The sequence below is a fragment of the Strongylocentrotus purpuratus genome, unplaced genomic scaffold (assembly GCF_000002235.5).
Source record: "Strongylocentrotus purpuratus isolate Spur 01 unplaced genomic scaffold, Spur_5.0 spur5_scaffold_9, whole genome shotgun sequence".
NCBI classification, from domain to species: Eukaryota; Metazoa; Echinodermata; class Echinoidea; order Camarodonta; family Strongylocentrotidae; genus Strongylocentrotus; species Strongylocentrotus purpuratus.
Genome location: NW_022145615.1, coordinates 14,700,319 through 14,772,407, shown reverse-complemented (window position 1 = coordinate 14,772,407; position 72,089 = coordinate 14,700,319). Strand labels below are relative to the sequence as shown.

At 36.4% G+C, this 72,089-nt stretch overlaps 2 protein-coding genes across 8 annotated transcripts in view; both read left to right on the top strand.

Moving 5' to 3' along the window:
- Positions 1–20,201, top strand: part of LOC588981 (anoctamin-8) — a 22,061-nt gene extending 1,860 nt beyond the window's left edge. For 2 of the 4 annotated variants that reach the window (XM_030977440.1, XM_030977437.1), the window contains exons 2-16: positions 577–820; positions 1,495–1,633; positions 2,321–2,534; positions 4,448–4,578; positions 5,637–5,798; positions 6,441–6,634; positions 9,557–9,707; positions 10,249–10,275; positions 11,943–12,017; positions 12,744–13,185; positions 14,318–14,382; positions 15,703–15,894; positions 17,117–17,248; positions 18,715–18,825; positions 19,823–20,201. In XM_030977440.1, the coding sequence (XP_030833300.1) occupies positions 618–820; positions 1,495–1,633; positions 2,321–2,534; positions 4,448–4,578; positions 5,637–5,798; positions 6,441–6,634; positions 9,557–9,707; positions 10,249–10,275; positions 11,943–12,017; positions 12,744–13,185; positions 14,318–14,382; positions 15,703–15,894; positions 17,117–17,248; positions 18,715–18,825; positions 19,823–20,083 (2,499 nt within the window). In that variant the 5' untranslated portion in view covers positions 577–617 and the 3' untranslated portion in view covers positions 20,084–20,201. The remainder of the gene's footprint in view (positions 1–576; positions 821–1,494; positions 1,634–2,320; positions 2,535–4,447; positions 4,579–5,636; positions 5,799–6,440; positions 6,635–9,556; positions 9,708–10,248; positions 10,276–11,942; positions 12,018–12,743; positions 13,186–14,317; positions 14,383–15,702; positions 15,895–17,116; positions 17,249–18,714; positions 18,826–19,822) is intronic. The other 2 variants (XM_030977439.1, XM_030977438.1) reach the window with 2 other exon arrangements.
- Positions 20,202–34,326: 14,125 nt separating this feature from the next.
- Positions 34,327–68,120, top strand: LOC587506 (transducin-like enhancer protein 4). Of its 4 annotated transcripts, none has more exons than XM_011680353.2 (23): positions 34,327–34,978; positions 41,002–41,099; positions 43,236–43,299; positions 45,405–45,449; positions 46,227–46,289; positions 49,131–49,205; positions 50,713–50,736; positions 51,116–51,163; positions 51,878–52,049; positions 53,449–53,462; positions 55,564–55,683; positions 56,235–56,288; positions 56,854–57,015; positions 57,796–57,931; positions 59,536–59,633; positions 60,392–60,471; positions 60,946–61,126; positions 62,690–62,860; positions 63,360–63,505; positions 64,219–64,330; positions 65,007–65,089; positions 66,662–66,842; positions 67,684–68,120. In XM_011680353.2, the coding sequence occupies exons 1-23, from the start codon at positions 34,955–34,957 to the stop codon at positions 67,789–67,791; spliced, it is 2,259 nt and encodes a 752-aa protein (XP_011678655.1). In that variant the 5' UTR covers positions 34,327–34,954; the 3' UTR covers positions 67,792–68,120. The 4 variants fall into 4 exon arrangements, with proteins under 4 accessions (XP_011678655.1, XP_003726733.1, XP_011678656.1 ...); XM_003726685.3 differs by having other exon boundaries at positions 50,710–50,736; XM_011680354.2 differs by lacking the exon at positions 51,116–51,163 and having other exon boundaries at positions 34,329–34,978.
- Positions 68,121–72,089: the final 3,969 nt, after the last annotated feature.

The window sequence follows — 72,089 nt, the reverse complement described above, 5'->3', positions numbered from 1 at the left end:
CATGTATGTTCCCTCCCTTTGAAAGCACCGGCCCCCCTTATCTCAGATGAGTTAACCTAATGATCTAACCCCCAGGGGGCCGGGGATACTCAGATTTGGTTCGGATGGGGATGCATGTGCCGATCAAGCCTCAAAACCCATACCCATATTTTAAGGGTCAATTTGGAGGAATTTTCTCAAAGTAAAGCCTGTTTTTCACAATTTTGGGGTGTTTCATTTTGCCATACAAATATTTCAATGACTTTAAATTAGAAGTGAAAATGATTCTGGAACAAAAGGTTCAGAAATTGGATTCAATTGGCTGAAAAACCCCTCCATTGCTCTGTTGTTTTATCGTTATTATTATTATTATTATTATTTGATAAATATCATTATTGTGATTATTACAATTATTATTATTATTTAGTCCCATTTATACATGCTATATCTCCATCGTTGACATGCTGGTCTTCCATATGGAGTGCTGTTAAAAGAAGGATATTAGCTAAAAGTATTAAAACATAAAATATAGATACAATAGCGATACATGTATATCCAAAAATGACATGTTGATTTTTGTGCCCTTTCTTTTATCAGCCAAGTCGTTTGGAGAGAACTTTGCACGTACTAACAAGTACATGCATGCCAACAAGCTATGGCTACAAACTGTACCAACTACTGACTGTGAGGTGGTAGTTATCTTCCCTACCAAGACGGATGATGCTGTTATCATGTGGGTCTTAGCTAAGCTGAAGGAGAGGCTACAAGAGCTTAAAGTAGCTGTTAGACATCATGCACATACAGGAACATGTGGACTCTATCTCTCTGCCTCATCTGACTGGTAAATAAGGGTGTCCAGTGGCCTATGTTTATTGTTACCATTTAATAAACCATTTTCCTAATGATGAATGTAGGGGGTGGGGCACCACAGGTTTGTCTGTCCCACTTTGTTATAATAAAAAAAACTGTATTTCAAGAATATTTGAGGCATTGGGTTCAAAGTTCAAATTTTGTGTTACCATCGTGGCCAAATTCTTGACAGGCCTTCTGTGACCCTCCCCCCCCCCAAAAAAAAATGTTTTCTACAAGAATGGTGCAGATTTTTTTTCCACTTTCATTTCACGACCCTTGCCTCTTTGAATGACCCTAAGTAATCTTGAAATGCAGAAATGTTCAAACCTTGTTGGCAAATGACAAACATTGATGTCTTTTTTGTTGCACCCACTGCATGCAAGTAGTAGTGAACATAAGGAATCCAAATAGCATCTGTCCATCAGCTGTTGTCCGTTACAATTGGTTAAGTTTATCTGCAAGACTCTTGTGACAAATAACTGGATATGATTGATATGTTCAGTGATATGGCATTTTTCAAAAAGTCTTTCACCGTCGTCATGAAACCCCCTTCAGTGATTAGGAACTGTTCTGCCTGGAGTTCTCTGTATAAAATCTCATTTGAAATAACATTAATTTCAAAGAAAAGCAAATAATATGTAGTAATATTTTCATTCATTGCAGTTTGTTACAAGGAGCAGAGAATCTTAGCTTTCGCAAGCCACTGAAGGCTGAGTATGGAGGAGGACTGAAGGAGTTTACCTGTCTGGAGGCTAGCATGTATGAAGGAGCTGATGATGCTCATCAATTCCTTTCATCTCAGGTTAATATCTCATTCCAAGACTTTCAAATGACATCTAGATTGATCTTTTAACCTTCTGAATGGGAGTTTCCATAAAATGTATCACATACGACATGAGTTAGCTTTTATCCAAAAATGAAAATTCTGATATGACCATTGAATAAAGGTCATCTCATCGAAACCCTATTAAGTTTTAGTTATTATCTAGTTCCTAATTATCAGTTCCATGAAATGTTTGGGCTTTAGCCTTGATTTCATAATATCTGATGTACCATTTGAAGAAAATTAATGCTAACCTTGGTACTGGTATATATTACCATAGAGGGACAAAGCTATTGGCTTATTGGGTTATTGCTTCAGTTAGCCTCATTAATCGCAATAATTTAAGGACTCTTTAAGCCATTAACTCCAACCATGGTACTACTATGTATTACCAGGAAAAATGTCACAAAGACATTGTTAATGAGTTTTTAGCCCTGTACATGAAACACAGCCTCATAACAAATGTTGATGGATGTAAATCAACAAGGTAAAGTAAGCCGAGTTTGTAGACAATTCAGGCATGTGATAAATTATTGTGAAAATATCAGTTTTGGAAACTATACATAAAGTAGGAATTGGGAATAACGAATTAACTGAATATAGGCAGATGCATATTAGAGATGCAGTCACATTCATCATGTTTGTAATATATCATCTACACTGTAGGAGCGCCAAAAAATCATCCATTACATGCTTGAAAGCCTGAGAGCAGTGGAGGGTGATAGACTGGGCAAGGTGAAGTTTGTGGACAATGAACCAATAGTGCCAAAGCTTCAAGCGAAAGGGGTCATCTCCAAAGTCTTCCCTCTTCATAAGCGTGACGATCTGCAAGTCCTCAAGAAAACATGGGTTCAAGCCTTCTTCAAGCCACAACCATTGGGTAAGATTATGGACATACCTATGCACCTGTTTATTGCTCAACTATTTACTCCCCCCCCCCCCCCGCCCCCCTTAAGAACTCCCCAACATGTTCATGTAATTTTTCAATTTCAATTGCATTTATTCCCACAGATTCATAAAATATACCATCGCTATAGTGTTGCTTGGCAACAGGATTATCATATTTCAAATGTATGTATTGTTAAATTTTAGTCAAAATCATATCAATCTCTATCTTCATTGTACTTCATTATGCACATAATGTGGTTTTTGTTATACCAGCAAAACTTGTTATATCATAAATACATTATGCAGCCATAATATTCATACAATAACTGCATCATTCTCTATGTCAAATTAAGACTTGTTCAGCTCTGGCGGAAAAAAATTTATCAAATTCTGAATGTATGTAAACATATAAGATGTGCAACAAAATTAATTTATTCAGCCGGAGCTGAACAAGTCTTAATTCATCATAGACAAATTATGTGTTTGTTGTATAAATATGCATGCATAATTAATGTATTATTATCGACTTGGTTCATGCATCCAAAAACCACTAACGAATCTACTGATTTGAAAAAGCAACTCCTTATGATTTCTAAACCGCAATATTTTGAACAGTTTCCAGAAGAGACTGTGCCTGTGATTCTAAGTTTGAAAATCAGAGTTATTTGTCAAGTCATGCTTGAATGAGCATGCTGTAAAGCCAACATGGTTCCATTTCAGCATTCACAAGGTTGTCATTTCTTCAGTGTACTGAGCGACAATTGAATTCATGAATGTCGAGGCTGTATGTATGATTGGGCTGGTTAAAGTGACTCGGTATTTACATTGTTGAAGGTTGATGAAAAAAATCTGTAATTTTTGTATGAAACGCTACTTATTATATTCCTTCTACTGTACTTACCCTCTAACATGCAAAAATTTCTTTAAAAATTCTCAAACCACAAAGATTGTATTGTTTTCTTTGAAGGCGTCACTGTGCGACACCCTCTAACAGTAAAATCTCACAACCATTTTTAATTTTCCCAACCGTTTTTCCATTAAAATAAGACATAAGGCAGGCTTTTAAAAATAATTCAACGCTTAAATGTCTGGAATGGTATATACCGGTAGAGCTTATTCATTACAATAATGGTCTGTCTTCACTCAAACTTTTAGATTATCTTTAATTGTACATCTAACATTGAAGTCACTACCTAACCCTTTTCTCTCATCTTAACAATGTTACCAAGTCCCTTTAAATGATCTCCCGACACCTTGCTGACCTTGAATCCATTCTTCACAGTTGACTCAACTTGACTGAGCACAAAAATAATCGCGATTCCAACGTTTTGGAAGTTGTGTCATTCATTACTACAGTTTTATTGAGGAACAGGTTCTATAACCTTATAAAAATGATCTGCCGATAATGTAGCAGGTTATGTTTTCCTTTGAATGTGTGCTCAGTCGACCATGAAATAATGGGTTCAAAGGTCAGCAGAGTGTCAGGAGATCATTTAATCAGTCAAATACCTACCTTCACACAGCACTGATGGTTTTTAAAACCCCCCTGGTCAAAGCAAATCAGCATGGCTTTCAGACATCAAGAAGAAGCACAATAGGCTTATTTAACTGCACAGCTTAGAGGCCTGATATGATTAATTATCCCTCATATGTCAATTTCGACTCACGTTAATTCTAACAAATCTATTATTTCTCTATTACACAGTTGAAGTATTGGTTTGCTCCTCTCTTTATGTTTTACATTGTTTTGTGGACATCTTTTTTTTTAATAGAAAAGAACAGTGAGCTTATCTTAAAAAACACTCTTATCATTAACTGTAGAAATTGTGTGTCAAATATAGTTTATTAAGTAAAACCATTACTCTACAGAAAACAATGATTATTTCTTGTTTTCCTGTCTATCAGATGCAGTATGTGACTACTTTGGAGTAAAGATAGCAATATATTTTGCTTGGCTAGGGTTCTATACGCAAGCCCTTCTCTTTCCTGCTGTAGTTGGTCTGCTTGTAACCATCTTTGTTGATGATAGCAATCAGGTAGGAGTAGCTGATATTGGAATTTTGATGTTTCATGAATAATCCCATGTACAAAATTCATTGGATTTATAATTTTCAACGCGGTGAAACCCAGGGGATTGATTAGTTACTCTCCAGTTTCAACATTTACCAGGCTTCCAATGGTTTAAAGGTTTGAAAGAGCTTGATTGTTAAAAAGTGGATTGGCTTTCATGCAGCCTCCCCGAAGTTGACAACCACACAGTTGAATAAACAAACCTTGTTACTTGGTTCTTGTGGCATTAAGGATGAATTACAAATTTAAAGAAGAAAGCAATGTAAATGTTATGATCTATTCCAGTCCCTTCATTCAATCATTCCATCACTGTCCAGACAAAAATGGGTGTTGACGTGGCTGATCTGTGCAGGAAAAACATCACCTGCTATGGTAGAGGTGGGGTGGTGATGGGGCAGTGGTGTATCCAGCATTTGGTGAAGCTAGTGTAGCTTCTCCTTGGAAATCTTGGCGAAACTTGCCACAGGGGTACAAGAAATGAGATGCCCAGACACATTTTCTGAACCCCTGTCTTGGGAAGGTCCCTGCCCTATCCATTATCAAGTTCTAGATTTACCGCTTGGGATATACAGAGCTAGGTATAGGGATATAGATCAAATGATTGTTGAAATCATTTATTGATAGTTAACAGAGCTCATGCAATAACTGCCTGATATGCAATATGTTCCATTCCAAGACTGAAATATTCTTGCGCAAACCAATTTTCATGAGTTTCAATATCAAAATTAGCCAGTGCTCACTCAAGCGTAAAAATTGTACAAATCATGCAGATACTGTAATATTATAATTTTGTTGGAGGGTATTTTCAAAGTGTGTATTTTTTTCTGATATGCCTAGTATATGTAAAGTGATCGTGAACAAGATATTTGATACTGAATCTCTCAGTGCAGACCACACACAATCTTGGTTTGTTTTGTTCTTCCAAACATTGTACAATGTGCAGGTATAAACCACAAGTGTGACATGTATATTATGCAACATTTAGAATTGTCTATTAAACTGACATCCTTTTTTTTTTCTTCAGTTGAATCAAGACAGGAGTGTGGTGTTTGTCTCGTTCTGTAACATTACCTGGGCTTCCCTTATACTGGAGGTATGGAAGAGAAGGGGATCTGCCCTGGCCTATCGATGGGGAACGTTAGACTCCAAACATGAGCTTATTGAAGAGCCACGCCCTCAGTTTAAGGTACGTTTAGTGAGACAAGATGAAAGAGGATGTGTTAGATTGTGTTTGGGTTATCTTTCTGTCCTACTATCTCGTTACTCTGATAACTCAAGAATCATTTGTTTCTTGTATATGTCATTGTAGGGAAATTTACTGATAAGATTTTGAGACAGTGGCCCGAATATCAGACATATTTGGGTTTTTATGACTTCTTATCCCTTTTTGTCAAGAATCATATGAGGCAAGATGGTCAACAGTACCAATATGCAACACAAAAGAGATGAACTGATGAATCATTTATTGTGAAAAGTCATTACAATTTTCCACCAGTGGATTATTACTATGTTGTGATATACATAACTAAATGGGTGCTCATTTTCTTGCATTTATATAGGCAGTGCATGTTAAAATCAAGAGCAATGTACTGAAAGCAATGTACTGAACTAATTTATTAAATTAATGTGGACAAATGGCTCTGTTAATGCTTTTTGGAAAATGGAAAAATAATTTATCTCTGATTTGGAGAATTTTAAAACAATTTCCAACATTGAACAGTTTTCTGATGTAAATAGTGGAAGGTTCATGCCCGTTTTTTCTTCACAAAATGACCTGACAAATCTAATCATTGAATCACTAATTGTGTCTTTGTATTATTGTTGATAGGGAGACTTGGTTGTGAACAGTGTATCAGGCAAGCTGCAGCCCTACTATCCTGCTTGGAAACGTAATGTCTTCAGATACTTTGTAACGCTCCCAGTCATCTTACTCTGCTGCATCATAGCATTTGTCTCCATGTATCTCATTCTGGAGCTCCAGGAGTGGGTCAATTCTCACATTCAGCAAAACAATTGTTATTGGTAAGTAACTTTGAACTTAGTTTGCTCATTGTTATTCCTGGAAGGATGGCAATATTTTTATAATCACATTTCTTGAGAAAAAAAATATGTTCTTGTAATATTTTCTGGAATTTTTATTTGATTTTCCCTATTTTTACAAATTTTGGTCACAATATCTGTGTGTAGAGGGAACACAATATAACTTTGCATTGCAGCTGAAATTCCAGAGCACTGATTGTGAATGCCCCAATAAAGAAAACGTTGAAACAACTTGTAGAGTTCTTATTTCTCTTTATTCTGTTCTTTAGTAACAAGTCATCTTCACGTCGCTCATCAATCAGCGAATCAGTGATTAGCAAATCAGCAATTCAGCAATTCCGTAGTTAGCGAATCATCATCATTTAGCGATTCAGCAATCCAATTAGCGGTTCACTGTAAACAACAAAGTAACAAAGCATTATAAACATATGCATCATATAAACAAAATTAAATGCATGTAACCCTGTCTACTTTACAGTGAATCTTGTAAATACTCTTGACATATAAACGTGATGTTTATATACGAAATAAACTCCAAAAGGAATGTAACTATCCAGCTATACAGTGTAACCATTTATGTCTCTGCTTGATATATATCTTCATAAATTCCTGTGCTTAGAATGTGCCTGTAATGCACGGTGTTCTACAGATACGGCTTCATAATGCCCCCTTAATTAAGCAATTACAAAGTAGTCTATGTGATTCCAGACCCTATACAACTGACATCAATAATATTCCCTCAGAAACTGTTCTACACACTCCTTATAATGGTAATTAACCTCTTTTAACTCTTACAAGCTGTGCAAGTCGCTATAACATATCATACTAATTAAATCATGCACCATCTTAGAGCTTGTTTATATGAATAAACCCCTTTATGCACAACACATACCTGGGTGCAATTGCAACAAGTCATCTTCAAAGTCTGAACTCGTGTACGTTCATTATACACACACACATGTATCCCATGCGTAAGCACTTATACTTTACGTGCTTTAACAACATTACAAACTTGCGAACTTTGCCTAAATTAACATGAACCTATTTACACAATGAAATCATTGGCCTGGCCAATTTAACAACAAACAATCATTCTTCATTTATCTTGTGTCAAACTCACCAACTATTTGCTCCTTCCGAAGAACTTTCCTTTCAAATCTTGGTAACAATCAAGACGCCATGTTTTCTTATACACGGTATTTGCTGCACAAACTATCCCTTCGCCGTAGATGGCGCTTCACATACATTCCTGATGCTACATTACTCGGCCCCAAATGATTTAACTTACATTAAATCATTTCTCAACACATCCTATAGCGTCATACACTTTCAATTTCTGTCTTAACAATACAAAACAATTGAGTGTTAGAATTTAGATACATATCACTCACATATGCCTTTAAAGTGTTTTCAAGTTAAATGACATCATAATCACATTATACATGTATAAATGAACAAAATATCAATAGCATGCAATATTTTTGTCAAAAACATACATATCCAAAACAAACTATTGAAGTTGCCTTTCACTAAATTGGGAATTAGATAGCAGATTAAAATACCAACTCTATCCCTTAACAAGGTGCAAAAAATGAACATCTACATATTTGCCTCCTTTTAAAGTCCTAGGATAAAATTGCTTCATTAGCTTCCAATAGGCACAATTTTGAGATTGGTCTCTTGTAAAACCTAGGTCCCACCCGAACTTCCACCTGCCTTGTTTGTCCGGATAGGTCGTCACAACACGCCCAATGGGCCACTGCCCACGTGGGACACTTTCATTGACTACAAGTACAAGGTCATTGACCGCAAAGTTCCTATTTGGTCTCCTCCACTTTTGCCTAAGGTGTAATAAAGGAAGATATTCCTTGACCCATCTTGTCCAAAATTGGTATGCTAAGTACTGTACTTGTCTCCATCTTCTACGAAGATAACAATGTTCCTTCACAAAAATTCCTGGTGGCAAGCTTGGATTTCTGCGAAGTAGCAATAGATGATTGGGAGTCAAAGGTTCATCGTCTCTTGAATCCATGCTCAATTGGGTTTAGCGGTCGAGCGTTCAAAATTGACTCTACTTCAATCAAGAAGGTTCCCAATGCTTCATCCGTCACTGTCTGATGTAGGAGGTTTGCCAAGATTGTTCTCACAGAACGTATCGTCCGCTCCCACACACCACCCATGTGGCTAGCTCCTGATGGGTTGAAATGCCATTCAATACCACTTTGCACCAAGTACCTGTTCATCTTGTCTGAATTGAGCTTTGAGAGTTCGTCTTTAAGCTCCTTCTGTCCACCCTTGAAGTTCCTGTCAGGTACCCATTTACCTCACCTGGGTCGAGTGTGGCAAATGAAGATTAATACTTGACAGTTAGTTGAAATGTTTAATCCGAGGTGAACCTTTTGTCCCAAATTTATTTTGTGCTTGCATTATTCACTTTTGATGTATAAAGTGCTATGAAAAATAACTAGAAACATGGACTTTGATTGGACAACTGTTTGACCATGCCTTATCTATGTCAGGGTCTTGGATCTTTCCTTCTGTGTATCATGTTTGGTTGTATTTATGTGTGTTTCTCTTCTTCTCTTCTCTTTTATTATTGTGATGCAAATTAATCAATTTACATATATTAACTTTGTATTGTTGTATGATACAACTCTATCTATTTTGTTTAATATTGTATGGAAATAAATACTATGTACATAATACATGTACATGAAGTTGGCAGTATGTTGTTAATGTTATTTCATACATCTTCTTTCTTTTTTTTTAACCAACAAAAATAATAGTCCTTTCAGGCTAAAACGCTTTTCTGTTTTTTTATTGTTCTCTAAAATTTAAAACTGGGTAATGTATATTTGAAAAATTAAAAAGAATAAATAAATCAATGCATGTTTTTTTCCTCAGGTGGGTTGGTTACATTCCGAAGATCACCCTTACTGTTGTGATCAGCGTGAGTGACATTGCCTTTAAGAGGGTTGCCTACTGGCTGAACAGGAAGGAAAACTACCGTCTTCAGAGCACGCATGAAAATCAACTCATTCTTAAACTGGTTACGGTAAGGACACATCATCTTGTACTGCAAGGACCATATACCTATGGCCCCTACAAAATTCTGAGCCTTTTTTGTCTCGACACAATTAGAGTTCTTTGGCCTGGATAGACATTGCACTAGCTCTCGTTATACACCCACATTATGTCATAAATAACAAATACTTTAAAATTTACGTCAGAAGCATGGATAGTTCCTGGGATTTATGCGGGGTCTTTTGATCCTTTATCAACCTATCCACAAGTCTAAAATTATGTGTAAGTCACATTTTACATAATTTCAAGGAAATACTAAATGAACTTTACTCATAATCTTCAAAGTCTTCTTAAAAACAGCCATAGTCCTAGGGATTTACGGTGGTATTTATTGAATAATGGGTTTTAAATGTTTTTTAAAGCTCTTTATTATTGCTATCATGCAAACAAATTAGACTTCAGAAAGTTGAATCAGATATGAAATATTAAGAAAAAAGGAGATTGTTTAACATGTGTTAACCTACGGTGGACATATATTTATATGAGCCCCTTTTCTTCATTCAGTAATTTAGGCCTGCAAAGCATACTACAAAAGTACCGTAAGTCAGAGTCAGTTGTCTTTATACAATTTGGAGTCTTTTCTTTGTCAGACTTGGGTTCTGTGCGCAGGGTTTAATGTTCTCCTTTATTTTCTTCATACTCTATTAACTATTAACCCATAGTATGTCCAGGAAAGTTTTCTGAGGTTGATTTCTAACATTCTATCCATACACAAATTATTTTTTCAGGTGATTGGTAAATTTTACACAACCCCGTGCTTGAGACTAAAGAATGATAGAGTTATCACCACATAGCATGAGCAGTTATCCATAGAATCTGCGAATGCTCTTGCCGAACACCCACAATTTAAAGAATGTCTACCTCTTAGTCAACAAAGCACTTATTCTCTAAGATCCCAATCAAAGTTTAAACAATACCACTGTAAAACAAAATGCTTCCAGTGCAACCCTCTCCCATACTTTATCAATATTCTTAAATAATAAAATGTAATACTAACATAAATTGTGTTTTTCATAATTTCACAGTTCATGATTGTACTATATCAATGACTTTTGATAGTTTTTATCTTGATTTTCTGCATTTCTGAATGTTTCTTGCCATCTTCCCTCATCTGTAACATAGGGACCCCTTTGTCTGCCTCTTTCCCCCTTCATCTCTCTCTCTTTCATTCTCTGTCTCTCTTTTGTTCCTTTCTCTCTCTCTCTCTCTCTCTCTCTCTCTCTCTCTCTCTCTCTCTCTCTCTCTCTCTCTCTCTCTCTCTCTCATCACTCTAACTCTCCCTCTCCTACACCTCTCCCTTTCTCTTTCTTTAAAAAAAAATGAATTTGAATTGCAATTGTATTGTATCTTTGTGAAATGGATCCCAATTTGGCTGTTGGCTGTGATGATCTTTAAAGATCTATCTTTAGGGTTAAACTAAACTTCGGAATACTAATTAACCCAGGATTATATTGGCAAGTTTGACCAGCGCTAACCCACACTTTGATTTAACCCAGGATTTAGTTAAATTGAATTTTTTTCAACTTTAGTTTTCCATTGTTTATTCAACGTGTAAGTTATTTAGTTTCTTTATTTCAAAGAAAAGTATAATAATATACAAATTTAAACTTGCACAATAACAATAAGTATATCCAAGTCCATTTCTAATTGGTTTTAAGAAAGGTTTGTACAAGGTATCATAATATATGGAAAATCAGAAATACATGAAGTTGTGACTGAGTGACTTAAGAAATTATATGGATTTTTATTTTGTTATTCTAAAAAAAAAAACAAGAATATAAGATGAATAATACCTAGGTGAGAGGATGCTGTTTGGGATACCATGGATTATATATGAGTAGGTAATGAATGTGAAAAGGTTGACATCTTTTGATCAAATTTGATCAAATCTGATAATTTATCAGTCATTGGGTATTGATTACTAACACAGTCTGAAAAAATGGAAAGTGCTGAGAAACAATATGCATATTTAGTGCTATGTAAATGTTAATATATATTATTACTTTATTATTACTATTAATATTATCATTATTACTAATATTATGATGATTAAGGTAAGGCTTTATTCAGAAATGAAGTGGTAACCGTGGCGATATAATAGTAGAAAACGCTTCACAATTCTGTATCTTATTCAGTCTGGGTTAACTCTCTATATCTGAACGCACCTTAATGAAGACGATGCTCTTGTCTGTCTGCATTCATACAGGTGCAGTTTATCAATCATTTCCTTGCATTGTTCTACATTGCCTTCATTCTCAAAGACATGACAAGACTTAGAAATGTAAGTATCCTTTGAAAATCACCTACATATTTGTTTAGGATTCAATTCAAGTTACAGTAGTGATGTTAATGTCAAAGTTTGTTATAATTTTACCTTTTGGTCAGGATGCAATGTTAGCGCAACAATTTAATTAACTCAAAGATAGATTAATTGCACTTTTAGTATTATACTCTTGGACGGAAATACAACCTACTGGCAAGTTCCTCTCTAAGAAAGCAGAAAAGCCAGAGAAGCAGTTTGATGAAAGGTTGAATGGTATCAGCTGAACAACAAGCAATTTATAAATTGTTTAAATCATATTTATTACAAGTTTTATTGGAGTTCTTGAATGTACAAAGTTCTAATTTCACTGCTATGTACTCTCCAATGTTTACAACGACCATATAACTCCAATATATATTTTTAATGAATGTGTTTGACGAATGTTTGTACTAGTAACTTTATTCTGCCCCTGGAAAGAGGAGAAGGTCATGGATCTAGTCTGGTGTGAGCTTAGTTCTTGTGTGGAGGTCGATACTTTGATTTAATCTCACATTTCAGTACAAAGATATAACATTTAAACCATCAATTTGTATATGAAAGAAAAATTTGACAATCACTTTTTAAGATTCCTAATTGTTTATGAAGGTCATGTGCCAATGTTACTTTGTTGATAGAAGTTGTTTCATCTACATGTCATTTAATGTTTGTACAACCATGACATTCAAGGTTCTTCTGTATTCACAGTATTTGGGAACGATATTCATCCTTCGCCAATTGACTGGTAACTTCAAGGAGTCAGTTCTGCCTTACATCACAGAGAAGCTGAAAGTCTACCGAATGACTTACGTGACTGCCAGTAAATTCCATACTGATGAGGAAACAAGAAGACAACAAGACAAATCAGAGGCAACAGAGAAACAAGGAGACATGTCAGAGGTAACCAAGAGACCAGAAAACATGTCAGATAGAACAATGAGACAAGAAAATATGTCAGATGAAACAAAGAGACAAGGAGACATCTTAGAGGGAACAGAGGGACAAGGAGACATCTTGGCGGGAACAGAGGGACAAGGAGACATCTTGGAGGGAACAGAGAGACAAGTAGACGTGTCAGAGGAAACTAAGGGACAAGCAGACGTGTCAGAGGGAACTAAGGGACAAGGAGACGTGTCAGAAATTGCATGTGGTAAATAAACATTCATTGATTGCCTTTACTACATTTGACATATATTTCAATTTTCATGCCTCCACCCACCGAAGGTGCTGCTGGAAGCGTTAAGTTTTCTGGTTGTCCATCCCTCTGTCCGTACTTCCCGCTTTCTTGTGATCGCAACATCTCAAGAACCACTCAAGTTATGAACCTTAAAAGTTGATGATAGTATATATCACTGTAGGAAGACGATCTGATTAGATTTTGTGGTTAGTAGGTCAAAGGCCACAGAGGTCAACTTCTGAAACTCCTACTATTAGTCTCATTATTGCAAAATTCCTAGAACCACAAGAGATTTGAGGCTCAAACTTGGTGATGATACGTATAACCATAGGAAGACAATCTGATTAGATTTTGGATACATATAGGTCAAAGGTCACAAGTCCATTTATGAAATTACAGGTTTTAGCCTTGCTATTGCGATATCTCAAGAACCACTTGAGATTTGGGGTTCAAACTTGGTGATAATATATATCATCATTGGAAGACAATCTCAACAGATTTTTGATAAGTAGGTCAAAGGTCTTAGAGGTCAATATCTGTAATTATAGGTTTTTAGCGTTGTTATCGCAATATCTAAATATCGTGACAGTATTACTTTAGTAAGATGATCCAACTGCAATGTGGGGCTTGTAGTTTTATAGAGTTTGTGGATAACAATCTGCCTCTTGTCCATTTTTGATAAATTGGGATTTGCCTTCTTGATAAAGTTGTATCATTAATATTAATCCTGAGTTAGAATTCAGAAACTAACTTCTGCCTCTGCAAACTGTTAGTCCATCTATTCTGTCTGTTTGTCAGTAAGTCCATTTTCCACCTGTTTATCCATCTGTTTGTCAGTCTGTTAGTCCATTTATGAACTTAAAAAGTGGGTACCCTGGTCATTTGATAAATGATTGTGAAAACACCAGATTTGAAAATTTTACAATATGTGGTATAAATTGGTCGTTATGATTTAAGTGAATGGAAGCAAAGGCATATTAGAGGTATGCAGCCGCATTTTTCTTGTTATATGGGCCCTGATATAAAATTATAGTAAACTTACAAACAAGCAAAATTCCATCAATTGTATTTCTTTGTATTTGATTATACCAATGTAAATGTGTAGGTTCCAGTGAAGAGAAGTTCATCATCACCCAGGCTGAGCTTGAGTCTGAGATGCGCTCCTATGAGGTTAGTAACTTTTCATTCATTTATACAATATGTTGCGTGCATGAAATGTTCACAAATTTTATCACAGGTTCAGATTGGCTCAGACCGATTTGTTTCTTATATAAAATGTGCTCAAAATGCCTAAATGTCATGTTCCCATGGCCTTCCATTATTTTGTTATGCATTTAAGAAGAAATATGGTATTACAGTGTTGCTGAAAATGTTTCATGTAAAAAAAAAAGCCTCTTGTATGGGGTCCAGAATTCCAGATCTGTGAACATTTCTTAACATTAGGTTTCTCCAAGTATTTTTATTTTAATGATATGCCACTTTGCCTCTATAAAAGAGACATTAAAGACCCTAATGTTTGTATGAATGACATTAATCAGAATTGTTAATCACACCTTTTGTAACAAAAATTAAAGTTAATTTGAAAGCTTGCCCACGTTAGCACAAAATGTTCATGCACTGGTGCTCTCTTTGTATTCAAACATGCTTCATCTTGTGAAAGTGATCATAAATTTGTTGTTCGAGCTGAGATCCTGGTGAAATTCACAGAAAGATTACAAGTTAAAACTTCAACATCACCTACAAAAAATTCATTGAGAAATGAGAATGGTAGAGAACTTTTTAAGATGTTGCCAATCAAAAATCTCATAGCATTTTTTGAAACACCCTGTATGATAAAATATCAGTTTCTCCATTGCCTGTTACACAGCTTCTGTTAAAGATACTTAATAATAATGATAATAATATTCCGCTTTCATATAGTGCCTGATACATCGTGTTGTCTCTAAGCGCTTTACAGATTTAGTATTACCCCGGTCATCGGATGCAGGCTTGCCCGCACACAATGTATGTACATTTCTCCACTCCCTGGACATTCCAGCCAGGCGTCATTCAAGCGCACACTTGCTCATCTAATCACATTTACTTTCCCATTCTACCGGGTAACCATTTAACACCTGGTGGAGAGTGGCAAATGTAGCTAACCCTCTTGCCAAAGGACGATAGACAGTTTTTCGCAACCGGTAACAAGGCCTTTTACAATGCTAATCTTCGCGGGGGGGGGGGGGGGGTCCTACTCAGAGTGAAAATTTCCATGTAGTGTCCAAAACTACGACGGTATTCAGCTGTATTAGCCTTGGGAGTCGAGCTAGTGTGGGGCTCACAGCTCATTTAAATACCCCGTAGTCAGCACTTGCCTAGATTAGTTCCGCGGCGGGACTCGAACCCTGTACCTTGTGATCTGCAGTCGGGTGACTTATCCACTAGACCACAACACCTCTATCAGTACCAGTGCAGACTGATAAGCTTCTATCTTCATTCATTTATTCTTAGGATACCTTTGACGATTACTTGGAGATGGTCATCCAGTTTGGTTATGTCATCCTCTTTTCATCTGCCTTTCCTTTGGCTGGGTTATTTGCAGTCATTAATAACACTGTTGAGATCCGTAGTGATGCATTCAAGCTCTGCTCCATTAAACACAGGCCATTTGGACAGAGGGTCGAGAACATAGGATCCTGGCAGGTCAGTAAAACAATGTCTTTGGTCCTTAAGCCTCCTTCAGATATGCCGCAGTAAACCTCTCCATTTTATAAATTCAATTTACTTATTATTGTAAGTTTTTTTAAATGATAATTATGATATATATCTCCTGGGGAGTGTGTCACAAAGACTAAGATTGATTTTAAGTTGGACTTAAATATGGCAGGCCATTCATGCCACTTGTTGCTCTCACCACTGGTTTCTCAATTATGATCTTTAGATAATTTTTTTTTCCTTCAACAGTCAACTATAAAAAAATGTATATTCTGTAGATTTGTCTACGTCCCTTGAGAAATCATTGCCAGGAATGAACCAGTGGCATGAATGGCCTGTCATAGTTAAGTCCAACTTAAAGTCGATCTTAGCCTTTGTGAACCACTCCCCAGGACTGTATGGCCAGTGAACTTCAAACTTGGTAAGAGTATGTATCACTTCAGGAATATGGACTGATTAGATTTTAGGGTAAGCAGATCAAAGGTTATAGAAGTCAATTTAAGTAAATGAGTTTTTGCCTTATTATCTTGATATCGCAGTAGAAGCACATAAACCATGACCTTCAAAAACAGTACGGAAAAGCTCTTGGGTTATGCTCAGTATAGATCAAAGATCACAGAGGTCAATTTGTGATGATTATGAGTTTTTAGTTCACAATGCATTAGCGCAGGGAGGAAAAGTACATGGTAAGCAGAATTTGGGGACAGGATAGTAAAAATTACCATTAGTCAAGATTATACATATGTAGGAGAGAATTATTATTATTATAATTATTTAGTATTTATATATAAATTTATAGTATTTGGCATCAGCTGTGCCTGGGAGACGAAAAAGCAAACTGAATCACTGTAACGCTCGAGTCTCTCCCGGTATAACTGATTGGGGGTGTGCAGGTGGACCAATACACCGGGATTTTCCCCTACTCTTATACGAATAGATCAGTGGGTTCTTAACGTGCAAAGGTGGTGACTTTCCTCTACACGGGGCCTCCGTTTAACATCCTATCCGAGGAATGGAGTGTTTTCCACTGAACATAGCCTGCGTCTATGAAACGGAGGGAACGTTAACACACAACGCATGCTTCAGTCGTCCAGCTAATATATAGACACCCCAGAAAGAGGCATATTGGAGACAAAGTTACTTTTATCTTGTTTTATGAATTGCAGCCATATAAACTATTCCATCATGTGTTTATTTATATATTATTTAGCAAGCATTGGAAGTTATGGCTGTGATTGGAGTGATAGTGAACTGTGCCTTGCTGGGTATCTTTGGTCATGTGGGACAAGCCTTCCCAAGCCTTACACCTACTGGAGTCATTCTATGCATCGTTGTCGTAGAGGTACGTGTAATTTACATATGTTTGATACCAATTAAAATTAATCATATTTTGGTTAGCATGTGAACAAACACTATGACAAAGAAAGCGGACAAAATATACAGTTCCTCATTCTGCCCTCAACAATTGCTGTGGTAGACAAAGGAACATCTCTTCACTGCTATTATGTAAAAATGTGTAAAACAGGTGTCACATGCATATTCACTTTTTACATAATAGCAGTGAAGGGATGTTCCTTTGTCTACCTGAGGAACTGTATATTTTGTCCGCTTTCTTTGTCTGTCATGTTCATAGTGAAATGTCAAACATTACTCCTAATGTAAACTTGAAAATCAAGATATGCAATGGTCCGCAAGAATCAACTTAATCTAACGAAAGAGAAAAAGATACAGTTGGTACATAGATTGATAAGAACTAAATAAACGGCAGTCATACTTGTTCTTTAAAAGTATTCATATCAACAGGTTGTTTCATGTTTTTGTACTGCATTTTCCTAGATTTTTTACCCAACTTCATGAATGTGGAAAATGACCTGAAACTTAATGCAATAACAATATTTGAATGTTTTGAGTCAAAACCAAGTTTTTCATTAGTATGAAACTGCAAGCACACTGCAAGCACTAAAAGAAATTTTGCTTGCACTAGGTAAATTTCTTTACAAATTGAAATTACTCCCAGGATCCCTTGTCTTCAAGGCTAGCCTATTTTCCTAATGGTGGTCTGATAATATTAGTAAGTCGGAAATAATATTAGTAAGTCGGAATTAGGAGAACATAAGGAGTGTAAGAGGTCAGAGGTCACAGAATCATTAAAGTGTATGAAATTCAAGAAGATATCTCATTACTGCAATAGCTTATGTCATTGAAGTAATTTAAATCAAACTTGACTGAATTGTGTATATATAGATTAGGAGTAATTCATTGTATTTAAGGGTTGAGGTATGAGAGGTAAAAGGTCATAGGGTCATCATGGTGTAAAGGTCATAGAAAAAATATTGTTACTGCGATAAAGTAGAAACCATCGACACAATTTTAACAAATTTTGTTCCAGAATATGTATGTATATGCATATAAGTTATCAAAGGTCAAAGATCACAGGACTATGAAAGTGTTCAGAACCTCAAAAAATATAATGATATCATTACAAAATGAACCAATTTAATAAAGAAAAAAAGTATGTATGCTCATGATAAGATTAAAAGTGGAAAAAATGGGTTCATGAGGTTATATGTTAAAGGTCACAGGATCATTGATCGATAAATATACCCAAAGGCATATTGGAGCAAGGTCACATTCATCATGTTTCTGTTATATTCTTCCACTGTGACATAAAAAGAATGACATAAAAAGAATGAAAAAGCTATCTCCCAGAACTCAACCATATTGTTTGTGGTTGTGGTTGTCCACATTCATTTCATCATATCAAAACTGATCTCTTCTTGATTGTTACTTCTTTGTTTGATTAATCAGCATGTGATTCTAGCTGCAAAGCAAGCTATTTCATTGGGCATACCTGATGTACCTCACTGGGTCTCCATAGAGATGGCTAAACTAGAGTACAGGAGACGTGAAGCTCTGAAGGTAAGTCCTTCATAACGAAATAGTGTTATTTTTACTGAATTATATATCTTTTTTGTGGATGTTTCTGCTGTATATATGTACAAATATCTGTATAAAATCAAGAGTAATCACTCTCCACATATAGCAAAAAATTGTAGGATATTATTGTTTCTACTATTCGAAAATAAAATAGCGAAAAAGATGCACAATTTTTAGGGTAAATTTATCACCTTTTTTCGTATTTACAATGTTTTGTGGATACCACATTAGTCGAAGCACAAAAAGAACTGGCTACATTGCTTCTTTAAACAAATATTACTTAGAAAAGTTATTTCATTTATTTCTTCATGTCTAGTGCAAAAGATATGCAAATTATGTAATTTCACCAAAGATCAAAAATGGGTCTCAAGCATGGCAATTATTCATCCCATGGGACATAATTTGGCAATGGGAACCTACAAATTCTTGAACTTGACACTTCAGACATTACAAACATCCATCTCAATAGGGCAATGGGAACACTTATTTCCGTCTAGGTTACATATTGGGGACTTCATTAACTAATGAGACTACAATTACTGAACAAATGATACATACATACAAGTATATATAAATCAAAACCGTTTTCCAAATAAAAAAGACGCCAGAAAATGATTTCCCCCTCCCTCTGCATATTCAGGCAAATACTTACATAGATTAATCATTGGTTCAAGGGTTTCAACTGGATAGGGAGAGGTAGGCCCCTTATACTATATTTAAAAAAAAAATCATTTGTTAACTTTGTATTTCATGTGTAATGTACTCTAATTCAAATAAATTGAATTAAATGGGTTTCACATTTCCTGATTGAGAAAAAAACCTAAATATCTCATTGATTTTTAGAGACCTATGAGCCTATGTTTATGCTGATGATTGCCGACTGAGCCTTTGTTTTCAATTTCATTTGCCATCTTTCATCTTCCTTCATTTTTCAGAACCGTCCTTCTTAATCCTGATATTGTGTTTATGATCTTTGCAGAAAATGGAGGTGGATGCTCTGCATTGCGCCAAGAAGTCGCCGAGTGTAAAGCAAGAAGATGACAAGAAAGGTGATCCAAAGCTGAAGATACCACAGCGTGGGAAGGTGTGGCCTTCTAGTATGAAGGAAACAGCTGCAAATTTCAACCTTTTTCAGAACGACAAAGCAGTAGGCACTGACCAAGTCACAAGTGATGGTCAAGTGAGAAATGATGTCCAAGAGCTTCCTGAAAAGCCCAGTCATGAAAAGAAGTCTGACTAAGATAGTATGTACCGGTATCCCCATTGGAATTTGATTTGATTAGACTTGAGGTTAAGTTTGTCAAAGGTCATAGAGATCAATTTTTGAAATATAGGTTATTGCCTTCTAGCATAATCTCATGAACTTAAAACATGGTGGTAGTATGTATCACATTTTGAAGTCAATCTTATTAGATTTGAGGATAAGTATATAGCTCAAAGTCATGGAAGTCAGTTCCATTAAATTATTTGCTTTAGCCTCATGACAAGATAACAAGGTTGCACACTGTATTATACATTCTCAAGGTATGTTTACGATAGTGAAACTCGTCTGACTGAGAGTGAAACAGATGAATATAGCCCGGGACAAAGGATCATCAGAAACATGAACATTGTGTACCTGGTGCAAGCAGGTGTAATCCTGATCTGTTAATATTAAAGTGCTCTGTATTTATATCTGTTTCACTTCATAAAAGACATTGTGCTACTTTTCTTGGGCGTTTAAGCAGATCCTTGGTAGCATTTGCATCATTTGCATAAACCAGCAGAAGGTTAATACACTTTGCATCAAGGACTCAAAGAACAGTACTACAGGCTTTTTTTTTCAATTCTCAAGTTTTACATTATCCTTACGAAGTATAATATCTGGTTGGGTTTCTTTTTAATTTCTACAATATTCCTAGTCCATTCTGGTTGGAAATCAATTCAAAACCCTCACAGTGGGCCCATGTTGGATAGAGGTAAAAAGTTGGCTGTCGTCCCACTTGATCCTATGCCCCTGTAGTTCTGCGTCTTGAGGCCGTAAACCGGAACCACTTACCCGTTTTTCAATTGCAGGCATTTACTATGGCATTAAATATCAGTGCAATTTCTGCCGGCTTTTAGAAAAACATACTCCAAAGGTGGATTGTTAACTTTTTTTTGTGTGTGTGTGTTTCCCGTAGTTGCTTAGCAACCTCCGACAAAACACCAGAAAATTGAGATAAATCAATTAAATTTTGCTTCCGGTGTAAATGCAGCTATTGTCAAATTTTGAGGAAAATGATGCTTCATTTTCTAAACTTTTCATTTTGCTTTTGTAGAAATTACTTTGAGCCAATCATATTAGTAAAGGTTCTTGCAATTATTCGTCATGTTGTTAATACATTAAGTATTAATTAGAGTATTAAATAGAGTATTAATTTTATGGTATTTATTCATTTAATTATTTATTTAATATATATTATGTATTGAATCATTCATGCAATCAATTTTTATCATGTTTTTTCAATCAATTACCCGATCATTTGATTTTTGCCAGTTTCCCTATTTGTTTGCTTTTATTACCTTTTTATTTGTACATGTTCAAAAATGCTGTGTAAATTATGCATACTATGTAATTCACATACTTAGTTACAATAATATTGATTTTTGTACATTTTATGATTGTATTTTCCAATTCCTTGCTTATGGGTGAAATGAGAATAAATGTTATTATGACTTAACATTGGATGGGGCTCTGCTCACATCATGGAACCATGGTAGCAACCAGGCTAGGTCCACTCAGGTCAACGGTCATGTGTATTCGGGTAGTAGCAAGTGTAATATTTTGATTTATTTCTATCATTTATACAGGGTAGTAAGTTTTCATTTTTTATTTATTCCTAACATTTATACAGGGTAGCACGTTTTCACCAGTAGTAGTGTTCTTCCATGATAATAATCATAATAATCATAAATATGAACTCATAACAGTAAAAGAACAAAACACAGAAAGAAAAAAAATAAACACAATGTATAATCATGTATACAAATTCTTTGGTATCCTTGTAATATATGTGGACTTTTAAAACAAATTACTGTTGTATATTTGTAATATTGGTTTACCTGTATAGATGCTAATCTGTTTTTAAATCAGGTAAAATATAATCATTAATAGACATTTTAAGTTCTGAAAATAGTTTTGTATAGATTCTGAAGTTCATACACAAAGTTGAAAGACAATCTTGGCCCTACATAGATCCATACTTGAGATACCAATATTGTTATATACATAAATGGATTTACATAGCATGTACATATTACAAAATTTAATTCCTTCTTAAATAATAAACATTGATTATTTTTAATCTTAATTGATATGGCATTTAAATATACAAGCTAAATACTGATGAACATATCAATATCTTTCGTACTGATAACGAATGATGTCATTTATTCAATTTGAAAAGATTCATATCATCCTACATTATGAGAATCATTAAGCAAAGTCTATCAAATAAGAGGATGGATATGAATACTGCATTTACATACAGTTGTAAACGTATCATAAACCAATAGTGTGATTCACACAAGAGAACTGCGTTAAAATGTGAGAAATAACAGTAAGAATTCAACCTTGAATCAACCGAACCAAAGTGATGTTTTTGGCTCTTGTGAATAAGTGCAAAAATCATCAATGTTCGGACCGTGGTTCAAACTTCACTTTTGGCAATTTTTTTCTCTTGCCACGTTTGAATAAAATTTGAAACCTCACCTTTTTTCTATGTATGAACAAACTTTATATTTGGTTGTGCTTGTGGTTATCTAGGCCTGAATGTACTCCTGAATAGTCAGCTCACTCTTTCCCATCCCCCTTTCTCTATTACATGATACCTGTATTTCCCTTTTCTCCCTCCTGCTCTCTTTGCCTTAAGCTGTATTATTGTATAGTACAATACACTGTACAATATAAATACCGGGTATTTTTGTTTATGTAGCAATGTTGTAAATTTGTATGTGTCAATTTCTTGTCATTTACCTTTACTTGCTCTTGATGAATTCATTGTATAAATGAACTTGATTTTAACTCTGTAAATTTTCTCACAAATTGGAATATTGCCACAACGAAGATATTAATAAAATTATGAATCAAATTTCAATGTGTTTTCTGAAGTTTTCTGTTGGTTCCTTTTTTCTTATGGTTCGTTATTTCAAAATCTTTTTTATTCAAAAGGTTCGTAATTCAAAGAATTACATAGGGTTCATAATTCTAAAAATGAAATACCATTCATTATTCTGAAAATGAAATAATAGTCTGCTTACCTGTCCCACGGAATTAGTGACCCCATTCAGAGGTGGGTGAGCGTCTTCCGAAGTTGGGAGGGGGGACAAAAAAAAGACACTTTCTAGAAAAAAAAGGGGCACCTACAAGGCGGATCCTCAAACCTATTCAGATCGACATGGGTATATATATACTCCTACATTGTGATTACATTATCGGAATGATTTCAATATTTGTTTCTCTCTTTACTTGGTCCAAGATACTGCTTAAGCATCATACGTTACAGCCGGGTAGGATAGACTGAAACTCTGAATACTCGTTCGCGAGCGAGCAAGCAAAAATGTTACACTTCGTGAGGTAGCTTTGTGAAAATTGATTCTTCTGAAGAGGAAAAACAATCCTGATGGGGTTTTAAGCACAGTCTCATCATGAAAAACTAAAAAGACCTCTAATAAATTACATAATTGTTCCAACTATAAATGCGAGCGAGCATAGTGAGTGAACTTTGGGAGAAATCTATATAAAAAATTGATCTTGGTCGATTTAAATGAGGAGCACATGTTATGGAGAAAGGTAAGGAGGCGTCTATCAGAAGGGAAAAGGACACTTATTAGAAAAAAGGAGCATGTGTCAAAGTAAAAACGGGCAGATATCAGAGATGGAAAATAAATCACTTATAAGAATGGAAAAGGGGCATTTATTATAAAGAAAAAGGGGCACTTATCAGAAAGATAGAAAATCTGCCATTTCAAGTCCTTTTGTACTGATTCCATCCACTATATCAAGAATGTCAAGCAATAATTTTGTTCCATTTATAGGACCTATATAGCTATAATTATGCACAATTGATCGTATAATAATGCACCAAGGGCTCTGTAAAAATATATATTTTATGATTACAAGATAAAAGTTTTTTTTTGAAAAGATCAAAATGGCTGAAAATGAAATATATTGGATAATGATGGAGCCTCAAGACATCCATAAAAGTGTTACGATAGACATTGATTAAAGATCCATTTTTGAGATAATCGTCAATTTCATGAAAACAATAAATAAAAATAACCGCTATATGAATTTTCATGAGGAAATAACATTTAAAGACGATTAAATATCTTTTATCTTCGCTCGCTTCACTCACTCACATCATTTAGGAACCGGATGATTTCAGTCAGTGGAATTCGGGCAGCAAGGTTCCAATATTCCACAAATACAAACAAAAAAAAATGCAATAAATTATCAATAATTCATTGCATTTTGCCCCGACCCCCGACAGGAAAAATTCCTCTGTAGGGCCATGCATATGGTTCAAGGCATACCCACGTATAGGATTTTTTTTATGTTGGGGGTCGGGGCAACATGCAATGAATTACTGATAAGTTTGTTGCATTTTCTTTTCTTCTTTTTTTGTATTTGTGGGGGCGGCGGCGTAGCCTAGCTCCCGCTGCGTAAAGTCATGATTCAGTGGCTAAGCAATGACCTCGTTACTGTGAGGCCCCAGAATAAAAACCATGTCGATCAGCTATAATTGTACTCTTTTGTGAGGCATTAATCCTCATTACTGTCAGTTATGACTTAAGGACGTATGTCCCCTAGTTGATTAGCATAGCACACACATGCTTTAGCAGTCACGCAAAACAAACACTCATTTATTATTATTCAATAAAATCTGAGAATGTATACTATTGTTTAGATCTATTAGGAATAAATCCTTGTCAAAATCATTCCATAAATTGGGGTAAAAAGAATTATTCCACCGTTATGACCAACAGTGTATAGGAATTACATTTTTACAACGGTTGTTCGCTTCACTCGGTTGGAACTTTAAGAAACTGGGCAACGAGATTCCCGAATAATCTCAAATTCGATTGTATATATGATTGCTATATTCCTCTATTCATGTGTTTTGAATACAACATAAAAATGTTACTATATTGAAATTGTCGTTACTATTCTTGCTCGCTCGCTCGCTAATTGTTAGAATCAAATACATCCTAACCTGTGCACATGGCACTCGACGAGTTCCAGAGTAATGAAAAATGAGTCTTGCCTAATGCATTTGGGATTAGAGTGACGTAAAACTTTTTTATTTCTTAAAAGAGAGCCATGTCTAGGGGCGGCGGGGCGTCTTCCAAAGGGACGCACCAAGAAAAAAGGGCACTTTCTGATAAAACAGGCACCTACAAGGGTAAACCTCTAAGCGAAAATATACAATTTTTAGACATAATTATATACCCCTACATTGTCATGATTGTGATAACATTATTAGGGATAGTTTCAATATTTTTCTCTCTTTACATGGTCCAAGATACTGCTTAAGTGTCATGTTTGAAGGGGCACTTTTCAGAAGGGAAAGGGACACTTATTAGAACAGAGAAGGAGTGCATTTCAAAGTAAAAAGTGAAATTATTAGAGGTGACTAGGGCACCTATCAAATTTAAATAGGTGAAATTATCAGAGGTGAAAAGGGGCATTTATGAGAAGGAGAAGGGTGCTCTCTTATTTAAAACAAATTGAAGGTACTTATCACAAGGAAAAGGGGCGCTTAATAGAAAGGTATAGAGGCACTTGTTAAATAAAAGGGGAACCTCTCAGATATGAATAATGTGGAGAAATAAACAAAAATGTTGATGTCGTATTACAGACCATTTTTAACGTCGATTCCCCCCCCCCCTGTAAGACAGAGGCGGCGCGCCTGCAACACCCCCCCCCACCTATCAGGATTTTGTCGATAAAATTGCGCAGCCGTCGGGAACAATGAAAAAAGGGGAGGAAAGAAAAAGAAAAGGAAAGGAAAAGAAAGAAAAGAAAGGAAAAATAAGAGAAATACACCGTATATTTATGAGGTCGAGGAAAATGACCATGGGCACATGCGCAGGTGTTAGAAAATTAGCCCCCGGCCCCGGGTTTATATAGTTAAATTTGTAGACATTGCCACATTGGCATTAATATATTTGTCGGTAATTGGTGGTTAGTTTTGTCGGTAATCGGTGGCCTCTACACCCCCCCTCCCACTGAAAAAAGGTCTAGCGACGCCCCTGGGCACAGTGCCCCCCACAAGTACTTCAAAGGTGCCCCCTTCTACTTCAGATAATAAGTGCCCTTTATTCCGGTGATAAGTGACCCACCCCTTTTTTAATACGAGCCCCTTCCCCTTCTCTTGAATTCCCTTACCATCTCAGGTAAATGCCCCTATTAAAATCTGATAGGAGCCCCTTTTCCATTCTCATAATTGCTCCTTTTCAGGTGCGAGAAGTGCCCTTTTCATCTATAATAATTGTCCTGTTTACTTTGACACGTGCTCCTTTCCTTCTTTTTAATAAGTTTCCTTTTCCCTCTTATAATTGCCCCCTTTCGTTTCTCCATAATAATTATGTGCACCTATTTTAAAGTGACTAAGAGCAACTTTTTATTCAATTTCACACAAAGCTCGCTCGCTCGCTACGATCGCTTGTATGCATAGTTTATATAATTATGTAACTTATTTTCTAGTCTTTAATGATCAGATTGTTGGTTGGTTGGTTGGTTCTTCGTTTAGATGGCGCTCTTCAATCTCAAAGATTATTTGCGCCAGTCAATTTCGTGTATAGCTTTGGCGTGGGCTTCGGAAATCAAGCCCACGAGCGACTTTCCTTGGTGAAATGAAATTAATAGTGATATGGTTTTATTAAAAAAAAAAAATAAAAAAAAAAAAGCTGCAATATTAAAATTGCAGAGCCCCCTTGTGCTTTAAATCCTCCCTCTCATTGAGAGGGCGTTCTGATGTAGGTTTTGGAATTAGGTTCGGTTCGGTTTAGCTAATTTGCTTAAATTAAGTAAATTAGTTGAATTGAATTGAGTTGAATTTTGGCACTTGTGTCGGAGTGCCTTTTCGGTGGGGGCTGTTCGAAGAGTGAGCTTCTTGGCGCGTTCGAGCGGAATGGTGTGGAGGTCTCTACACGCGGATCTCTGATCCCTTCAGGTTTTACATTAAAATTTGAATTACACTAAATTGAATTATGTTATGTTATTTTACCGTTACTTTTAAAATATTCACATGTAACACCAGCGGACGTGGAGAACCTAATGACAGAATGGCAATTCTTTTAGGTAATCCTTAGGCGTCCGCTGGTGGCATTTTCACTGTCTTGTAACTCTTTCATATTAAATGCTTTGTGTTGTCATTTCTAGTTTGTTTATACTTGTACCTGGAAATCAAATAAATAAATAAAAATAAATAAATAAAAATCCCATCAAGATTGTGTTTTCCCTCTTTTAAAGACATACTTCTCGAATGCGACCTCAGAAATAAATGTTCACACCAACACGATATTTTGTTACCCTTTTTTCGCTTCGCTTGCTCACAAATGAGTACTGAAACCCTTACAATCAAAGGCAAAGTTTGATGCTTAAACAGTATCTTGGACCATGTAAAGAGAGAAACAAATATTGAAATCATAATAATCCTGAAAATGTGATAAAAATGTAGAGGTGTATATATTTTCACTTTCAGGTTTTTCTTGTAATACCTCCTTTTTTTCTTCAGAAAGTGCCGTTTTTCACTGGTGCGGCCCCCCCCCCCCTCGTTTGGAAGACGCTCCGCCGCCCCTGCTGTAAGATATATATATATATATATATATGACAGCACAGAAAACCGCATAAGAGTTAAAGGCAGATATTAAGTTAAATGATTTTATTTAATTTATTATACAGAAAGTGACAGAATGCTGACATTTTCCTAAAACTGATCCGAATAGCATATTTCCTTTTTTATGCGGGATGTCTAAGAAATGCAACGAGAGTTTGATTGGCAATATCTCAAGAAGTTCTCAGCCATCCTCAGTAAAAAAAAAAATTGTACATAATAAATGTCGTTTGATTCACTGAACTATGTGGGAATTACATAAGAATTTAAGATAAAACTACAAAGTTATGAATGATTTTGTAAAAAAAGGAACTAGTTTTGAAAGTTTACAAAAAGATTTCGTTGAATAACTTCAGTGCACAATAAGCGTGAACTTGTCCATTCTGCATTTCCCCGTCAAACCTTTCCATTGAAGGCATTCTAACTGATGATTATTATTGGTGAAATCACTACTGAACATTTTTCGTTCGCATAACTGTCATGAAGATATTTTTAATTACAAGAAGCAAACAATTTCAAGTAGCTTTTGAAGTAAATCGTGATTTACTTATTAAATCTAAATAATTGTTATGACGTAAACAACGTATTGTAGGAAATAGCAAATCCCATGGGCGCCGGAAGCGGGGGAGGGAGGGTGGGGGGTAGAAGGGGCGGATACCATTCCCCGGATAATTTAAGTAGGGGCGCAAAATCGATATTTTCCCCCACAAAGAACCCACTAATTGCATGTAATTATTCTCCTATACGATATTTGACAAGCTTTCTAGTTCTCTAAATGCAAACTTACAGCATTTTTTGTTCTCACTTGGTCGTGTACGCTCCTCGAATATCAACAGACGCATTGTTTCTTTACACTGAGAAAACCCTGTCTAGAATAGGCAATAGAAGCAAGGGCAAATGCCTTCACCAACAGAACTGCTTTTTTGTGGAGGGGGGCAATTAAACACAAAAGACGATATAATGTTTTGCAGTAAAGTTCTTAGCGTATAAGTGCTCTCAAATGCAGTTTCACCTTTCCAAACCCTAAATTTTCTCACTTAATTATTGCTACCTTACATAATACAAGCCCCCCCCCCCCAAGGTCTTTGTTCTTGTTTCTTTCGTTGCCCTTGTCCTGGTCCTTGTTTTGACTTTCCGTCGTCTCGTCTGACGTCATCGTGTTTAAATTGTATACTTATCAGCTTATAAAAACACGCAACTACCAATAAAAAGTCCTACTCGTGGGTGTTGAAGCACATCATCACATCGCGTTTTAATTGTCTACTTATCAGCCTATGAAAATACGCAACTACTAAATTTATGTAATATTATTATGGAGACTTCGACCGCTCGTGGGTGATGAAGCATAACCCTCTATCCCCATATACACTGCTCTACTGTGTTTTATTGCCTATCATGAATGCTCATAATACTTCCGACCGGTGCATGTGTGTATTTCTTATTTCTATTTTTGTTTAAAGTATTTACCATGCAAATACAATCTCTACCAATTTATTGGATTCTTTTTAAAATTCGACTTAATTTATGATATGCTTCTATATTTTTGTATCCTAACATATTTTGATTAGTCTTGTCGACATTTAAGATTGTATAATTACAAATAAGTTTCATTTTTTATAATTGCAAATGTCATTTGATATTCATTTTATGTAAGCATTTTTTTCTTCTTCATGTTTCTATAATAATGAGTTATGGAAATATAGTTATTTAAATTGAAAGCCGAGTATATTTTTCCAATAAAAAACAAGGGGATAATTATATTTTCTTCTATGGGGGGGGGGGGGGGGGGGGGGGAGTCACGCCCCCTTTGCAAGACAAAAACGGTGCGTTATATTGGCAAAAGAAAATAATTGAAATAGGCTACATAGGCTAATTTAACTCTTCAAACAATCATTTCAAGTTAGGCATCAAACATCAAATATTTATTTTGATGATATCCTTTTTTTTCTTCAGAAGACCTAACATTGCTTACGTGTCCTCCAAGTTTCTCAATATATTTTATTTTCAAAGGCACTAAATAACCTTACTGTTTGTTAAATGTTATCGGCATGTGAGTACTCATAAATAAGGGCTTTCAGTAACACCATGTGGTAGCCTCACTGAAAGGGTTGTTGATAATTCTTTCACCAAAAGAACCAGCTTATGGGCGTTTAGAGGAAATGAGGAAGAACTCTATACGATTTTTTTTTTTAAAGGTAAGAGGTGACAATGGAATGATGGTTTCTTATAAACACTTATATGAGATTATTTTGGGATTTTGTTTTCGGTGTTGTGTACACCAACAACGAGATGAAAAGGAGAAGGAAAGGAGGGGGAGAAGAGTTGATCGAGATTAATGGGAAGGTTGTGAACAGACAAAAGTTGAAGAGTGAAAAAAGAAGAATGTAGTCTTTGAAAAGAAGTTTGGTAGTCCTCGTTGGGTAGTTCTGAATAGATTTTCTCCTGAGCTACATAATGCTATCGTGAACTGTCTCGCCGCGTTTCGAGCATTGTGTGGTCTGTTCACCTTCAGAAGATTACTGCTTTTGTAAACGGGATTAATCTTAATTCTTAACACCCCCTTTGTTGCATAAATTGAAGTTAAGCTGAGAGCTTGCCACGAAATATTCATTAGCCAGGCATACTCTTATTGTGCAGCGATGCTATTCAACGTGCTTTCCTTGTAACATTTGAAAAATGCTACGTCTTACCTTATGAAATTCGCAGAATGATGAGAAGGTACTTTTACAACATGACTTATGAATTCACAAATCGAGGCTTTCGGTGACACCAATTGTGCTAGCCTTACTGAAAAGGCCGTTGATAATATTCTTTCGTCAAAAGAAAAAATATATCAACGACTTTTTCAGTAAGGCTAATACCGCATGGTGTTACCTAAAGCCTCAATTTGTTAATACTCACTCACCATGAAAACCCACAGAGAACAATATTAAATGAGGACGGTTTTTATCGTGTTTAGGATATTGCTAATTAAAATCTCGTTGCATCTTTGAGACACCCCGTATGATCGCTTTAACGTGTCTTCTATGGGGTTATAATGACCACAATTTGCATATCAAGAGTTGAGTTTTTGTTATTTTTTCCATAGCATAGCCCATTATAAATATGGGGCATAACCCCGGTGGGGTCACTCAATGTGACTTCCGGACCGCATAACCGTTACCAAAATCGCGGAAAAAGGGGTCAATTTCAAGCAATGTCCGCGGACAAAATATTCCTCGAAATAAAGAAAATAGGGGTGCACAGGTGTCCCCGAAATTGATAAATAGGGGTCCTATTCCGGGAAGAAAAATTCTCGGAGCCGAGTCTTTTCCTTGAAATATGGTAAAATAGGGGTAAATTTGCGAAAGTGTCCTTACAATCTTATAAATAGGGGTATTCCAAAGTACGATTTTGTCCTTGTTTTGACGTAAAAAAAGGGGGTTAAATTTCACAAAATGTCCTTGAAATTGACCGCAAAAGGGGGTTATATGCATTGGTGGTAACGGTCATACGTGTCACTCTTTGCAGGGGAGTGACCCCACCGGGGGCATAACCATGGGCGCCCACTTCCCCGAGATTATGCCGCTGTCATTGTTCCCACCTTTCGACAATTCTTCCAGCATTTTTATAAATAGGGCCTATTTGAATTTCAAATAAAGAATTATTTCTAGTTCAATAAAATTTGGTCACTCGATTATCATCATCAATTATACCTTGCAGCATGCGACTATAATTATGTAAATCACCTGATTGAATTATTGATAATTATACGATGTGTGATTGCATAATCTATTTCCAAGGTTATGGTTGACATGAGAATAAGTGCATTTTGTTACTATCATTATATAGCTCGTCAAATAGACCGGTGTACTAACATATTCAAATTGTATGCATACGTTTCAAACAAAGGTAATTGTCATAGTATTGACAATTGAGGTTTGTCCGATATAGCAACAAGGAATGTATGCAGACTAGATTCCAAGTACTGTAGTTCATTTATTAATAATCAATGGAATAACTCGTCACTAGGTCCCTAGGAAAAATATATCCATAAATTCGAATATATTATTAGTAAGCCGGTCTATTGACTGGCAAGAGAAATTTCCACAAGCAACCGGGGAAAACAATAATGTCTTGTACACTAGGTCACAGTTATGAAAAAAGCAGTTGTTGGATAGGAGGAAATAATTATAATTTCTTGTTGACAAACATTCCCCCGCAATGGCTCGACAACTCAGAACATAACCAAGAAGTGATCTTCGATAGAATAAGCTAAGAAAAACGCAGAAAGTTCCGAAATTTGCTTGCCTGCAACAGAAGAACTGAACGTATTTCTAATCTAAATTCCGCGAAATAATAAAATACATAATAAGTGATTTTATAAGCTCAATTTACGCTCGTATTTGGTCATTTTTATTTAAAACTTTTTCATTAAGCAAATCGTCTCTATTTTCACGAAGTGACGGTAAAGAGGAAAATCGAATATAATTTGCGTGACGATTTTCCTCATATACCGTCACTTCGTGAAAATAGGGCGTTATTGAAGGCCTACTGCATTAGGTTCTATATAATATGAGAAGAAAAGACTTTCCCAACTGCTCTTTATGTAAAACTGAGCCGGAAACCAATTTGGAATCAAACGATCGATGCTATCAATCCCCCAAAATAATAAAAACCATACATCCCTCTACTTTCGATCAAAATGTTTGGTTATCAAGACAAATTATTTTGTAACCTGATTCTTATATAATATTTGAAATACTACATTTACATTTGTAAATATTATAGTAAATCTCCAAATGTTCAAGGCTCTAATTATATGAATACTAAGAAGGAAATCGAACAGTGAGTGGCAAAACGAAATGGTAAACTTCATTTTCGTAAATGGAGTTTTTCACCTGTAATAAATTACAGTTGAAACTGCTCTGATGTGACTTGTAGGCCTATCCAATATGTGCTCTGTATGTGCTGCATCTTAATTTGTTCATTTATCTGTTATTCTTTTTGTTTTCTCTCAATCTATCTTGATTCTACTGTTATATGATTAATATCTTTTAAACAATAAAAACGAAATGAAAAACCGAGAAAAAAAAGCGTTGCGATTTGATCACGTGATATGGACCACTCAATTTATATCATTTTTTAAAAAATAAATAGGGTATCTATGTGCTTGAATGGGCGTTTTAGACATACAGGTTGCTATGTTCACTTATTATTTCCACTTTTTCCTAAGCTGGGTTACTAAACCAATATCCTCATTTGTGGACTTAACTGCGGTAGCATAAACATTGGTTCAAGCAGCCACAGCTCTTCCAGCAAAACCTTGTCAGCGTATTGGAGCCTGTGCGTTTCACTTCGCTCACGTGCTTTTAATTAGATGAATCGGTTTATCCAATCAGAGACATAGTTTGCAGAGTCACCGATTTTTCGCTATATTGTAGGCGTGTCCTCCTGTGTGTGAATGCGAGTGCATAGGCGTAGCGTTGCAGCTTATCCCTGTCCTCGGGAATAATATTTGGCGGTGAGAATTATTATCACCCAGCCGTGGAAAGGTCTTTATAAGATTTCATTTTATGATACTCTTTGTTTGCTGTTTTCCGTTGACTGATAGCCGTGCGCCGAATCTAACCCCTGAACGATACCGTGTCTTTGGAATTTGCATTTTACATAACTATAGGCCCTATAATTATAAAATATAGGTCTACTTCATAATGTTCAGGGTCGGAGAACCTCCGACTCTAGTATTAAAAAAAAAAATTGTATGAGTGAGTCTGATGCACAACAGAATTTGAGATGTGGAATGAATTGAGAAGAAGAAAAAAAAACACACTTAAATGTAAAGACGTTGTTATAGGAACGCTAGAGTTGAAGTTTTGCTCAACTTAAGGACTATGTTCAGTCTAATAGTTAAATAGACCGATTATCACAATATTATATTATATAGCCTGTTTTAGGATGGAAAATGAACCCACTCTTTGACAGGTGAAGAAAGCGACCACCCCTTTCCAATAAAACCCCTAGTTTAAAGCGCAATGTGAGTTTGTGTTTGTCGTAGCTGTGTTCAATTCAAGAAAGATCTCTCCGCCAATATTTGATTGACTTGTTTTCATGGCAAACCCTCCCGGGTACACACACCATCTCGGCCGGATACATGTACACTGTATCGCCTGTGTTTATTTTTAATAAATAAGGGCGAGCTTTTTTCGCTCACGTAAGTGCAATCTTATCGTTCGAACCCCCGTTGCGGCTACCCCCAGGGTAACTTGATAATTTTCCTTGCTTTGTTGTTGGCTAGCTAATCCCCACGGAATATTGTGCAGCTTCGTCTGTCGCGGTGTGCAGTGTGTGGCTGGATTGCCAGCTTATATCAGCGTGAAATGCAATCGGTTTCTGTGCCCGCATTCCGCGGATAAGTGGTAGGTGAGGCTTTCAGCAATTTGTCAGCTGAACTTTAGTCAGGCGTGATCACAGTGTCACCCACAGGGCGTGTCTTGTGGACATACGCGTGACTGATTGGTTATTGAATCTACTATGCGAACATATATTAGTGGCACGTGAAATTCTCGTTTCTTACTGGTCACGTTCAATCGCCGTCGGTGATACAGCCAATCAATTACTTTCCTTTTATGGAATATATCACTTGTTTCTTTGTCGTCGCGTCCCGCGTGGAAACTTGCCTATTATGTGGTATCTAAATGCCGCACATGATATAGTTTATTCTAAGCCAGATTTATAATTTTGGATATAGAAAAACTTTAAGTGGTTGACATGTGATGCAGTTTTGCAAAATATATTTTTGGGGGCTTAATTTTCGAACTAAACATGGATTACACCTACACTTTTGAGGGATAACACCGGTATCCATTTCCCCCCAACAACTGAATATATGATCCTCGTTGAACTGCAACTACAAGTATACACCAGTGTTGAATTGACTTGGACGAATATATACGCAGACACTATATACGCGGGCAAATTACTTCCCACCACACAAACAGTGTATTGAGTATTAAAGCCTGTCATGCCCGCCCATTGGATATACACGAAGTGTGTGTAAGTGTGTTGTGTGTGTGCACGGGATATGTGTTTTACACACACTGCATGCATATGCTTCGCTGTTTGGAATAGCTAAGTTTACACATGAATTGTACAGTATTCATGGCTGGGACACCAAGGCGTTTCTTGAGGATTTAGAGTATTGGAATATAACATCGTGGATTTTAGATTTATTCTGGATTCTTGAAAGGAGCCTGTTACCATTTGCCGCCATGTATCCGCAAACTAGGCATGCAGTAAGTGAAATATTTCATTGTTTTGATGTGCTAATAAGTTGCTTGAACGAGTGTTAATGTTGTTTATGAGAGTGCTGTGTAGATGGTGTGTGCGGTGCGCATAGATCTACCATGGGATCAGTGATGTGAGGTGCCCAGGCGCTTCACGTTTCGTTTGCTATGGTCCCATCCATAAGCATTGACTGATACTGTTACAAGTCATCTAACTGTTACTATTTTCATTTGTGATGAATATTCTGTGTAGATGTACTAGTCTAGCTCCGGAAATACACATCCCACTTTTGTCTAGTAATGCACTATGTGGAATTGTAGATCTAGAATATATATTTTTCTCTCTAGATCTAGAGTAGATTCTAGATGATGTCTAGGGCCTACAACAATTGTAACAATTACATAGACCTCTATTAACAAAACAAGTTAGACTTCTAACATTAACAAAGTCAAAATAATAATCTTGTCTTTATTGTCTTTAAGATTCAACAGACCTCGCCAAATTAACATCTTTTATCCTTCCCCACACACAGACTGAAACCCACGTTGCCCACATGATGTAGATCTAGACCTCTACTACCGATTTTTACCACAATCCTGCGAATAAATTGTCCCCTGTTTTTCTTTATGTAGACTACATAAACATTATATGATGTATGCCTAGACGTAACGGTTTAGTTTTAGAAAACTTGAAGCAGCACTTACACTGGAAGAAGAAGGAAATTCATGTTCGCAGATGACTGCCTCCTCTACCTCCAAATCGGGAAGCAACAAGACCATCCCATCCTACAAGATGATCTTGCAGCTCTAGATGCATGGGCAAAGAAGTGCTTCAACTCAAAGAATGGCTGAATGGTCCTTTGAAATGATGATGGAGCTCAATACAGACAAGTGCAAGGCCATCACAGTGTCCAGGAAGAAGAGCCAGATACAACACCAGTACATCCTGAACAACACACCACTGGAAGTAGTCTTATCAACCTAGTACCTTGGCATCACAGTCACATCCGACTTGAAATGGGCAAACACATCACAAGTATATGACAGAAAGCAAACAACACCCTCGCTTTCCTCAGACAAAATCTCCGGATCAACTCACCAGACCTGAAGAGTACTGCCTACAAAGCTCTAGTAAGACAACTCGTTGAATACAAGTGCCACAGTGTGTGATCCCTCCTCTGCAAACTACATCCATCAAATAGAACTGGTACAAAGACGGGCAGCTAGATTCACCCTTAATCGGTACCACAACACCTCTAGTGTGACCTCCATGCTCCAACAACTTGACTGGACCACACTCGAGCAACGCAGAGAAAATTATAGACTGGTGATGCTGTACAAGCTTCGCAACAACCTGGTAGCACTCAACACAGCACCCTGCATCAACCCTGTCACAAGACTTACCAGGACTGTCCATGCACATAGCTACCAAGTCCCCCGATCAAGAACTGAGCAACATAAGCAGTCCTTCTTTCCCAGGACTGTGAGGAGTTGGAACAACCTGCCATCAGGAACAGTATGTGCCACATGTGGTGGTGGTTAGTGGTGGTTATTTTACCTGACTGCTTAGGAAGCATAAATGCTTGTTAGCTTTAGGTCCTCTCCGAGGGACCTGGTAATGGGGATTAGTGCCTTACCAAAGGGCACTAGCGCATCGACTTGGTTACAAAACCTGATTGCCAAATTACGAGACCACTGCTCTACCAACTGGGTTATCGTGCCTTCGTGAATGCCTTCTGTCAATGCCTGAAGGGAGGCTGCAACTAACTAAGTCTGGGTAATTTTTACTTGCACCATGCACCTGGCTCTTGTTAGCACACACACTCATCAGTCTGCAAGAATCTTCAACTGTGAAGGAGGTTGACTTAACCCAAAGAAGCAGAAGAAGTGCTACACCATGAGCATCTGCAGCAAGTCTTTCTTCTTCTACCAACTCAATGGCCACATCCTGAAGTACTGTTTGTCCAACATATTCGTTACTTGGGAGTCACAATCTCAGAGGACTTGAAGTGGGAGAAACATGTTGCCAAGACCTCCCAAAAGGCAAACTGGGTCCTATCCCTCCTTCGCAGAAACCTCCACTTCTTTCCTGCAGATATCAAGCAAACAGCCTACACTGCACTTGTAAGATCTCTCCTCGAATATGGTGCTACATCTTGGGATCCGTATTTGCAGAAGGACATCAACAAACTCAAAAACGTTCAAAGAAGAGCAGTTCTGACGTTTGCTTCATCACAGGAAATTATGTGACCAGAGGATGAGGGCTTCAGCTTGTCGAGCTCCATCTACCTAACCTAAAGGAAAGAAGGAAAAACCTCAAACTCACCCTCTTCTTCAAAGTGGTAGGGGGCTGGTGCCAGCTCTCCCAATTCAAAATCTGTGCCAAACAATTTGAAAACTGTAATACCTCAAATATCATAGACAGACAAATGACAAACAACAGCAAGTGCTACAATCCCATCAGAGCACAAACTGAAAGTTACAGGAGCTCATACTTTCCATCTATCATCGAGTGGAACCATTTGGACGACAACACCATAAACTCCACATCAACCAGCACATTCAGGAAGGCCATTGACAAAGCCTTCTAAGTACCCCTGCGCCCTCTCTCAACCAGTGCTTTATGCCCAGTTATGCCTAGATTACTGCGTAGGAGACTACGGGCTACAATGTTTATGTTTACGTTATCTACGAGCATCGTGCCATTTCTTGTATTGGCCCTTGGGGGCAGGGGGCAAATCCGTACAGAGGCTGTTTGGAGATTGTACGGAAATCGTGCAATTTCAATGCAGTAGCTGTGCAGTCTCCACAACCTCTGCACGAAAATCGTACGGAGCCTGTGCTGCTTTTGTGCATAAGTTGCGCAAAAAAGGTGCGGTGACCGTGTAGCCGCGGTGCTGTTTTTGGCCCCCATGTTGACCAAAAATCGTGCGTTTGCTAAATGATCAGAACGAGAGGCCTCAGCTCGATGCCTGTGCGGGGATTGTGTAATGCCATCTACGACAGGTCTACGGGCTTACAATTTTTCAAATTTGTATAACTTCCAGCGAAACAAAATCATAGAGGTCGCGGAGTCTGTGAATCCGTACAAATATCTCACGGCCGCCTCCTGCCTCCACACAGAGGCCGCACAGAAAAGGGAATACATGCAGGATATAGGCTCTGTAGACTAATCGCAGGCCAAATGTAATCTAGGCATAAGGCCTTGCATCATACAGATCCAGATCCAGAAGAAAGCAGAAAATCTGAGAAGTGTACAGGTGATAGTGTGAATGAAAAATAAAAAAGGGAAAGTTATGAAGTTTTAAAAGTTGCAATCACTAAAGGTAAGGGCTCTTCAAATTGGCTGATGTACATGTAGTGGCCAACAACTTTCCCATTTGTGATATATTTTGTTCTCAACAATGTACCTTTATCTTTTCATCTACGAGTCGCATCATATTATCCACTTCCTTCTTAATTTACTTGATATGTCCCGATGTTATTGTTGGCTAGGAGTTAACATGCTGTACATGTGTAGGCCTACTGGGCCATGGATGATGCATGTACTGTACACATACGTACAAGCATCGCTCACAAAAGTGTGCAATCTCCAACTCGGCCTGTTGTCTACTTCTACCAGCCATTTCTAGAAATTAGAAACTAATCATGATTATATTCAATTTCTACCTTAAGGAACGATTTATAACTTTTTAGAATTTTCCCCAAATATGAGGATATTTTGTTTATCTTCTATTTTAAAGTGGTTTCATTACTTCCCTTATATTGTCAGTACATATTGAAACTGTATTTATTTGTTTGTATATTTGTAAACCACTGACTTAACACTTAACAGGATTTAGTTTCCTGATGGCTATTGTCTGTGGTATTTCTTACTTCCTTTGTCTCTGTTATTAGGTTTTTGTTTCACTTTGCCTGGAAATAATAAATAGAGAGTATCTTGTATGAAAGAAGAATCTGTATTACTTTTCAATAAAAAGATATACGCCCATATTCTGAAGTCCGTACTTGTAGTTGTACTGTATGTATAGTTTAGTTGGCATGGAGATATAGTCTGCTGCTCCTGCACATGCTCAGTATTGGTCATTCTATCTTCAAGAAGACTGAAATTTGACACAAATTAGCATGGTTCTTTGGTTTCTAAGGTACAGTGTATTTAATGCAGAAATGTGATGAGTCTGACAGATTCCTCAGTGAAAGGCACTTGCCGTTGCCATAGTCAACAATCATGCTTCTCTTGCAATGACTTTCTATACCTGTAGCTTCAAAGGTCAAAAGGTCAATGAGCTCTCAGTGAAAAGCCCTGTACGCAATGACTGTCCATACAGTGTACATGTAGCTTTGAGGTAGGATCACCAGTTCTACAGGTACATCTCTTGAAGGTGCAGGTCAAGTTTAAAAAGGGAAAAATCTTACTAAGGTCAGTGAACTTTCAATGAAAAGCACTGTACATACAATAACTTTCTATGACTTTGAGCTACATGTACATCAAACACATACCACAGGTACATGTAAAGCTCTTTGAGTAAATAGGTTACACATGTAAGTTCAAAAATGGGTCAAAACTGACCAAGGTCTAAGGTTGAAAGGTCAATGAAACTTTCATAAAAAGCACTGCAGTACATGCAATAACCTTTCTAATACATGTAGCTTTGATGATGAGATCAAAGGTTCAAGGCTCAAGGTACAAGATCCATGAAAATTTGTTCAGATGGCGGAGAGAGAGAGAGATGTAAAACAGACTACCGTAAGATGATATAGATCTGCATTCAAGAAGGGATGCCACCAAATTGCGAAAGATGATGAGAAATCTCGGACAGAACTTCACCTTGATTTCTTTAAAGCATTTGACTATGTGCTCCCTGGTTGTCTGATGAACAAGCTGTGATCCCTTGGCATTACAATACAGGTAGACTGGAGAAATGGCTTCATTGTTTCCTGACCCATCACAGGCAAAGAGTTGTCTTGAGTGAAAAGACTTCTCGGTCAGTGCATCTTCAGTAGCTTGAGCTAGTCAATTATCCTGCTGTTTTGTGTTTCTGAAACTACCTCAAGCTTAATATCTCGAGCTATTTGGTAGATAAAGACACAATTGGCCTTATACCTACATGTAGCTAGAGCTAATTGCCCCCAACTTGTGGGCTAGTTTGGGAAAATAGTCGGCTAATTCAGGAAAAGCTTGCTTCTTTCGTCCTGTCCTCATTTAGTTCAAGATGAATTTGATCCCGGCATGCACGACTACCGGCTATTTCCAATTGTTTATGTTTTTGATTAGCTACATGTACGTTAATGCAGTGCGTGTATTAATGATCTTAAGATTTTATTTATGATTTAGGGTAAACAATTGATGCCGCATGCTCAATAATGTGGCTGAAGTGCGCATCCCTCAAGCTCAAGCCTGAATCTTTAGCTTCTGCTTCAGCCTGCTGATAATCTCGAGCTCAAAAATGATCTTTTTATTGTTTCAGCTCGAGCTGATGGAGAGTGCCTCAGGATAGTGTTCTCAGTCCCACTGTCTTTGTTGCACACATGTATGTAACAACATACATGCACCTGAGGTGGTAAACAGCATTGTAAAGATTGATAGGTAGACAACACCAAACAGAGAGATCATATCAGACTGAAGAATGGTTGTAACCGCCTACAGGTAGGCTTAGAAGACCTGCAGGGTGTAACGCAATGGACGTAGAAGTTGCAGGTTCAGTTCAATACAACAAAGTGTAGATCTCTACACGTGTATAGGACAGCAGACTCTGTATTATCAATACCACCTTGATGGTCTGAGTATTAAAGGAAACCTAACCCCAAGAATATTGTTCATATTCAACGCTGTACATGTATTGGTGGTAAGGGGTTTTGCCCACAAAAATCTGCGGGGTTTCACTTGTGCGTGCAAAAACTTTTTTTTACTGCACTCCAGAGGAACTGTGTGATTTGACATGTGCTACTTTTCCAGTCTCTGCAATGCCTTTAATGAGTCTAATGATTTAAAATGTTTATAACCAAAGATTTATTCTTATCTATCTATTCAGACACCCCATCAACCTGGGCAGCCATTCAAATTCACAATTCCAGAGTCATGTGATCGAATCAAGGAAGAGTTCAGCTTCTTACAGGCACAGTATCATACGTAAGTATTAATATGGAAGTCCATTGCCTATTCAGGGCAGTTTCAGTCGATACAAAATGACATTCAGAGAGCACTTTCAATTTCGAAATTAAAAAAATTAAGGACATTAGGGCTGTATGATGTGGCTTTTACTATACAATCTGGTAGTAGTGTTGCGTGGCTCGGCGTGCTGGCCAAATTATCTTCCAATTATCTAGTTCAGTATCGTCTGCATAAAACTTCTCATGAGTTTTTATAAGTAGCAATTATACTTTCTAAAGGAGATGTCTATATAGACTTAATAAGATTAGGACAAGTGCGAAATAGATGAATCATACATGTTGTATCAATGGAAAGCTTATTAGCCATACATGTGTAGATTACAATAATCATATAATATTGACTGGCCTTGAGGGCAATATATTCAGTATCTCCTGAAATAAACACTGTAAGCCAGTCAATATTATAATTATTACCGTACCTATATTCTCCAGAAACCTAAATCAAAGTTGTACTTCATGGTTAATAATGCAAATTTGTTCAAACCTTATAGATACATTGGGATCTATAATCGCGACTCTTGACATCATTGACACATTTATCTGTTGTTTTTTTTACTTTGGGGAATATTCTTTTCTGAGTAAACTGACATCAAGGTGATCATTTTTTTAGTATTCGTTGTTTTGATTTTGCTGCTGTTCTTGTGGGGCAATGTCGTAGTCGTGCTTGAAGTTTGAGAAATATGCACATGATGGCTTTTAATACACTCAGGTGTGTTGGCAAACGCATGACTGCTCTTGTCAACACAGCTAATTGTATGGAAAGCCATCATAATGAAATTCCTTGTTGCTTCAAGCATGGCTACATATACAAATACATGTACATGTACTGCTACCAAAATAATAAGTTTTAGAAATTACATTTGAAAAGTTGTGAAGCCAAGATATGACTGATTAATGATACAGTAGGTAGGTATTCTTTCAAATCCAAATATGTTAGGGGAAGATTGTTGTACACGAACAAAAATCACAATTTTGTTCGTACACAGATCACAATGAAGAAGGAAATTCCATATTTCACACATAATTAAAATGTGAAATTCAATTTTTTGAAAGAATTCTTTGCCTCTCTTTGAGAACTGTATTAGGACAATTTCAAGGGCACGTCGGAGCCAAGGTTTTCCAATGGGGACAGCAAGGAGAAATTTTGATTTAAGCGTTACAACCACTTTTCCTTTGTCATCAACCTTAATAAAAAATTCACAATGGAAGGCAGCTTTCAATTAGTCTAGATAGGCACTACAAATCTATCATTTTGATTTATCGCAATGTATATTTACAACTTTAAAATATTGGAGCAGCTTTGACCATACTTAGCCATAATAATATCACCATTTTGTAGCTGTGAACATTTTAATAAAACTTGGTTCAAGAATACATCTTTACAGGAAGACAACTGAATAGAGTTTGGGGTTGTCTGGTTAAATTTATGTCAAAGGTCTGATTAAGGTCACAAAGGTCATTTTAAATTACATACATTCTAGGCTCTTTATTCTCATTGTGTTATATTTCAAGTACCATTTGAGCCATGATTTGAATTTTAGCGGAGGCATCTATTGGAGATGCAGTTGTATTTGTCTTGTACAGAAATATAAAAGTTGAAATCTGTGTTAAAATAGGGGTTTGCAGGGATTTTTTTTTGGAAGGGAATCTTTCTAAGATTGCTGAAGCATAAAAATATAACTTTAGAACAAAATTAGTACAAGTTCCATGTATTACTTACCAGTAATTGTTTTGAAATTGTTGTTAGATATCGTTGTCAAGTGTGTTATTAGAAATTTGTCAATTTGATACTTTCACTTTCATTGAAAGTTTGCCACAATTAGTATCAATTATTGATTTCAACAATATATATTTATTAATCATGGCACGCAAGTTTCAACATTCATGAGTGTGAATTTAAAATGTCTTATTTTTTTTTTCAAATTATGAAATTTTGAATGGTTGCATCACCTTGCATGAACAGTACATACATGTATTTATGTAACTTCACTGCAATTCCTTTTACATTCTTAGGGTTCATTTTGTTTGGAATTGTATATCACCAATTATGTTTTTCAAAAAATAAATTTTTCCTCATTTGTATTTTATTCACCAGGTTAAAAATGGATTGTGAAAAATTAGCTCAGGAGAAAACAGAAATGCAAAGACATTATGTGATGGTAAGTCTATTAAGCTGTTCATATGGATTTAATTAGCTGATGTTAATGGTTTGTTGAGAATTGAATTACATTGAAAAAGTAAAATGATTTGTATTTCAAATTAGGATGATTAAAATTGAAAGGACATACATTTACACTGTACATGAATTTGAAGATGTTCATGTAGCGGCAATAAAAGACATCTAGAATGCAAAATTCATAATAAACTTTACATATTCTCGGTAAAGTTGGTAAATTGAAAGTTGTTATTTGACAAATGTGAATGAAATGTACATGTTGTCACAGGTCTATGTACATGTATGTACAAAAGTTCCACCTCATTGAATGTGTTTGCCAATCTGTTGTAATCCTACAATTTGTTATATGGCTAATGAAGGGTATGGTCTTCCTTACAATTTGTTTTCAGTGTATGCCTCCCCTAAAAAGAGAAATGTAACTGACACAATGTTCTTTGTCATTTTTCCTTGTTAGTGTACATGCAGACAAAGTGAGGAAGATAAATGCGCTTTAATACAAGGCCATGATTTTGTGGTTCTTTTACATACAAAGGGTTTAAAATGTAGCTTCCTGCTACAATAAACCTTCAGTTATAGTCATCAAGTTTTTCACCTCATAAACATGTGATCAAGAGAATACATGAAGTATCATCAGGCTTGGCATAAAATAAGTCCCCCCAATTTGTTTTTTAAATCAGTAATTTCATTTACTTTTATAGACTTTTGTGTTAAAGAAAATTTTGTTTGAAATATCTTCAAAGTAGATTTCCCCCCTACTTTTGCACATAATGATGTTTCCATACCCTACCCAGTTCAATCTAAATCTAAATACCGGTAAAAACAAATTTGAACCTTGTTTCGCCAATAATAGGCTACTCTACAGTTGATGCAAAACATCCCTATGACTTAAGCTACGCAAACAATTATACAAAATGATTTGAAATAAAAAATCGTGATTTAAATATAACAAATTGTGATTTTAATTTTTAAAAAACTATCTTTAATATTTTTTTAAATCACAAGTTTGTCCAACCTTGAGAATCATGCAATCCAATGTTGCCATACATTACTAAACAGAAAACTCTGATAAGAGTCAGGTTTGCGAGTTCAAACTTCAAACTTTTGATCACTTTATTTCATAACTGTCGCTAGGAACTGAAAGATTTGAATAAACATGTTGCCCTTTAATTAATTAGTATGGAGATTTGACATCACATGAACTCAAACAACACATCAACAATTAAAGCAAACCAGAGTGTTGTCTCATGAAACCATCAAAAGTACAAGATCAACGACACATAGATGTACATGTAGGTGCTGTTGTTTGACTTTTGTGCTAAGTGTTTGACAAGACAAGGGATAACTCCCCCTACAAAAGATTTTTTGTGACTCCAAACCTGTCATATCTTTTTAGAACACCATCACAAGTCAACTAAAAGTTAGTTTATGGGCAGGGGGGAAAAATGGCAAATGAAATTTTATTACAAAAAATTATCTCTTGATCTTTAAAGTCTCACTTTATTGAACAGTTCTCACTGGTGTAATGACATTATTCAAGCATGTTAACTGTTATAATGTTTTAATGTCTTGACAGGTAAATGAGATTCATTAATATTATTTGTCCATACATCGGTCTACCATATAAAAGAAGCCAAAGACGGGAGTCTGTAATTACAGACCCATGAGAATGAAAAGTTTTGCAAATTCAATTTTGAGCGTTGATGTCTCTCTTTGTTATGATATTATCATACTTAACAAACTACTATGTACTTAATTACTACTTTATCAACTGTGGTCATGCTTGAAGGATCAAGAAATCTGCGCATGATGGCTTTCCACACAAACAGCAATGTTGAGGATAGCAGTCATGCATTTATCCTACACTGTTAGAAATATTTCATTTCTGATTCCTCCATATATATGTATACATGTACAACAGTGAACAGGACTGTTTTTTAACTTAAAATTCAATGATATGTGTTTATAATGCATGTCACAACCCTATAGTAATTTTTGCAGTGTGTTTGCAATATTTTGTTACATGTACAGGGTGTACATACTGTACAGGTAATAATGATTCTTTACATTTTTATCCTTTCATTCATACAGTACTATGAGATGTCATACGGACTCAATGTTGAAATGCACAAACAGGTGAGGGTTAAACTTTACCATCCTTATATTTTCTTCTTTACTTCAATGTTACATACATGTATATGCAGAGAACCATGTAATTTTACTCATGATTTTTAATTTGTGCTGGAGGCATTATGTTTTTTGGGGTTGCAATTCAGTCCATCCATCCATCTGTCCTGAACACTGTCTTATTGCAATATCTCAAGAACCATTTAAGAGTTAAAGACACAAACTAAAAACCTGAAGACATGTAATTCAAACTTCTTAAGTATCTAGAAGCATTTGTAAGTTATGTCTCTGCCCACTAAAGATGGTGCTCGAGGCATCACATTCTGGGGTTGTCTGTTAATCTATCTGGCTTGTCTCAAGAACCATTGAGACATGAAATTCAAACTTGTTGGAAGTACCATATTTATCTCAATAGGGAGATGACTTAATGACATTTGGGAGTTTGTACTGTATAGTACACTGGTGAGAGAACATAAAGGCCAATTTCCATATAATTACATTTTTTAGCCTCATTCTCTCAGGATCTCAAGATTAATTTCATCAATAAAGTTCAAACTTTGTACTTAAATATGTATCACTATGTAGAAATTATGAACTAATCAGATTTAAAAAAAAAATGTGTACATGTACATGGATGTCAAGGCCCAAAGGTCAGGACAGGCAGGCTACATGCATTTGTACACATATTTAGCCCCGGTACGATGAAGTATCTCAACCCTTGTAATAAGTTGTAAAAACATCACTGTAAAAACATCACATTCATCTTGCTCATTTTTTTGTTTACAGACAGAAATAGCGAAACGGTTGAATGCCATCTGTGCTCAGATCATCCCATTTTTATCACAAGAGGTGAGTTTCTTAGCTGCTTCCCTATTTCATGTTAATTTCTGAATGGAATTTTGTGAATCTTGCAAGGTAATATACTTTGGAGCTATTTTATGGTATTTGATTTCCAGAAACACAAAGAGCATAACAATAATAAAGAATACAAGAATATGAGGTTCAAGGACAGACAAAAGAAAAGAAACTCTCAGCTAATACCTTGAAATCACCTAAACTCCTGTAAATGGCTCTCCTCATTAGCTGATGTTAAAAATACATGATCGAGGACTTGGATTAAAACATGGAAGTTATCAATAGAACAAATTATGACTGTAATATCCTGTGTATACGCCACACTTTTTCATCCAAGAAAACATGAAAAAGTGTGGTGTGCCTTATACACAGAAACAAGATTCTGTGGTTTGTGGCATATGCCGGGACATTTGTTAAATGCTGGATGCACTGTTCAGACCTGCCATAGTCGTATTTAGTACGATTTTTAGAAGCAAATACGACAGTACGATTTTCCTCAATAAAATACGATTTTCAATTTTCAATTTTTGTTGTTGTTGGTATTTTGTGTGTGTGTGCCATTTTCAATGGCAAAATGCCCATTCTGTCCTATAAAGCATCTCACATCGGCAATTTGGGGATGTTCATTGGTTCATCGAACACACCAGTCCTGACGAAATCATGCATATTCAACCAATGATCCATAAAAAAAATTCTTCCTGTATGTAACTTTTGGGATTAAAGAATACAGTTTTTAAACTCCAGAGGTTGGCAGGTCTGACTGTTCCTAATACACAGTGTGTATCAATTAAACTGCATGTTTTGAAAGTATACCCCAAAATTATCTGCATGATTTTTAGAAATGAAATTATGGTCGGGGTCTATTCAATTGGGTGACACTAAAAGTATTGCCAATATTTCACGCTTGAGTGAGCACTGGCTACTTCCGAATGAATACTCACAAAAATTGGTTTGCTCAAAAATGTTTCAGTCTTTGATTAGATCAAAATGCAAATCAGGCAGTTGTGTAGTGCATGTGTTCTGTAAACTATCAATAATAAATTTGAACAATCATTCGATCTTCAACCCTGTTCCTTGCTGAGCATACCCGTATGGCATATTCAGAAATTGATGAACGAGAGGAACAGAATCCTCCCGAGACAGGGGTTCTGTAAATGTATCTGGGCAGCTCCTTTCCCTGTAGCAAGTTTCACAGCAATTTTATCCTAGCCCTTCAAGGAGAAGCTACACCATCTTCATTCTTCACCAATTGCTACTGTAGATGTCCCACTGCCTATACCACCACCTCCATCATTGCAGGTGATGTCTTTCTAGCACAGATCATCTGCATCAGTACACATTATTGTATGGATAGTGTTGGAATGATTGAATTCAGGGACAGGAAGAAATCCTGACATTAACATGTTTTCTTCTGTAAAGTCACAAGACCCAAGAACAAGGTGTTGCATACAACTGTAGTAAATTATAGATTTAGGAAAGGAAACATATTTACTGACAACATTAATGCTTTGTTTTCTTCAATGAAACATGGATGTGAAAGATTGACTGGCATTACACTGCATACCGGTATAATATATTTTAAGGTAATTTTTATTCATTAAACAAAAATCAGAGTGTCTAACTATTTAACAGCCCTGGGCTTGCATGTATGAGGGAAACCTGTCAACCTACAGAGCCTATAATGCTCCTCCATCCCGTTTATACTCCCTCTTTCGTGAATGCACTCTACCGAGCCACGATGTCGGGAAATCTACTATCATACCCTGATCCAAAAAGGCAGAACAAAATATGATAATAATGGTGTTGCGAATGCAAAGCAGACCAATATTGATCGGCCCCCAGTCTAGCATTAATGCAAAACCTAGAGATAAGGGGAAAAAGACTTGTTGAATGATAAACTGAAGGGAATTAATGTGAGCCATCCACGAATCCCCCCACAGCCAATGTGAAACAAAAAAGGAAAAGGCTGGGGAAGGAATAGAGCAAAAAAATACAGCATTCCTTGGGGAGAAGAGGGTGATACTCATACACCTGCCTCTACACACAAGAGATGCATCACATGCCCCCTCCTTGCTTCCAAACTCAGAGGAGCTGGGAGATCGGATTATCCAAGCTCTCCAATCCATTCTCCCCCATCTTCTCGCAAAGGGATTCATGATCTAATCCTCCATGTGGGCAATGAGACGAACCCATGCCGAGAGGTCTGCACAGTCTTTTTCCCACCCTAACCCAGACACACTAGACCAAGCAGATGCAAGCATGAGCCCACAGGAGAGGGGATACACAACGAGCCCTCCCGAGACATTGAACTAGGGATTATGTAACATATAAGAAGCAAGATAGGCAGAGTCAGGAGCCCCAGCCCTTGGAGAGGAGATATTTCTATCATTGGTGACTCTGATTCTGAATTCGGATATCATTGACCAGTTCCTTTTGAGAGAAGAATTACATGTAGGGGGACTCCTCTGACTATAGCAGCTTGCTTTCTCTTCTTCAATCTCTACAATCAGCGCAGGAAGCATATTTGTCAGACATGTATAAAACACTGCATGCACAGTAGCAACAATCAGGAATGAAGTCGGTATTCCCTATTAGATCTCACTACTGCCGATAAGACTTTCTATAAACTATAGGTTTCCTTAGAATATTTTATACATTATCTGTCATTAAATTGTTGGATTAGGGAATTATTTGTATGTAATCATTTCTTCACGTTACAATTTCAGATCAATTAAAACATACAAACTGCAAAATTGTAAATCTGAATTAACTGCATTTAGGCAAATACATAGTGAAGACACAGTAGCATTCATTTTATTTCTTTTACTTTTTCAGCATCAACAACAAGTAGCAGCTGCAGTAGAACGAGCGAAGCAAGTTACGATGACAGAACTAAATGCCATCATTGGGGTGAGTCTATTCGTACAATATAATATTCTGTGTGTTGTGGAGTTAAACTGTGCTGATATCAGCTTAACACATCCCTGACATTTGATTGGACTTAATCACATGTCCCAATAGAGATGGGTACATGGTAAATAACATTGGGACAACCACAGAACCCTGGGGAACACAAATATCTGCTACATGGACAGATGATTCTATTAACCCATTCCGACTTTCTGCTTTATGAAAACATGATAGAATGATAAAAACAAATAATAACATGAGAAAAGATAGAAAGAGGTTAAAAATGTTGATGAGTGTGAATACAAAGGAACCATACCCCTGGAACGGACTTGTGGATCGATCTAGCATAGAGCCGTAGCAATCCAACAAAGAGAGTGAGAATGGAGTCTTAGGCCATATGTACCCCTGCACCACAAAACCATCAAAAAGTCGTTAGAAAAGACTTCATAGTTAAGGGTTGATTCTGATAGAAGAGATTCTCAGCTTTAAACAAATATGTTACTCATCCCAACAGAATAGAATGTTACTTTAAAGAAAAGGGTGCTTGAAGTCTGTTGTCCAAGTAACCAAGTTCTCATGCGAGTTCTACAAAATACTGCAGAATTTCGAAATTTTGTAGAAAAAAGTATACTCTTTCAGGAAATGCTGAAAACTGAAATGTTACCATCCTGACCAAATACACCTTCATTGAGCTCTAACTGAAAACCACACTTTTTGACTTTTATTGTAGTTTTGTGGTGTGGGGTCTCAAGCACCCACCCTAATTCTTAAGACCCTCAATCCCTCCAGCCCCCCCCCCCCCCCAAAAAAAAAAAAAAAAAATTAGAGATACATATATTCTCATAAAACCACTAGTGGGAGCATGTACCCCTCCACCCATTTTTTTTTGGTGGTCATTCTGTGTGTCGGAACAAATGGGAAAGTTGTCCGCCACAACATCACAGAGACACTACTGATTCAGTTTAATTTGAAGAGTCTATACCTAAAGTGATTACAATTTTTTGAATTTTTTGACCAATTTCCTTTACTTTATTTTTCTGCTTTAAAGGATTTTCTAAATGCCCTGTTATTGTCAAATCAATTACTATTTCAATCTGTTTTAGCTTTAAACTTAAAACCTGCTAGTAGTATGCACATCACTGTAGAAAGACAGGTGATCACATCATGGGATTATAAGGTCAGAGGTCAAAGGTCTTTCAGAACAGTGGACATGTTGAGAGAGGATTTCTGACCTCATTGTGATATTTCAAGAATAATTCAAGCCATGAACTTGACTGAATTTAGGTGTACAGGCATATTGGAGATGTAGTTTGCAATTACCTTGTTATCCTATACTACTTTTGTACATGTATCTTGGACTTGTAAGTCACATAGGAGCCTCTAAGAACTTTCCATGTTTAGGATGAACATTCTGTTCAATATATTTACAGGCTTTAACAAAATGCTGATTTCATTTACTTCATTTAACTACCAACACTTATCTCTTTTTCTTTTTCTTTTACAGCAGCAGTCTGCATTCCCACACTTCTCAGTAAGTATTTGAAAATCATAACATGGTTCAGGAAAATTCATCACAGTAATACATATCACACCATACAAAACAAATATTTATTTCATGCGGAAACTAAATGTGTAGATGAATCTTGGGGGAAAAAAATCTAGTTAATTTTTTAATGTTAATCATGAGATACGGACGGCCCCAATTGGATTGCCTCATTGTTAAACTTATTTATGTGAATGTGATATCTTTGTACTAGTTTTCTTGTATACATGCATAGCGGCCAACTGTTCCAATTTATTCAGAATATTCTGATTTTTGAATTTTTAGGACCTACAAATTTCGGAACTCGACTTCTCAAAATTCTAAATACCCATTTTTTATTTTTATTTTTTTATTATTTTTTTTTAAGCCAAATGTGGAGAGCAACCTATCGGGCCCTGTCCACGCATCCTTAATGGTCAGTTAATTGTAAAAATAATAAGTACTAATAACTATCAAAGTTGGGTTAACCAGAGCCCATCATTTCATTTTGTTTCATAATTCAAAATGCTTCAGCTTGTACCCTGCAGGTGCACTGCCCCTTGACCGGGGTCTGTGCCTCCAGACCCCGCTAAGGGTACAGATTTCTTATTTTCAAATGTTGGGTGGTATGTACATGTATATTGAGTGACTGCCTTGATGCCATTATGATTAATAGCAGTGTACATATATGTTTCTGTAGCTCAGAACCCTAAATTATCTGACGTGGCTTGCAAACTTAATAAATTCATTCAAACTGCAAGACCATTCCAAAACTCACTAAATCCTGGCCAATCCTTTCAGTTGAATTATTTGGTGTGGGATATAATAACGTTAAACAGTTGACAACTGAATTATTCCCACCCCATGTAAAAGTATTTTTTGGTATCTCAAGAATGAAATGTAAACCGGCTATATTAGGGCCTTTGTTGAATACTTTTAGATGCAAGCTTCAATATGTACTATTCTCAAGAAACATATATCTGGAGAAAAGAAAAAAAAAAAAGAAAAAAGAAAATTTCTCTTGTAACCGGTAAAACAAATACAAAATCTGGTAAGAGTATGAACAATTCAGTCGCTAAAATCTATGTGTAATAATTCTTTGATGAGCATTTTGTTAAATGCCATCCTCCTTCTTGTATTCTACTTTCAGGGTCAAGCAGCAATGCAGCATCCTCTTCCCCATGCACATGCTCCTCCAGTACCTATGCCACCTCACCCCGGAATGCCTGGGATACCTAGCAGTATGTCCTCTGGTCTCTTACAGCTCTCCAGTGCTATCGCTGCCCAAGCACCATCGCTATCATCATCTAAAGAGGATAAAGGTACGATGCATCTTAGGGCCAGAACAAGACTGTATTCTGTATACCGTAAAGAGTTTTACAGTACAGTCAAACCTGTCTATAGCGACTGCCCAAGGAAAACACAAAAAGTGGTCTTTGTAGACAGGTTCCTTTAGTACATGTTTCAATGAGAACCATTTTTGTGGTAAACAAAAAAATGCAGTCTTTGTAGCCAGGTGGTCACTAAAGCAGGTTTGACTGCACTTGTATCAAGTAATGATGAAGATAGACATAAAAAAGTTGGTAATACAAACAAATGAAGATGTAAGTAATATTGAAATGTGTTGGTTGGTGGTGCGAAGTTTACCTCAAATATTATGAACAGCAAAATGTATAAGAAATAAAAATATACCATGGAAGATATTGCAGGATCCTTTTATATGCATTTGCCGAAAGAATTTCGAAATCTTCTCTTTTATCTCTCTGATCAACACTTACTTTGTGTTATTTCTGAAGCATCTACGTGGATGATTCAGTCTCTTGACTATTGGAGTAGTTAAAAGTATGTGACACCATTTCCCCTCTTGGCATTCTTTGCACTGAACTTAAATCAATATTTTGGAAAAGGGAATGTATGATCAAGTGTATGATGTCCCAGTTATTTTTTTTTCTCTCTCTCTCTCCCTCTACACAGTAAGAACCAATAATGAAGTGCATGGCTAATATGAATGCATTTATATTACCATCAATTTATAGTTTCCTTTGTATTTTACACTATTTATCTTAAAAAATAAATTTTAAAAATAGAGAACCATGTTTTAGGGTTGTCTGTCTCTCAGTCTGTCTGTTTGATCTGCTTTCTCAGTCTTGTGATATCTCATGAACCATTTGAGGTATCAACCTATCACTATGTGTCACCTTATAGGGTCATTTGCTAAAAATGTCTTGCAGTAAGTAGGTCAAACCGTTTTTTTTAAAGGTCAATAAGTGATAACTGTGAGGTTTTAGACTTGAGTCATATAATCATAAAAATAATTTTGATGGATGTTAAGTCAACTAGTATGCAGTATCATACAGAGGTAAAGTAAACCTAGTTTAGAGACAGGTCATACGATTTTAGTGAGTGTGAACATTGATACAACATTACATGTAGTATCTAATGGTAAAAACTGAAAGTAAGCGGATGCATAATGGAGATGCAGTCACATTTGTCTTGTGTCTATCTCTCTTTATCACACATCCTATCATTCAGGTTATGTGTTGATATACTCTAAAGATGCATGATCATATAATCAATTGAGGGATATATTTTAACTTTCATTGTAATCATTTTCAAATTTTTTTAAAATCAAAATGTTAGTAAAGAGAGAAAGATAGTTTTTCCACCTTTTTAATGTTCCTAATCCCTTTGTATTTTTCTCTCCACATCTTTCAAAAACAGGTCCAGATCATAGGGTGAGTATTAGGCAATGCCTTCTTTTATACAATAAGTGTACATGTACAGTATGTCTGGTCAAATCCTGGCCGTCCAACCTTCATGTTATCGTTATATCTCCCCACATTTGAGCCTTGAATTTCAAACTTGGTAAAAGTATTTGTCATTATAGGAAGACAATATGATTAGGTTTGAGTGTAAGTACTGAGTAGGTTTGGAGCAATTTTAATCACTTCCATTGGCTTGTGTGTTAAAGAATTTTTTTGCTGAAATGTCTCCTTGAAAGTGGATTATCCCTTAATTTTGCACAATATCATTTATTTTGTTGTAAATACAAAGCCTTTTTGTTGAATGGAAGCCCCTTGAAGAGGAGATGTGCCACCTTTTTATGCTAAGAACCCACTGCTCCGTTAATGAATAGTGGCAGTGGGAGTAGGGAAAAACCCCTGTGTAGTGGTCCAACTGCACATTCCCAATTAGTAATACCAGGAAGTGGTAATTTCACAAGTCTGCTTTTTAGATTTGTCTCCTTTCTTTCAGAATTTTTTTTTATTAAGGAAGGATTTTCCTTTGTTCTCCCCTAAGGATTCAATAGAACCTCACCCCATTCAATGCTGTAGAGTTCAAAGTGTAAATGTATAAACGTGTCAAGGTGGTGTCTTGATGCCCCACTACTGTTTGTCATCTGTTTGTCAATATTTTGGGAGTGGCCCCTTAGTTAATAGCCTGGCCTTCTGCTGATATGTCACCCTGTTGATTGATATATATCCAATGCAAGTTTACAAGAAGACATCTTGCACAAAACACTTGAAGCTCAAGCTCCAGGATCAGAAGATTACCGATCATACATGCTTTAGGTTGATACATACACAAGGTCATAGATTAATCATCTTCTTAATCTCAATATTTCCGTGCTGTGCTGCTACAGTATTTTGATTCCCTTTTTACTATACTTCCTTGTCACCATTGACTTGTGTGGCTGAACATTTGCAGTTAGGTTACACCCCTCTGATCCCAGGGGATCAAAGTTAGATTTGTAATCATGCCATCTCGGTAAAGCACATCAATTAATGGCAATGACAAAGTTTCAAATTTGACACCCCTCCCCCGTGAATAGGGTTAACCAAATCAAATTAGGCAAGCTTGACCATGAAGTCATATAAGGTCATTGATGGACAAGGATGACTTATTGAGTAAAAAATGAAAATAAAAATAATCAAGCCATGTAGGGACATGTATGGACAAAGACTCCTGACCACATCCATTGCCTGTACAGCGATGTGGTTATTTCATGTTAGAGTTCAATTCTACACTGCTATCTGAACCTAACCAAACAGTGGTTTATGATGGCTTGGGACACAACTTGGGCATTAAATGTTTATATAAAAGACCTTGAAAGCAATTATTTCATTCTAGCTTTTCATAACAGATTTAGATGGTGATTTAGATAATATAATGGATTTAAATGATGATATCACAAATTTTAGTTAAATCTCCAGCAATATTTGGGCTACCATGACAAGTTTAGTATCAAGAGTGATTTGAGCTGTGAACTTTAAACTTAATATCAGTATGCATCACCTTAGTGAGCGAAGTGGATTTGGATAAAATAAGGTCAAAAGTCATAAGTTCATTAAGTCGATTTTACATGGAATTGAAGTGTTCTGCTTATTAAACCTTGTTATGACCAAATCAATAATTATTTGAAGCTATTGTAGCTGGGAACTTAAAACCTGTATTCCTTGTAAATGGAGAACTAATAAACATCAGAATGTTATTACATATTTGAGGATACACATTTCTGTAGAAGTATAGCGTCCAGAGAACGATAATGAAATCTGCATAACCGAGGACCTACTTTGTCTGTAGAAATAGAGCACCTAAATGAATGTATCCCTATATGAAAGGGCCTCAATTTCTGAATAATTTACAGTGTTTTCAAACAGAGGACGTCCTTGTTTTTTTGGCGAAAGGTCATTAAAGTGAAGGTACAGTTCTAACGAGTGTCCTCGCCTCCTCGGTACCTACCCACATGCATGTTTCTGGTGTAAATCAAGGACTCGTATGTGTACATCAGTACCAATATGTTTACTGTTGAGTGTTCATTTATTTTTGTGACAGAACTCCATCTCTCCAATGGAACGTATGGAGCGTGTTTCAGATAAGTACCGTAACTCAGATCATGGTGAGAGCAGCAGTAAAAACATGCCAAAGCGGAAAAGAGAGGAAAAGGATTCAGGGGTAAGTTTCATCTTTATTATTCAAGACCTTTTAGAAAGAAGGTGTGAGACTGATAGCATCGTTGATAAGAAGCTACACAAAAATGACTTGGAATAGCTAATTTTGTGATTTTAATACAATTGAAATTATATAGAATGAACTAATTAACACTGATGTTGAACATTAAAAATAGAAGTACACTCTACATGTACTATATAGCAACAACAAATCTCCCCCCCCCCCAAGTCTTCTTCAAAATTTAAGTTTAGAAGTTTAATGGAAATATGTGTAGGTTTAATATCACATATATCCAAGAAAAATTAAGAAGTAAAAACAAAGCTGTGGCTTCATATCTAACTTTACCAACCATCAAAATGTAGATCGAAAACAGTAGATGTACATTTACATGCAGGTTCACTGTCAAATACAACAAATCTTCTTTGATGGTGTGACCTTGGCCAACACTTAAATTGTCATATTTAAGAATGAAATGTAATTAATCTTTAAATCCTCCCCCTTTTTATCCCCCCCCCCCCCCATTTTTCTCTTCCCTGACTCTGGTATCCTTTCAGGAAAGTGATTGTGACAAGAGTGATGACAATCTCATTGTTGATGTTGCAAATGAGGTGAGTTCCTAGTTCCAGAGTACTTCCTCTATAGCATATGATTGACATGTATATTAGATCTACGTATTGATCTAGATGATAACATCAAATAGAACGTATGAATACTGATAGACAATGGAATAAATGGATGAAATTGATGAAATAAGAGAAAACATGTCCATGCAAAATACAATGGAATTGAGTGATTTAATCAACCTGAGCATAAGCTGCGTTTAATCGCAACTGCTTATAAGACAGGGCCCAGATATCCATAGTAATGGTGATGTGTCAAGGCTACCATGCTATAGAAGTTCATGGCAATAAATTTGATGAAATAGTTGTTTGGAAACTCAGAAGTTGTGAAAGTACCTCATATTAGTTTATGTATTGTACAATTGATTGGTAGATATCTATTGCCAGGTTCATAATATTTTTTTTCAAAGTTGAAAAATTCTTTGCCAATGTCATTCCATAAGGCTTCGCATTTCCCAAGATTACATTTTGTGGCAATTTTATTTTGATATTGAAACAAAGTGAAGTTACAGGGGATTAAAGACAAATCGCATTGTTTATTGTTTTGTATTAGAATCCTCCGTCACCGGCTCCCAATGGTAGTCAAATGTCACCGAGAGAAAGAGAAAGAGAAAGAGAAAATGCTATGGACAAACACAGGGCAAAGAAAGAGAGATCCAGCACGCCCAACAGTATTGCATCAAGTGCCAGTTCACCACAATCCAAACCTAGAGAGGTAAGAATCACCTCACTGACTTTTATCTGTGTGTAGTGGTGGTTATTTTACCTGACTGCTAAGAAAGCATAAATGCTTGTTAGTAAGCAACCAGTGGACCGGGGGCTTTAGGTCCTCTCCGAGGGACCTGGTAATGAGGATTAATGCTTTACCAAAGGGCACTAGCGCCTTGGTTTCGAACCCAGGTCACCAGATTATGAGACTACTGCTTTACCAACTGAGCTATCGCGCCTCCTCGGTTACCACTATACAAACCTAGATAGGTTTAGACTCATTTCACTATCATTCAACTGTTTATTAGTCAATCAATTTTTAATATTCATCAGTACAAACAATCATTAGATTTTGTAGAATGCGGAAAGGGCAAAAATGCTGGCACAAGTGACCAAACCAGTAACCTCCTCATTCAGCGAGGGATGTTGTTGTTGTTTTGTTTTTTTGTAGGGGGGGGGGGGGTAGGTTGCCTTTTTAATGCATGACTGCCTCCTGAAACGCTTTGCAAATGTTTAACTGGTGTCACCTTGAAAGCTGATGTCTACTCTTCAGTTTGTTACCAAATTGTTCCAGCGCCACGAATCTGATGAGAAGTAAACTTTGGATAATAGTGAAAAATCAGTTTTGATTACAGGTGTAGGGAAGACTCGACTCACTGGCAACAATTTATGTTCAATCGAACAAAAAGAGTATAGCACTAATCAAATTCTTTTTCTTCTATTGTTTGTAACATATAGAGCTAATGTGTATTTGAATAATATTTTTATTATATCTTTTTTGTAACAGAACGAAAATGATAAGCGGAGTTCCCCTGCCCCACCAAAGTCAGAGACACCCACTAGCAGTGGAGCTGCTACTCCAGGTTCAAGCAGCAGTGCACAGGGTATCAAGCCTCCAGTAAACAAAGTACCTCCAAGTATAGGTAAGTTGTAGAAAGAGTGTACAGGTTTTAAACAGGGTACCACTAAGCCTAGGTAGGATCTAGCAGCAGTGTATAGGGTATAAACAAGGTACCACAAAGTCTAGGTAGGTTCTAGAAAGAGTGTACAGGGTTTTAAACAGGGTACCACCAAGTCTAGGTAAGTTGTAGAAAGAGTGTACAGGTTTTAAACAGGGTACCACTAAGCCTAGGTAGGATCTAGCAGCAGTTTACAGGGTATAAACGGGGTACCACAAAGTCTAGGTAGGTTCTAGAAAGAGTGTACAGGGTATAAACAGGGTACCACAAAGTCTAGGTAGGTTCTTGAAAGAGTGTACAGGGTTTTAAACAGGGTACCACCAAGTCTAGGTAGGTTATACCAACAGTGTACAGGGTATAAACAGGGTATAAACAGGGTACCGTAAAGTCTAGGTAGGTTCTAGGAGCAGTGTACGTGGTATAAACAGGGTACCACCAAGTCTAGGTAGGTTATACCAACAGTGTACAGGGTATAAACAGGGTACCACCAAGTCTATGTAGGTTATACCAACAGTGTACAGGGTATAAACAGGGTACCACCAAGTCTAGGTAGGTTATACCAACAGTGTACAGGGTATAAACAGGGTACCACCAAGTCTATGTAGGTTATACCAACAGTGTACAGGGTATAAACAGGGTACCACCAAGTCTATGTAGGTTATATCAACAGTGTACAGGGTATAAACAGGGTACCACCAAGTCTAGGTAGGTTATACCAACAGTGTACAGGGTATAAACAGGGTACCACCAAGTCTATGTAGGTTATACCAACAGTGTACAGGGTATAAACAGGGTACCACCAAGTCTAGGTAGGTTATACCAACAGTGTACAGGGTATAAACAGGGTACCACCAAGTCTATGTAGGTTATACCAACAGTGTACAGGGTATAAACAGGGTGTACCACCAAGTCTATGTAGGTTATACCAACAGTGTACAGGGTATAAACAGGGTACCACCAAGTCTATGTAGGTTATACCAACAGTGTACAGGGTATAAACAGGGTACCACCAAGTCTATGTAGGTTATATCAACAGTGTACAGGGTATAAACAGGGTACCACCAAGTCTAGGTAGGTTATACCAACAGTGTACAGGGTATAAACAGGGTACCACCAAGTCTATGTAGGTTATACCAACAGTGTACAGGGTATAAACAGGGTACCACCAAGTCTATGTAGGTTATACCAACAGTGTACAGGGTATAAACAGGGTACCACCAAGTCTATGTAGGTTATATCAACAGTGTACAGGGTATAAACAGGGTACCATCAAGTCTAGGTAGGTTATACCAACAGTGTACAGGGTATAAACAGGGTACCACCAAGTCTATGTAGGTTATACCAACAGTGTACAGGGTATAAACAGGGTACCACCAAGTCTAGGTAGGTTATACCAACAGTGTACAGGGTATAAACAGGGTACCACCAAGTCTAGGTAGGTTATACCAACAGTGTACAGGGTATAAACCGGGTACTTCGAAGTATAGGTTTAAGTATAATAATGAAGATGATGATGATTTTTTGTAAGGTGTTCTTTGATTGTAATTTGATTTTTGTTTTTTTATCAGGCCCTAGTGGAGTCAACCACGACCTTAATCCATATATGCCTCCTGGAATGCCAAGCAACCTATCCCCTGGAGCATTGGGTCCCTACAGACATCCTATGGTATGTATATCTGCAACAAACCCTCCCTTGTGACACTTGGTTTCTACTCATACTCTACCTTTGTACATCAACAATACTTTTCTTTGGCAAACGGTGCTCTAGATATCCATAATATCACACAGAAATAATGATATTTAAGGAGTGCGTTGATATCAAGTTCAGCTAGCCATCATTTTAATACAAGACATTTTCCTGCAGATGGCAGCAGAGAGGAGAAATATCACATGATCTAACGGCCATTATTTCTGTGAGAAATTATGGATATCTACAGGTTCTATGGCTTTGATATGTAATTTATGATCACCATCACATTTCTATGGATTTTTCTTGAGATATTGGTTACATGAAAAGGTACATGTATTAAAATTGCCCATGAGTTGACTTTGCAAAAGTCATCGTGATGTATAATGCATAATGGATGATACACGAATTGACCTGTAGCCAATGTCATTATTAGACTAAATGATATTTAGACCAAACAGTAATTAGACCAAATGATGATTAGACCAAATGGTTATTAGACGAAATGGATATGGACTAAATATAAGGTTACATAAATTTTTCAATAGTGCGGGAACAACTTTCAACTTTCACTAACTCACATCAACGAGAATGGCTTTGATATGTTATTTATGATTTTTATGATTGCCTATTCCAATACCCTGTTTGTAGGTGAAATTAAAAATAAAATATACTTGTTTATTGCTGTTACATTCTGCACAATTTTTAGGATTATATTTTTCTTTGTTTGTTACCAGTTCAATCCAGGTCCTGTGCCCTTTGATCCCCATGCACATACAAGAATTTCATCTATACCAGGCATACCTGGAGGCAAACCGTAAGTATAATATGCCGTTTACATCACTTTTATACACCTTTTATATGTAATATTTGGCAAAAGTGGACGTCAAACAAAACTACGAAAAACTGCCGCAAATTATATGGATTTTAGCAATTCATATTTGACCCATGTACATTACAATCTAGAATCTATCACTGCTAGTTTACTAAGGAGTTATGAGCATTATAGTAGGTTATAGTATGTAGTGTATATGTACAATACTGCTTACAGCATAACAAGTGGTAGAAAGAGAGAGAGAGAGAGACAGAGCACAAGAGTGCGAGAGAAATGAATGGACCCAAAACAAAAATAAAAGAATGAATGAATGAAAATGAATAATGAAAGTTGTATGCTATCTATTGGCTTTTGAAACTTTATATTTAATTCTCAAGTTAAAATGTATGGTATTATAGTGTGTAAATGACTGGAACTAAAGAAATATTGTTATTATTTCATTTTTCTTCCTTACAGTGCGTACTCATTTCACGTGAGTGCAGACGGTAAAATGCAACCTGTACCATTCCCTCATGATGCTTTAATTGGTCCCGGGATTCCTCGTCATGCACGGCAAATAAATACTCTCAATCATGGAGAGGTGGTTTGTGCTGTGACCATCAGTAACCCAACTAGACATGTCTACACGGGAGGCAAGGTAGGCTGGCTGGCTAGCTCACAATATCTCACTTAGTTTCATGTACAGTGAAACCTTTCTATAAAGACCACCAAAGGGAGACAAGACATGTAGTCTTTTAATGCAGGTGATCTTTATGTACAGGTTCTTTTAGTACACGTTTCAATGAGAAACCATTTTCAAGGGAAACATAATATGTGGTCTTTGTAGACAGGTGGTCTTTCTATACAGGTGGTCACTAAAGCAGGTTTGACTGTATTACATATTTATCTGACAATGGGTTTTGGCTCAATCCACCTACTTCCCTTTCCACTTGTACAGGAGGATCCTCTCTTAGTATTTATTGTTGATTCTATAAGGTTTGTGTCCCATATTCTCTGAATGATTCATCCCCTCTTCAAATTAACAAGATTTATTGTATAGCTATATAAAAAAATGTCTATACAATAATTTCTTTCTTTCCAGTCTGATTGTTTTAGAACCAAATTGTATACGGTGTTCAATAAGTTCGTTCTGCCCCCCTACAGAAAAGCATTTTATTGTGTTTAAAACTCAGGTTATTTTGTTAATTTTCTCATTTCTAAGCATTATTAGAGATGTCACATCCCAATTTATTAAAAATGTATCTCTCCTTGGTGGTCGATCACCTGTGAAACATGCTTGGTCCAGTTATCGTCCACTAATGACGCAAGGAGGTCCTTATTCATGTCTAGGCTTTTCTATGCTCACCGGTTCCCCTCTTTAAGTTGAGTTATTGTTTTGCAGTATTGAGTTTCAATATTTTTTCTTTCATAATAGACCATAGTTTCTCTATGGGGCTCATTTCTGTCAAATTTTCTGGTCAGTTCTCTTTCCTTCTCCAAACTCCTGTTGGTCTTGTTGGGCGCCATCTTTAAATGTCTGAGGTTTACAGACCTTTAAATTCCTCCTTTTCAATGTTTGACCTCGTATCTCAGCCCAGCAAAAGGTGTGGTCAATTTCTGTAGGCTGGATGCATTAGTATACATCCAGTACATGTACATTTGGTTGGTAACAGACTGCGCTATTACTAAAGTAGTCATATGAGCAGTTGAGTTGGCAGATAGGGGCGGAACGAACTTTTTGAATATGGTATATAAATAAACGCCTAATGGCGGAACAGGTGTTTGAACTCTGTAAACAAAAATCAGGGTCCACTTCTATTGTGAATGTACATAAGCTGGGCTTGGCAAAATTGAACATTAATTTCAAATTCCTTATTTACACTTCTGGGCCCCGTCTTACAAAGAGTTGCGATTGATCCAAATCAATCACAAGTCCTCCAATCAATAGCAAGTTTGCAGTCTCCTATATCTTATATACATAGTTGCAATTGATATCAATCGCAAATAAGTTGCGATTGAGATCAACTCTTTGTAAGACGGGGCCCTGGTGTGACTTCTGAAGAACAAATTCACATACCTGTCAAAACAGCTACAATAATGCTTTCTCCATTTGCTTTCTTCACTTAATTCCATTTTCTAATAAACAAATGAATGACAAATTACTCAATGTCATTGCATTTATGTTTACATTCATAAAATATTTTATTTGTTTTTTTTGTAGGGTTGTGTGAAGGTGTGGGATATCAGTCAGTCAGGTAACAGAAGTCCAGTATCTCAACTAGACTGTCTTAATCGAGATAACTACATCCGATCCTGCAAGCTACTACCTGATGGTAGAACACTCCTGGTTGGAGGCGAAGCCAGTACTCTATCCATATGGGATTTAGCAGCAGTAAGTAGTTACTACCTCCACACTTTTCTGAAGCATTTATTTATTCATTCATCTATCAGTATACATGGTCATTGATAAAGTTCTAGGCATCAAATTGATTCGAACCATGGGCATGAAGTTGGCTAAAGACTGCCACATTTTACAGACTGCTACATTTTAGTCAAAGTGCAGTGGTTTGAAATACTGATATTCAAGTGTTTTAAATTGTATTTAAAGATTAATAAGGATATAAATATTGATTTGCAAAGTTAATAAAAATATAACTGAAAATATTGTAATGTTAGTCCTATATTCATATATATACTTTGGTTTGAAAATGTGCTAGGTTAAAATAGAGACATATACCTGTGTCATAAAGTGCAGTAATTGAGAATATGCAGCAAAATATGTAAAGACGGTGTCGAATCCTCCATTCAGTTCATTACCCCAAAAAAATTCAATCAAGTGAGGTCTGAGAGCAGATATAGATGAGATGTTTTGACTTGTTTGTATTGTTCAGGCTACACCTCGTATTAAAGCAGAGCTGACATCCAGTGCTCCAGCCTGCTATGCTTTGGCCATCAGCCCTGATTCCAAGGTATGCTTCTCCTGCTGTAGTGATGGTAACATTGCTGTATGGGATCTTCATAACCAAACACTTGTCAGGTAAGTCTACTCTTTCTCTCCATTCTTGAAAGTGAAGGAAGTTATTGATTATTTGCACTTTGTCATAGCCTATTTTAATTGTTTGATGTATGTGCTACTTACTTTTTGGATATTTGAACTTTGATGAGCTCATAAGAGTTCAACAATCAGTTTAATCAATTGTTTCCTATGCCTAAGCCAAAAACATATTTCTTGGCAACAATCTTTACAATACTTAAACTTTTTAAAATGTTTTTAGGAAAGAATACATAGCTTTTCTTTGTCCAGACGTACATTGCACCATTCATATTTGTTTGCAGGCAGGGTCGTTTGCAATTTAAGTCACCTTGATTTTTAATTAAAAAATCAGAGATTTAAATTTACCAAAGACATGTGTGTTGAAGAAACTTTTGATGAAAATATCTCATAAGTGATTTTGTATCTTGCCTGCATAGCAAAGCAAGACATAGGTAGGCATCACTATTTCAGGCATCATCATTGTTGTCAACAATCATGCTGTCCTCCCAGCAGTTACGGGCGACTGATTTTGAGGGCAGCGAACGTTGGACTTATCCTGTCTCGTCCAAAGTTTGTCTTTCTTCGGATCACCCTCGTCCAAGTTTTGTATCGAATGCCAGACTGAATGAATTCTTCTCCAGTGACAATGCACTGTACCTTGTCAGAACACATGACATATTCTTAATATTTCCATTTTCCTCACACGACCCTTGCAGGCAATTTCAGGGCCACACGGATGGAGCAAGCTGCATTGATATATCACCTGATGGCTCAAAGTTATGGACAGGGGGTCTGGACAACACTGTAAGATCATGGGATCTCAGAGAGGTTAGTAACATTTTTGGTTCAGTGGTGAGAAAAATACAATTTATTCCTGATTATAAATTCTTTATTTGGTCTATCTAGTCATTAGTCATCCAACTTGTATCACTATGAATCACTTTGGCAAATGAATATTCTTTCAAGCTCAGTAATGTAAAACACATTTCAAATGAGGAATTCTCATTCATTGACAGATGTTAGAGAGGACCAATTAGTGTATAGTGTAAGACTGAAAAGGAGGCATGGAACGCTAGTTTGAATCAAATGCCCTATCATGTTTGGGAATTTTATTTATGTTTTCTTGTAACGTTTTCTTCATACTGCTGAACTCTTTATTCTAAGCATTTGAGGTATAGAATTTTTGTTCTTTATTTGATTTTATACAACTAGCTATATAGTCTGCTTTAGTTAAGGAATGAAATGATTTAAATCTGTGGAGATTTTTATGCCTAGGCAGCTTTCAAGATTTGTATGTGATTAAATATTCATGTAGGGTCTCATAGGATTGTGTGATAGGTCTCATGGCATAATTATGCCAAATTAAGTTTGATGAAAACTCTACTCCTTCTACTCAATGATTCAATATCATAGGCCTTTTTTTCTTCAAATGTTTTACTGCTCTTTTGGAATTAAGAGGTTTGAAATCTCTTTGATTTACATGTTATTTTTGTTTGTTTAATAGGGAAGACAACTGCAGCAACATGACTTCACATCTCAGATATTTTCTTTGGGATACTGTCCTTCAGGAGAATGGCTTGCTGTTGGGTGAGTTTGTCACACTCAACATGTCATATTCTGTCAAAAGTACTATTAAGCGTTGTGGGACTAATCATTCAAGTTATGTGGGCAGCAAGACAGATATGAAAACAAAATTGAAATAAATGAAAGTCCTATTCATAGCGCAAAACAGTTTTGTTTTTATAGATATTTTTCAAAAGCACATTGAAGAAAGAAATCAATGTGTTTGTAATTTGAAGAGTTACAACATTTTAAGCTGAACATTCATATTATTATGGACTTGATGTAATTACCTTGGCCAACTTTGAGTCAACTTTCTTCTCAGTTGATTCAATCGATAATATTAGATAGCTCTTACAGATAAAAAGATATGATTGGTGCATAACTTGTTACTTGATATCGATTGCAAGGATCGTAATTAGCATATTGCCCTCCCGGTTTGATGGCAATTTTGACCATATGTTCAAATGAGAATATTTTTGTGTCAAACAGTGTCCAAGCAACCCTGCGCTTATTAACCCCATACTCATTGTTTGCATTGTCTTAGCCGCATGTATTAAACGTGAAAGGCTGGACTGCTCGAGTAAAAAACAAGGCATGAGATCGCAATTTTATGTAACAAAACTGTAAAAAGGCTATCTAATATAACAGATAATGGCTGGAAGGGGGTTGATATACATTCTTTGGACTGCAAGGGAGTTATATTTTCCATCGTGATCATAATATCACTTCGGCGAATCGAAAAAATTATATAGTACACACCCTACTCTCCAATATCTGGATATGATCGCAAGACAAGATTTGAGATCTTTTTCAGTAGCCTTTTGATGCATTGCCATTCATTTACAACAAATCCTACAGCTGCAGGAAAGATTTTAGATCCATGAGCACTTTTATTCCAAAACAATTAAAGTCTCTGAAGGTCTTGTACTTGGCTTGTCAGTGTCTGAAGACACATGGGGCTTTGTACTTGAACTCTGAAATTGTTATATAGTCCCAGATGCTTGCTTTACCATATGTGTCATGCTGTCTGAAAACTAAGTCTCAGCAGGTCCATATATAAATATAAATATAGATGTAAATATGTTCATTCAGGGCCCCATGGAAGACCACTACTTGTTGGTGAATGGGCTACCCTGTAAAAGATTAGAAATAAATAAATGAATAAATAAATATATATATGTATATTATTGATATTAATCTACATTTTGCCACACTTGACCCAGGTAAGGTAAATAAGTACCTGGTAGGATTATTCCTTGAAATGCACTGTGCGCTGATTACAGCTGCCGGAGCTAAAGCTAGGGTTATAATTTCCAAAGCTCCTTGGAAGCGCATAGAGACGTTATATAACGTCATATGTGCTATACAAGAACTGAATAATATTACTTGAACTCTCAGTTTGTTATATAGTCCCAGATGCTAGCTTTACAGTATGTGTCCTGCTGTCTGGAAACTAAGTCTTAGCAGGTCTATATGTATATATATATATGTATGTATAGTATGTGTCATGTTTTATATTACAGTATTTGCATCCTATTTGAGAACAACCAAATATTACGTCTTCTTCTTCTTTTTTGTGTGTGTATTGTGATGTAGCATGGAGAGCAGCAATGTGGAAGTTCTTCATCACACCAAGCCTGATAAGTACCAGCTACACTTACATGAAAGCTGCGTCCTTTCTCTCAAGTTTGCACATTGTGGCAAATGGTTTGTCAGTACAGGAAAAGATAACCTCCTCAACGCATGGAGGACTCCCTATGGCGCAAGCATATTCCAGGTGAGAATATTCTTCTTTCAAATCAAACATGCAAATTACTACAAGTACTACAGTCAAACCTGTCTATAGTGATCGTCCAAGGGAAACACAAAAAGTGGTCTTTGCAGAAGGTTCCTTTAGCCCATGTTTCAATGAGAACCATTTTCAAGGGAAACAAAAAATGTGGTCTTTGTAAACAGGTGGTCACTAAAGCAGGTTTGACTGTATATAACCTTCTGCATTAAAATCACACTCCCTTGCTTGTATTATATTTCGTTTTTGCTTAAACTTTGTTGGTCATAAAAGAATAAGAATCTGTACACTGTAACTGTATGACATGACTGTACTGAAACAGTTCACAGCATGTAATTACCAATATCGAGATGAACAGAAAAAGAAAGCACATTTGAAAATCCTCACCTTTTTTTTCTCACAAAATTTGATGCTCTCTGAGGAATTCACTTTTTGTTTTGCTCCAAAGTGGCAAGACCGTGTAAAATGCATCAGACTTTTTTTGCCAAACCCTTTTACTACTATATGCCATTTACAGCTTTAAAAAGCCCCATTTCCAGTCATATATTAAGGCCCATGTAATATTTCATACTTTTGACAAGAAATAAATTGGACAGTAAAAAAGCAATGTGGCCTAGAGAGATTTGTGACATTTTCCAGCTACTACTGAGTGCTAGAATGATTTTACAATCCACATCTCAATAATCATTTGAATGGTAATTGCACATGTAGGAAATTGGATGTACTTCCTGTAATGAATATACTGTTTAAAGGGGTGAGAAAATTGACAGATTCCTCTGTTAACATATTTTTCTTTTTTCTTGTTTCTTTTGTTTTTCATGTGCCGTAGTCCAAAGAGTCGTCATCTGTGCTTTGCTGTGATATCTCAGTGGACAACAAATTCATTGTGACAGGATCAGGTGACAAGAAAGCAACAGTCTATGAAGTTATCTACTAAATGTGTACAGGAGCTTATCTGACAGGACAGAAATCTCTATTTTCAACCTCGTCAGATTATGAACTTTGAGGGAAAGGATGCCTACTGTATCTATCAAGTATCACATTGTGTTCCTAAGGAGACAAACTATCAATGACCAAGTATTCATGTGATACAGTGCTGTATTATGGACAGCAAGTGACAATGATGTTTTGATATTATTATTATGCTCTTAGTTTTCTATGAATTTTTATTTCTTTACTTTCTGTCATGTTGTGATTTGGACCAAAGTTTTGTTGATCTATTCAACGGGGTAAATCATGGTGCAAAAAACAAAAAGCACTGAAAATCAACCACATGTTATTCTATAGCTTATAATTTGTTTGTCAGTAATCATGTAAAGGTAGATATCATAGTAGTTTTGAGTGACCATTCGCATTTGAAGTTTCTCGTACAGAACTTTGGTTTACATGTGAAAACTACATGCGTTAAAGGGAATTCCCCCCTGATTGCAGAAAAATGTGAGAAAAAAATTTGAGATAGTTTGAAGTTTTAATCTGGAAACACAAATTGGCAACTTTGTGACGGATCTTACCAAGTACTCTCTAATTTGCTCTGTACAAAAAATTTCATAAAGTTTCATTTTCTTAGTTGTTAATGAAGGAATAGATTTTTCATACAGGGGTTGTGTAAAAACATATTTGTTTTGTTGTATGGAGCAAATGGGAGGGGACCTTCCAAGATACATCACAGAGTTGCCAATTTGTGTTTGATCAACTCCAATAAGTCCTACAGAGTTTAAACATATTTTGCTCAAACTTTCACCAATCAGTTTTTATTACATGTATTTTTATGCCTCCGCCAACGAAGATGGTGTCGGAGGCATTTTGTTTTTCGGGTTGTCCATCTGTCCGTCCTGCTCTTTTTTCATTACAGCGATAACTCAAGAAGCATTGAACATATTTTAATCATACTTTTATCAAGTATGTATGAGCATGCATGGATGAACTGATTAGACTTTGGGTCAAATAGGTCAAAAGTCACAGAGTCATAAAAGTGTTCAAAATTGCCAGAAAATATATTGTTACCATGGCGTTTAAACTTGAAAAGCAATAAAGCAGTTTACACCAAACTTGTTTGAAGTATGAATGAGCATGCAGGAATGAAGTGATTAGTCTTTGGGTGTAAGAACTCGAAGGTCAAAGGTCACAGGGTTATAAAAGCATTTAAAAATACCAGAATACATCTTGTTGCTTTGATAACATAAAAAGCATTGACCAATCCAAAACAAACATGAATGAATTGTGTATGAGCATTCAAGGATGAACTGATTAGATTAAGGGTTCACAGGGTCAGATGCTAAAGGTCACATGATCATTGATCAATAAACATACCTATATGTGGAGGCAAGGCGCAGTCACATTCCTCTTGTTCTACTTCTATTAAAACCAACTAGATGTCAAAGTGGACTTTCCTTTAAGCCTTATCGGTTTCATGCTTCAGTCCCAACTCTTTATTACAAAGGCACCCGTGCCTTTACTCCTGCCATGAGCGTGAATTTCATTTCCTTGCTTCATATCACAAGTTGTTGGATTAATTCTCCACTATCCTCTAATGATAAGTCTATTTTTGTTGTCTTCATGAAGGGTTGCCATTTTTTTTCTTCTCTCTATCTCTCTCTCTCTTCAATTCAGTCAAGCCTGTTACATAAAAGTAAGATTTAAGCAAAATATAGCCATTATAGCTTTTCTTCAAAAAGAAATCAAACGGTGTCACCCCTTGGAATAAACATAACATACTGTACATAGCAAATGCCACTGATAATGACTCTAGAAATCAGGCTGAAGAGCAATAAACAAGAATACAGGCTGATCCCTTCTGCCGGCCTAGTTATGATGCATCTACTGTATCCATCACTCCAATGCTAATTGGCTAGCTAAAATCCATCTACATAACACATACAGTGCTTTAAAAATAAAGAATTAGGTCCAACTATCTTAGCTCCCTAATTAACAATGTGACCTTGAAATATATTTGATGATAAGAGCAACTCATTTTCTGTCTAATGATTTCATGTTCACAATATTGTCAGCCATGGATCTGAGTACCAGGGTCATCAATTATTTTCAGACTGAAGTTATAATTGCTTAATGGCTTTTAAACCACATTCATTGCTGTACAAGAGGATTTTAACAATACGTTTTAAAAGCCTGTGACTGATCAGTCATTTGGGGCGGCGCAAATATGAATAAGGTATCATTAGACTAGATATTAATTGCTCTTTATGATTTTATCATGAAATATAAATCAAGGCCACTCAGTTTATAACTTTTTGATTAAAAGCTACCAAAGTTAGGTATACTTTTTTGTTTGTATGCTATGTACAAACAAAAAATGAAAGGGAAGTCCAACCTTGATAGCAAATTACTCTTGAGGAAAGCCGAAAAAATCAAGAGAAATAGACTAGGGTCCAACGGGTCAGGGATGCTCCTTAGAGACATTCTTGTAAATTGGTTGCAGGTGGGTGAGACACAATCTGATTGTTGCCTTGTATTTAATTCATACAGTCCTATTGCCCAAGTTTGTTTTGATCTGAGATGCTGAACCCTCTTCTGTTGGTCATCTTGCCGACATCTACATGGAAGTCACTTGAACCTGTCTTATTAATAATTACACATTTATGAATATTATCTCTTGCTGTATTTTGATGGAGGTAATATTTTGATCAATCACAGCATGTTGCTCTGTTTCACAGTATAATTTTTCTTTAATTCATTTCCATTTAAACATAGTTAACTTATTCAGATAATCATGTTTTGAGTTTAACAAAATCTTTCTCTCAGAATCAGATTGTACAAAGTAGATGTGCTTTTGTTACAGATCTAGCATTGTCTCATGAAACCGTCACAAGTCTTTATGTTTGCCTAAGTCCTACAAACTTGGAAACACTGGCCAGCAGAACAGTCTTGCAATGCTGTCTTGTCCTTGATATTTTCTTCTACCAATACAGTCATGAGATACCAGTATTGTGTATGAAAAAGGAAGGTGTATAATTAGTAGTGTTTTATAAAGACTCTGACATTCCATTCATGTATGTTACGTTTATATTTCTTTAAAAATATCAGTTTAGTGAATGTAATTTGAAAAGTCCCTTCTGTAACTCAATCGTTAATGGCTGGAATACATGTTGACAAGAATTTTGATTTTCAATGCACATATGGTCGGTACGGCTGTAAATTACAACATGCCCCCCCCCTCCATGACTATGTGATCAGACACTCAGAATACCCCCCAGATAAAGGAGACAGTCCTTGAGTGGTTCTGATAACTAGACTAATAGTAATATTTTTAGAGCTCTTTGATTTGTGCTAAGAGTCTAAGAAGTTCACTTTTGTTATCACCATCTTGTTTTTGCATATGCAATGTACAAAACTCTTCTAATATCATTATGCAGAACTCAAATTGGATGGCCTGTATTCCCAATTGCTTTCTATTATGGGGCTAATTGAAGCCACTTTCAAGCCAGCATAAGATCAGAGATTTATTCCATCAATGTAAGGAGTACTAAAGTATCAACCTTTTCATCCTGTACAAAGTACCATCATTCTGTATAAATAAATGAAAAAGTCAATAAACTGGTCATTATGAACTTACTTCCCATTTTCATTTCATAACCAAAGTCATTTGATGTCTATATTTTGTGACATGATTTCAGGTATTTATATGGAACGTAGGGTTTGCCACCTGGCCTTCTATATTCATTAGTGGACTAAGTTTAGCCAGGTTCAACTAAAACATCTTTGATGAATATGGGTGTATAAATTGACATGTATATACAGGGATGTATGCTGTTTCACATTATCTTGTAGGCATGGGATTGGGCTGCTGTAGAACTCGCCGCCTAGAAGTAGACAGTTTGATTTGTAAAGAGTATGCATCCAGAATGATAATACAGAGTATCATATTATCAGTTAGATCATAGTTATTACTCCAAGAGATCTACACCTTATGGAGATGAACAGAAGTACATGGTGTGATGTTAGAGGACTTCCAGAAAGGTAGAAATAAATGAGCCATGCATTATAGGCATCTATAGTGTTACATACCTGTTTGACATAGCATCACATTGCATTTAGATCTCCTCCTGTACAGTGTGTGTCAACAAAAAATAGATACCCAACTTTATAATTAATGAGTCATAACAAATTTGAATATATTTCATACTAAAAAGTAACCCGATTTCTGTCTTGATACCCTGTTCATAAATTTTCTGGTACAGATATAAAAAGCGTCATGAAAGTCCACATAGATCACATATG

Excerpts from the sequence above, each read along its gene's own strand:
- LOC587506 (XM_003726685.3), top strand. The coding sequence starts at position 34,955 with ATGTATCCGCAAACTAGGCATGCA. Across the intron at positions 43,300-45,404 it reads TGCAAAGACATTATGTGATG|TACTATGAGATGTCATACGG; the intron begins GTAAGTCTATTA and ends TCATTCATACAG. Across the intron at positions 64,331-65,006 it reads GATCATGGGATCTCAGAGAG|GGAAGACAACTGCAGCAACA; the intron begins GTTAGTAACATT and ends TTTGTTTAATAG.